Source organism: Haemaphysalis longicornis, unplaced genomic scaffold (assembly GCF_048455015.1).
Source record: "Haemaphysalis longicornis isolate Haplotype H1 unplaced genomic scaffold, Haemaphysalis longicornis Haplotype H1 scaffold_5, whole genome shotgun sequence".
NCBI lineage: Eukaryota > Metazoa > Arthropoda > Arachnida > Ixodida > Ixodidae > Haemaphysalis > Haemaphysalis longicornis.
In genome coordinates this window covers 210,040,254-210,112,342 of record NW_027526385.1, presented here as the reverse complement: position 1 = coordinate 210,112,342, position 72,089 = coordinate 210,040,254, and positions in this window count along the sequence as shown.

Genomic DNA, 72,089 nt, shown 5'->3' with positions numbered 1-72,089 from the left:
TTCTACGTGGCGGCCGCTGGGAAAGAAGACGTTCTACGTCTCCCGCGGTAGTCGAGGGGCGGCGCTAGTTGACCGGCCTCAGAGCTCTTGTAAATATAAACCCCCGCTTTAAAGTCGAGAGAGAAGCCGCTGTGGGGATAGCGTAATGGCGAACGCACCGCACCGGTTATGCGGAGATGTGGGTTCGAGTACCGCTCCCGGAAAAACGGCGGATTTTTTCTCGACTTATATTTTCGCTTATTTATCAATGAATCAAAGAAACGTGACCAGCACACGTCATTCGGCCCTATTAAATATTTCGAAAAAAAAAAAGCCGAACAGCACTGGCAATGACGACTGCAACCTTGATATGTATATATATATATATATATATATATATATATATATATATATATATATATACAGAAAGATAGGTCAGCAGTCTACAACGCCAAAGGGGGCATAGGGGTGTGGTTAGGCTCTTTTCTTTTTCACTACAGTTAATGAAGTAAACATTTTTTAATATACAGAAGAAAGAAAGAAAAACGCGCGCGCCAATCTGGGCGCGTGTTTCCCCAATCCCCAAATACCCCAATCCCCAAACGGACTTATGTGGTGCTGCAACCACTACGCTGCCGGTGGGGCGAATGTCCCCTCTTATTTCTGGGGTACATAAGTATTTTTGTTTCCTGTGCTTGGGGGTCGTAGCCAGCGCCGCTCCGACTAGACGGGGTGAAGGGGACCTTCTTTCAACCCCCGCATCGTGACTCGAGTATCTACGACATGTCGAGAGTGGTCGACCATCTTTGAACCCGCTTAATCTCCCTATGTCGCCAATACTGCCATAATAGAGGCCCTCGCTATGCATGTAGTGAATCAGAGTAGGAAATGAGGGGCTGGTTGAAAATAAGACAGAAATAGGAGTTAGCAGTAGAGAAAACCTTGGAAAGCAAAGGGTAGGATGTGGTGGGTCATTGAAACAGATAAAGAATTTGTACAGATAGAAAGTGGAGACAAAATGCCCGCCATGTGAGAACCGAACCTACGGCCTCGAGTTTACCGGTGTGGTGCGATGACCTCTACGCTACCAGCTGGCGATTTACCCGTCCACGTTCTGGGGTATTTATATTATTGTATTTTTCTTTGCTGTGCTTGGGTAGCCAGGGCCACTCTGACTACTCGGGGCGAAGGGTACATTCTTTTTAACCGCCGGGTCGTGACTCAAGTGTCTACGGCCTGTCCAGTGTGATCTACCAGCTTTGAATGCTCTTAAGCTTCCTATGGCACAAAGACTGCCAGAACAGAGGCCCTCGCTATGAATATACCGAATCAGAACAGCAAATGAGACCGAATACGCAATGAGGTAGAAACCGAACCCACGACCCCCAGAATACCGGTCTGGTGCGATATATATGTATATATATTGTGTAGAAGCCAGCCGACACGCTGGTAGCCGGTTGAGGTTTTTATTCTCAGGAGCGAAGCCGATGGGGACGCAGGTCTGAGCGTTGGAATCGCCAAGCTCGTTTCTGCCGCATAAACCTCCTGAGGTTACTCGTCTTCCCTGACACCTCCTGGGTGCTTATCCCCATGCGCCTACTGGACATAATTCTTCATGGCCTATGCTGGTGAGGCGCATACCCCGATGGCTTGATAGCCTGTGGCGTCTGTTCATTACCGTCGCTACAATCGGCCCGGTGCAAAAAGAGCCAGCATGGCGACTTAGGGTATTGTCGAAACCAGCGGGTCGTAGTAAGGCTTGACCCTATCAACGTGAACTGTTTCACGGCCACGGCGGCGAAGATCCGAGAACTGTGTAACGGGCTCAACAAGGTAATTTATTGGCGAAGTACGGGCGATGACCTTGTATGGACCTTGATATTTGGCCACCAATTTTTGGGAGAGACCGGGTGTTGGGAAGTCCACCAAAAGCCATACGTGCGAACAGGATCAAACGTCTTACGACCGGTAGAGTCATCACGACGATGCTTCTGGTGCTGTTGGTCAGAAGTTGTAAAAGAACGGGCGAGTTGTCCACATTCTTCGGCGTGCTGCGCCATTTGCGAAACGGTGCGTATTCTGTGGCATTCAGGTTGTAAGGGAGTATGCTATCCAGGGCGCATGTCGCCTCACGTCCGTAAAGCAAGAAAAATGGGGAAAATGTCGTCGTCGCTTGCGGGCCCGTATTGTAGGCGTACGTTAGAAACGGCAGCACGAGGTCCCAAATGGAATGGTCTGATGACATATACATTGAAAGCATGTCGCCCATTGTGCGATTGAATTGTTCCGATAGCCCATTCGTCAGCGGGTGGTATGATGTGCTTCGATGAACCACGCGGCCTTCGGCGAGTAGCGCTTTCACAACTTCTGATAAGAAAACCCGTCTTCGATCACTCTGGAGCTCACGAAGCACCCCGTGCCGAAGTATAAAGCGACGTAGTAGAAAACTGGCGGCGTCACGAGCCGTGGATCCGGGAAATGCAGCACTTTCAGCATCCCTTGTCTGGGGGTCAACGGCAACAATTATCCATCTGTTGCCGGAAGCAGTAGAAGGCAGTGGCTTGTATTGATGGATGCCAACGCCGTCAAAGGGTTTTGCCGGGCAGGGTAGTAGCTGCAGGGGTGCGGTCAAGCGAATAGCTGGAGATTTGCGGCGTTGGTATTCCGGGCACGAGCGAATGTACTTCTGTAAGCACTTGTACATTCCCGCGCCGTAATAACGGAGGCGGAGTCGCTCGTACGTCTTGATGACGCCGGCATGGGCACAACTCGGGTCGTCTTGAAATGAAGTGCATATATATGTGCGCAAATAGGGTGGAATAACCAGAAGCAACTTGCGATCGTTCGAAAAATAATTTCGGCGGTAAAGTGCTCATCGCGTAGTTGAAAGTGACAAGCCTGCCGTCGCAGTGCCATTGATATACGGGTAGGTGGCGACATGCTGCAGTTAGAGACGACATGCTGCAGTCCGTAGTGGCGAGGTGAGACACGTCAGCCGGGATCGGAGAGCGCGAGAGGGCATCCGCGTCTGAGTGCATCCGACCTGAATGGTAGACGACGTTGATATCGTGCTCTTGGAGCGGAAGAGCCCATCGACCAAGGCGTCCACTAGGATCTCTGAGGAAGGCCAGCCAACACACTTCGTGGTGGTCAGTGAATACCTCAAATCAGCGGCCGTACAAGTATGGGTGAAACTTCCCCAACGCCCATATTATGGCCAACCACTCTTCTTCACTGACTGAATAGTTGGACTCAGCCTTTTTCAGCGTCTGGCTGGTGTCTGCAACGACGTGCTCCGCAAAGCCAGATTTCCTCTGCGCGACGACGGCACCGATGCCGATACCGCTAGCATCTGTGTGGACTTCTGTTGGAGCAGAACGGGTAAAAATGTCGTAATATAGGCGGCGATGTGAGAAGACGACGGAGTGTCGACAACGCCTCGTTACAGGATGCTGACCAAGCTGAAATGCCGTTGTCGCTGCTGAGAAGCTTTGTTGGTGGTTAAATGATGGACGCAAAGTTGCGAATAAACCGCCGAAAATACGAACACAGCCCGATAAAGCTCCTGAGTGCCATAGGGTGGTCAGTTCCGGAAGCTCCGCGACGGCACGAAGCTCGGTCACATTCGGGACGAACGCCATCCTTGCAAACGACATGACCAAGGATGGTCAGCTTGCGCGCGAGAGAGTGACACTTCCTCAGATTGGGCTGCAGTCCAGCCGTGGGAAGGCACGTCAAAACTTGCTCTAGGCGAATGAGGTGCGTCTCAAAATCTGGAGCGGAAACGACTACATCGTCCAAGAAACAAAGGCACGTGTTCTATTTGACGTCGCGCAAAAGATTGTCCATCATTCTTTACAACGTGGCTGGGGCATTGCATTGCCCGAGCGGCATGACGTTAAAGGGGCCCTGAAAGGTGTTTTGAGGAGACTAAATGAAGTACCGCAATCGTTGGATTGGGTAGTCAACGTCATCTGTGCCAAGTATTCCTCTTTTACGCGCAGCGGAAAGCCCACAGTTTTGTTGCAAAGTTTGTCGCTTTTTTCTCACCCTTCCTTCGTGTTTTCGGACTCCGCCATCTTCACATGTCTACATCATCGATTCCTAGATGTTCGTCATGAGCTAGACATCCTGCTATTAGGCGGCGTTTTCACGCACTTCCGGCAACGAGATGAGCCGTCTGCTCAGCGTCGGCTCTCCGGCTGATCTTCCAGCTGACTGCCTGAGTGCTTGGACATTTTACTACAAAGGAAACAAGTGTAAACAAACGCTTAACCGTTTGTATTGAATGCAACACGGCTATAACACGACATGGATATTCTCTTACCTGAATGCGTTTGATAAAGAAAGCGTTGAAGCCACGTGGCACTTCTTTCGTGCAATTGCAGAGAACGCCCTGAGCAGAATGTCCGGGTTTGACGCATATATTTTATTCAACTTGAAAACGATCCAGAGATGCTTGTCGAACGAACACAACGTCACAACATGCGTTGCAAGTCTGAACCGCGATTGACAGACGATGGGTTGCGTCCTCCTGCCCGTCATAAATTCGGAACTCACCTCGTGCGCGGTTTTCGGGGACGAACAGCAAGTCATTTACCTCTGGTGCACAAGCCCAGATGGCTTTTAGCCAGGAACACTGAACATACCCCATGCGAAGTTGAGTCGTACGTCGCTCGAGAAAGATAATCCAGACCATGGCAAGCCCTATCCACTCGCAGAAGCACAACGTCGTATTTCAGCGCGAAACAAAGGCGTCCACAACACACACACCATCGCCTGCTGTAATACAAACGCATCTCGCACTTCCCAATGGGAGTGAGTGGTACGCCTGCAGTACCCACATGTCGCGAGGTGGGGCCCCGAGCTGAACCGGGATCATGCAACCGTAACCGACTTCTTGAACGGTTTGTGCCTTGTAGCCGAGACCCCCGATGTTTGAGATTGTCAAAGAAATAGCGCTCGCTCCAGCGCTAGAAAGCTCAGAGCCACGCCGGAGCATTATTTGCCAACGTTGCCGCTCTCCAACACGCGTCGCCCCAAACTGAACTGGTCACATGATTGAAGCGTTTTGTGCACGGGTTCTGTATGGGTTTAAATTGTCTTTTTCACAAGCCGCCGCCAGGAATTACCACCGCCGCAAAATAAGACCCGGCAGCAGCGGGGCCACATCTGATACGGAGCTTTTTGGATAAACAGTCCGCGGTGCAAGAAAGGGGTGGAGCGCACGATCCTCCCCGTGCGGCTGCGAGTTCACCGGCGATGAAAAGTCACGTGCCACCGATAGAAACTACAGCAACTTACACCGCGAAACGGCAAGGCCAGGCAGCCGCACAAATGCGGCCAGATTTTTTGTTCGCTTTTCCAGCCTTGAGCGGAGTCCGGGATTCATGGTGTCAACAAAGCTTGCCCGTAGAAGACGGCAGTATGAGGAGCGCCATAGCGGAGGTACGTCACCGCTTAGAAGTACAGCATCATGGGAGGGAAGGCTCGCGCGCCGTAAACAGCGAAAAGAGGAGGAAACGCGGCGTGACGATAATGCGCGGTTTTTGATTTACGATTTCTCAGCTAATACTCATCGCTTTAAAAAAATTCTTGCAGGAAGATATTGCTAATACATTGGTTTATTTGGTTACATCTATATCCATGCATCGGCGGAAGGTATCTCAGGACCCCTTTAAATTCGTAGAGGTCATCAGGGGTTACGAATGCCGTTTTTGCGCGATCAGCCTCCGCCATTGGGACCTGCTAGTACCCGGAGCGTAAGTCGAGGAATGAGAAAAATTCGGCTCCCTGCAAACAGTCAATCGCATCATCGATGCGAGAAAGCGGTAGACGTCTTTGCGTGTAATGGTGTTCAAGCGTCGATAATCTACGCAACACCTAAGAGAGCCGTCTTTCTTCCTAACAAGCACCACAGGCGCAGCCCAGGGACTCTTTGATGGGCGAATGACACCTCGCTTAAGTATATTCGTCATGTTGTGTTCAATGGTTTCGCGCTCAGTCGGTGACACACGATATGGGCGCTGTCGAAGTGGCGCATGTGAACCAGTATTGATGGAGTGCTTTACAACGGACTTTCGACCTAGGAGCTTTGCGCGTGATCAAACGATGAACAGAACTTCCGAAGCAATGCAGCAAGTCGCGGTCATTGGGTTACGTCCAGGACTTCGTCCATGCACTGGTGGAAAGTAGCAGACTGAAGTGTTCTGGTACGCCGCAACTAACGCTCCGTCTGTCAATCTGAAGATGCTGAAAATAGTCAGGTACGTTGACGACTAACCCGGCATCCACAATCTCAATAAAATCAAGTGTTTGCCCGCTAACAAAGGCACACGGAGTCGCCGACGGATTCGTGACCAACATAGTGTTGCGCCATCACGAGTAGTTGAAATGGCACAAGGCAAAGGAAGACATTTTCGACGGCGCAAAATGGCTGAGGGAGTAAAGAGAACAGTTGCGTCTGGGACAGAGGTGCAACACAATGGAACGAGGACAGAGGAGCCAGGCGGAAAGTTAATGTCTTCAGCAAGTAGTAGCTTGGTAGTAGGGGCATCGTCAGAATCCTCCGAGACGTCAGTGAAAAATTCAACTTCGGCACAACCACAGTCAATATTAGCGTTGTGGCGGGAAAGAAAGTCCCAACCCCGGATGACGTCATGGGAGCAGATGGCAGGACGATGAACTCAATGATGTGGGAGATGTCCTTATAACGACCCCTGTAGTGCAGGCAGCAAGCGGCTTAATGGGTTGCAAATTCGCAGCTCGTAATGGAAGTACAGAAAGTGGCGTCATGACTTTTTGTAGAGAATGGCAGAGACGGGCACGGATTACAGAAACAGCGGCTCCTGTATCGATTAGCGCAACAGTAGGGCCACCTTCTACAATCCCGTCAATACCATTTTTGGCGAAAATTGAGGGCCATGAAGTTTGACGGTGACGTAGCTTTTGCCTCAGGAACTGCGGCTGTTAGTTTTCCTCTCCGTCACTCGTCGGGCGGCACCGCATAGGACAAACTGAGCGGCGATGTGGGTAGGAGGAACAGCGGCTGGTGAACGGAGGCTGTTAAGAAGACTCGATGGGCTAATTCTGCGGTGGAAAATACAGCGGGATGTGGGGGCAAGTGTAAAACGGTGCTTAAAAAATGTTTGCGGGCGGCAGCTCAGGACGACGGCAGTAGCGGGCGACATGTCTGGGTGTCCGACACGCGAAACAGATGAGCCGATTGTCCGGTATGCACCGCGCATTCGCAACGTAAGGACTGCCCATTGGGGTTGGAAGTGGTCGTGATGGCACGTGAGTCGTGAGGGCACCGCACGCTGAAACGACACGGCTGATTCCAGCGCTGAGGACTGGAAGAATGGAGTAGGCGGTGTTGGCGGCCTGGCTGTCGCTCCAGCGTGGGTGAGAGGGGCGTAGGTGAAAAGGGAGAGGGGCGTAGGGGCAGCGACTGGTGCGCTGTGTCCGGCTGGTGGTAATGCATTAGCTACCTGTTCCCGTATCATAATCCTGAGTGTAGGCGCCAGTGGAGAAGGTGGCTGTGCGGTGCATGGGAGCAGTGATACTTGTCGGGCCACCTCTTCTCTGATAAAATCGTTGATGCGGGAAAACAGAGCGGAATCCTCGTCACATGTTGCCACCACGCTCGCCACGACTCCCCGCGAGCACAGACTTGTCGACTCAGAGATCGCTGCTTGCGTAAGTCGTCAAAACTCTAACACAAGCTGACGACATCCGCAACAGTTTTGGGGTCTCTAGCTAACAGCATCTGGAAAGCGTCGTCGTCAACGCCTTTTAAGATGTTCCGGACCTTCCCAGCTTCCGCAATCGAGGGGTCAACGCGTTTGCATAGGAAAATGACGTCTTCGATATAGCTGGTGAACGACGTACCAGCCTGCTGGCAACGTGCACGTAAGCTCTGGTCGGCGCGACGTTTTCGCTGCATCGCCGCAGAAAATTCTAATGAATTCAGTACAGAAACTAAACCAAGGCTAGGGGATCGGAATAATTATTGTTATACTACGTTTCTGCGACTTGTGTAGAGAGAAGGCGACGTTGCTAAGCTTGGCATTGTCGTCCCAGTTATTATACGCACTCACGCGTTCGAAGGAAGCAAGCCAGTCCTCGGCGTCGCTCTCGCCTGTATTGCTGAACTTGGCAGGTTCCGCTCGCGCACGGAGCCCCGGCAGATCACGTCTTACTGGTTTCTGTGGACATTAGTAGATAGCGGCAGAAAACGAAGCTCCAGGGCATGATCTTGACCTCTATCACTTGTCAAAAAGACAGCCTACACACTGGTATCCGGCTGAGGTTGTTTATTCTCAGGAGTGAAGTCGATGGGGAAGCAGGTGTGAGCGTTACAATCGCCAAGCTTGTTTATGGCGCATGCCCCTCCTGTGGTTCATCGTCTTCCCTGACCCCTCTTCGGTGCATATCCCCGTGCGCGGATTGGACGTAATTCTTCATGGCCTATGCTGGGGAAGCGCATACCCCGATGGCTTGATGGCCTGTCGCGTCTCTTCACTACCGTCGCTACAATATATATATATATATATATATATATATATATATATATATAGCGACCGATTCAGAAATGGGAAAATGAGGGGCTCAGTGAATTAAGCCCTAATAAGGGTTGGCCGTCAAGAAAACCTTGGAAAGCTAAGGGGGGAATGCGTTAGTTCATAGAAAGAGATTAGGAATTTTTGGCGCCAGAAAAAAAGTGGTGGTATATATATATATATATATATATATATATATATATATATATATATATTCTACATACACATATATACACATACATACATATATATTCTATATATGTATGTATGTGTATATGTGTGTGTAGCGACAGCACACGTGTAGTTTGAACACCCGTAATGAAATTTAACTTTAAAATGTGCGTTATGATGTTTTGAGTGACTTGCTCTTCTGCTGCAAAACTAAATTTTCGCCCTGAATACACGTAACAAATCTGAGGTGGCAGAAATTTTTTTTTGTTATTGGCTAGATCGGTGGTCGCCAAAATATCGTTGAGAAGTTTTTGACAAAAGCACGCTATTTGTTTTTTATTTTAGTGTCAGGTAAGTTAATGTCTATGTTAAGCACGGTTGAAAAGATACATATTTTATGATATGTTGTGATACCAAATAGGCTCTAGGCGAAACATTTAACTCTACCCCAATAAGAGTAAGGTTTTTTTTGCGTTTTATATCTCAGTGCTTAGAATACAGTTTGGTTGTACGACCCTAAACGATAGTGATCCTGTTATTCCTTGTCGGAGCACCGTTTTCTTGTTGGATCTATGCCCCAGGTTAATGTTAGGGAAGCCACACTGTTTTTTCGCTGTATTCAACCGAAGACTATATTTTTAGCGCTCCCGATACCTCCTAAAAATTATCTGGCGAAATGTAAACATCAACAAAGGATATGAGATGACTAAATAAGCTGCATAGATTGAAATTGATTAGATTTGACAAATAAACTAGGGGGACATTGAAATTCGAATAGTGTTTTTAATGCTTACGACTGACCCTAACCGTTCAATGCCACAGGTCATTTTAGGTCGGAAACACGCTTCTAGGTGCTGCATGTGATTACATTTCAAATTTTGAGTAATTTTGTTTTGTTTTTATTTTGAAATTGGTAATACGAATTACGTTCATATTTACAGGAAGCACAGAGTAGAAAAGGTATTCCTGGGAGGAGAAACATTATTGATTCATAAAAACGTTATGATTGGATATGCCCCTTTATCACCAAGTTTCTGGGAATTAGTTCTACCAAGAATCAAACTTCTGATTGACATGTTGCACAATATTTTTTTTAAAGCAAAGCTTTCAAACCCTACCAACCAACAGTTCTTTAGTGGCGTGAGGACAAAAAGCTCCCAATGCGGCGGAGGCGATGGAGGGGTGGAGAGCAGGGCGTAGGGTTTCTCTCGCAGAGCACAGTGGCGCGGGGAATTTACCAAGCCTTTCCCGTGTGTAAGTGCCTGGTCGCTTGCGGGGGCGTCGGTGGTACGGGCTTGTCGTCTGCTTTACGAACGGTTGCTTTGGGCCTGTTTTGGCGCCGCTTAGCTTTCATTGCGGGCTGCCATCGCACGGCTTGATTGCCTTGTTCGACAGCATCTCCAGGGTAACCCACACTCTACGAAATTAAGTGGTGGTATGGCAAACTAATTTGAGATTAGTTTGTTGTGCGGGAATACAAAATGCGCAAAACACACATAGACGTGTGGCCGATAGAGAAACGCTACCTCTTGCGCCCTGCTTACAATGAATGGAACTCCGTTTTCTAAATTGGTGATTACGATTTGGTTGTATTTTAAGAGGTATTACAAAAAGCGATAGTAGCAGATGGTTGTGATAAATTGCGATTATAAAATTTCCATAAGCTCATTGTAATTCTCAAAGTTATGAACTAACCAGTCTAAATCGGTAAAAATAGGAATCACTAAACTGAGATGCCGAATTTTTCCGGTGTCTGCTCCTGTGTTGCGTGGGGGTGTAGGTCGAAGCTAGCAAATCAGTATGGCTAGGTTCGGCTGTCTCACCCTTCGAAAGACGCTCCTGCCCGTTTTCTTTCTCCCGACTTACGGCCGAACTACAGCGGTGGCCTCAGCTGCTCTAGACCAGCCGTGCCGACGCTGCTGCTGTGTTCTGGACTCCGCCCCCGGGAATTCCATGCAACGGCTTGCAGAATTGTTTGTTTTCACTCTTTGCAGAGCCACGTGGGTCAATTCAAGTGAAGTAGAATGGGCAATTATTGTGCGTTCTATTTAAAGCTTTGATTTCCAGCCACCTTCACAGCAGAGATTGGAGGAGATTTTAAATACCTTACTACGCGATGCAAACGATGAAAGAACACTGTGGAGAGGAATAAACGGTTTAAATTCTCCAACAGCAGGAATCAAACAATTGAGAAAAAAATGCAGAAGACGACAGGAAAGAAATCAGCATCGCGCGCTGGTTTACTATAAAACCGAAATTTTACTAGCACAGCTCACGTCTAGGCGCACAAGTTTTATTCATCATTAAAATAATAAACATTGTACTAATTGTTCTAAAATACACGCTGTGCATCAACGTATAACCAACCGAAGAGGTATGGCACTTTAAAATTGCAGTTTTTAGTATAATTGCTCCAAAAAGGGGAATAAAAAACGTGGTATTTGAATGCGCATAACTTGTTTATTGTGTTTTTCTGATTCCTCTATTGGTACGAAGAAATAATGATTTCTGGCCTTTTGTTTTCCCCGCCATATTGTTTATTACCAAAAAAATCTCCCATGACCTTTGTTATTAACACAAGGCCGCGGTTTCAACGTCTTGTAGCAAAAGCACATTTTCCTAAACACGCATGTCTAGTTCCGTTTTGTAGACATTTTAAACATTGTATGAGAGACAGGAACAGCACCTACAGTTGGCACAGGGTAGTGGGCCTGGTTGCATAGGGATTGTGGTACCATTGATAAGTAGGATGCGGCTCTAACCCAGTGTTGTGCGTGTGAACCGCTGCGAACGCAGACTTAAGCCACTAAACTTGCGCCCATAGTTCGCGGCTTTCCGCAGATGCCAGGAGGGCATGGTAAATATTTCTTCATATATCCGGGTAGGCTTCGTTTGCGCAGCATTTTCGTGGACTTTTTGCAAGTTGTATGAGCAAGTTGTACGACCTCCTCATTATCGCCATTGCATCGCCCGTCATCTTCTTAGCCTGTGATCGACAGTCCGCTTCTCTCTACTGCAAGCAAAGGTATAATTACAATTAAGGCGCTTTTGTGGCATAGTATCTGGTCACATCTCTCTCTTGCGTGGCTTTTTCTCTGCGATTGGTGACTCGTGGTCACGACCCGATCACTGTTAAAATTCTGGGTCCTCCACGGGGTGAGCGAGTTGATGCGTAATTTTACGGAAACCAAGACTGCGTGCGTCGTGTGCGGAGATGGAAGTGAGATAGGAATAAATGGATTACACCATCTCCCCGAAAAGAACTATGTGGTGATGGAAAGCATAAGGGCTCCGTGTAGGTTCCACACCGGATCAGAACCGGCGCAGGCGGTGTCTCGGAGCAGACTGAACGCTGCGCAGTGCGCGCATCTGCTTTTATACAGCTGGACGAGAGGAGAATACAGGAGAGACGCACATACGCAGTGTGGGTGTGGACAGCGCAACAACAAGGGAGGGACATGGCCCCGACCATGAGATTGCTCCTGGAGCGACAGTATCGCCGGTGTCTTCCTGGGCCGGCACGAGACGAGCACGGTTCCCTTTTAAGGGCTCCTGTAGCGACAGTGTTGCCGGTGTCCCCTGAGCAGGCACGAGAAGAGCCGAGCGGCGAGGAGGAGAGCGGCGTTATCACAGCTTGTTAGTGCTCCAGGAGCGACATGGTTGCTGGTGTCTTCCTGAGCCGGCACGAGACGAGCCGAACGGCGAGAAGAAGAGTGGCGTTATCACAGCTGGCGTGGAGAGTGGGACAGGGAGGAGAGGCGGACAGCGGACAACGGAGGGACAAGGCGAGCTCAAAAGATGAATATACAAAACTGTACACTGGACTCCTAATTTACCTACCTAAAATCATGTACTGGCGGGTTCGAACTAGATTCTACCAAATTCAGCATAAACCAAAACAGAAGAGACGTTGTATACAAAAACGAAGCGGTGGCGTAACCAGCGATAGATGTGTCTGTACACCAGCGGAAAGGAATACATTCTGCCTCGTAAGCCGGGAAGGCACTAAGTATGATAAACAGTCGGGGGCATACCGAAAAATAGTCAACAGAACTTATTGCAAAACAGTTACTTTGCAAAACATGAATATTAAATAATTAGTGCAAAAAAAAACCATGGAGTAGTAAAGCACAACATTGCTGGTACGCAATATACGCAGCTGTAAACCTCAACAAGGAAGTATTTGTGATGTAGGTTGGAAAATTGGCTGTGTGCGCCTCAAACGTTAAAGCAACAAAGAAGATTGGTAGACATGTACCTACAGAAAAAGTCAAGAGCACAGTGCAGTATGTCTTGTTTGTAAGAAAGGAGAGTCGAAAAAAGGGCTATATAAACAAACCAGCCAAGAAAAAACGACCTTACGCTAGGTACAAAAAACACAGTGATGACTTCAAAAGTTTGTACTTATTTTAAAAGACAGAGAGTGTGCATAAAAAATAGCGATGGCAATTAATGAAATAAGGAGTAATAAATACAAAAATAAGAGAGGAAAATGGACCATCAATTCTTTTTTTTAAAATGAAGTGCAGTCAATTTCGGACAACACAAAACAGCCCATTTAAAAATACCAGTGGAATGGCCCAAGACCGCAGTGACATGAACGGAAGGCGGAGTTGCTTCCTTTATTTGTGAATAGCAAGTCTCTGTATACCGCTGCGGGGACTGAAATACAATACAGAAAGAGAAATCGATCTAGAGAAAAACAGTTCAAAGTGCATTCTGCAAAATTAGGATAACATTCTATATTATGACTCTGTGCAAGTTCGTACAATGTTGAACAACACAGCACAGAAGAGCAGAATAAAAAACAGCAGAAGCAGCTCAAAAAGACAAAACGCCTATTTCAAAGTGCATGGTAGTTTGTTTTTACGTTAAGTTACCAATGCTTATGTGGGTACAGTTGGCCGCTTCTACTTTTGGTGTGGGTTTTTTTTAAACTAATCTGCCAAATTGTTTAGTCTGTCAATTTTGCAACACCACTTTTAAGTACACTTGGAGATTTGCAGTGTTCTGTGGTAATCTGAGTCTTCCCATGTTTATTTGCCTCTCGCTGTATACAGGCACGCCGTTTGCTTTCGACTCACCTGTCAGAAACCTGATCGTTAAAGTGACCGCTCGGTCGGTTTGTATCTCCGGATTGAGTTTGCGTTCTGTGCGCTGCTGATTGTTTGTATTGGCACACTAAACTGCCTAATAAGACTAAACTAAACTGCCTTGTTCGAGGTGAACGACTCTTGCGTGAGGAAGCTAAAAAGCTAAAGCCAAACTGTTTGGAGACACGTTGGGGTTAATCTTCTCCGCCAAAATACCGAAAAAAATGTTGCATCGAAAATAGATACCTCCTTATGATATTTCGTTGTTCTTATAGCTTCAAGACGATGATGCACGCAATAATTACACGTTTATAAACGCTCGATATTGCTTTCAGCCACAGGTGAGCTTTTGATTTTTAACGCGGGTTCACCGGAGTTTCTGGATAATATATACAGCGGCTTATGCCTTCAATGTGCGGAACAGCATGCTAAGCAAGTGAAAATAAAATAATTAAAAGTGGCAATACCGTAATCTACCACTGACGAGGCCTAAAGGTTACAAAACTTATCAAGGAAGCTTCTCGTGTAATGCATAGCTAATAGAAGCGGATTCGCGTATAACCACTGGTACCAATAGCAAAGGCGTACTTCTAGAACAATAATTTCCGTTTATATTACATTTCAAGAGCGCCTCCAGTCATTTCATTTCAAAAGTATAAATAAAAGTAGTAACGTTATTTCAATTTTTCTGAATTTTTTGTTTAGTGTTAGCATGTAATTGGATTTGCATGTCTGTTTACTAATGGTATCTTCAGCGGTGTGTTCGCGTTGCCTTTACATCACCGTACACGTTCACCGAAGTAAAATTTAATTTTGAAGCCCCCAGTGTCACTCCTGGTTACGTGACAATGATTTTCCCCAGCTAACGTTGCCTCAAAATTTTTACCGTCGTTTAGGTTTCTCATCGCGAGGTTTTTACATGCATACAATCCACTGTATGTTTTTCGAATTAAAAGGGGCGTCACTTTGAGGACATTTCGTAGAGTATTTCAAAATAACCAGCGACAAATATCATGTACAAGCAGGAGTTACTTCAATATAGTTAGTAGCGACCGGCAATTAGGGAAAGGGAAATTTATTTTTTTCCGCTTGTTACCTCAATAAAATATCACAGCCAAAATTACAGATAATAGTAGCTTTGGTGGTATTTCTAGATTGCCTATAAATGAATATTTTGCAAATCTTCGCTTATAGAAACTTTTTCTAGCGTGATATTTTGCTTACAAACACAGCTTCAGGTCAATATTTATTGTACTGCTAAGTATTCAATGTACGGAACTCTATGAGGTCCAAGCCAGTCCAATTGTTCACCAATGCCTAGCAAATCAGCCGCCTTCTGCAACTCAAAAAGAAGATCATTTCCGGTGATAAGAAGCACAGTTTTTGCTAGAAATGTGATGCCCAATGGTAGGATTCTGTTGTTTCCACAATTTTTGATAATAAATTTTTCGTATATTTTCCTATGCCCTCGAATCAAATTTATTCAATCATCTGTGGTCACAACCTTGTTTCCACAACGAGGCTCGTATCCAACTCTATCTCAAACGTAACGGTTAAGTAGAAAACAAGTCATGGTGAAAGGCAACTTCATATAAAACGCTTTGATAGAAAGCATGCAGAATCAATGACGTAACATAACTGAGTAGCTACCTTGATTTAAGCTTTGTAATTCACACGATCATGCCTTTGTTACACGATTTTCTAAAAAAAAATCAGTTCTGTTTAAAACATTTCGAAAAATTATTTTAGAATCTGCTGTATTGTATTTACATTTATTGGAAGTATTTTTTGAGCAATTTAGATAATGTATTTTACATGAAGAACCACTAGAGAGTTAACCATACGCCTAACCAGAATATGTAATCCTAATATGTAAATTATCGGTTACCTCGCGTTTATTTTTTATGTCTTTTTTTGTTGTTTCGTAATTGAATATTTTTATGCAGGCATTGAGTTGCGCCACCTTTCTTCAGCAGTACCGTTTCGTATTTTTTTCACGTCTTTTGAACTGCATGCGACGCTGGAGCAAGCAAAACCAGTCACGGAAAAAAATGTCAGTATGGGCGTTTTGAACTAGGAAGTGTATCTGTGTTAATTTTGAAGTTTTTGGCTTTTGTGTAGCATTTGTGGATATTTGTGTTTATTGGGAAAATTGTGACACCGACGAAACAGCGCCAAAACGATCTTACGCGGTCATTCAATACCTCACGCCTTTGCTTGAAATATGCATGGCGTGAGTATGACAAATAAAAATTAAATATTGTATCTATAACGGTATACAGGTCTGGACAATAAAATACGAAGATGCTCATAATATCTCATGAAAGGAATTACGGTTGAGATGTGATGTCGTCCCCAACGCAAGAGCATTAAACGCTATGTCTTCAAAGCGTACAAACGAAGCATGCAGACGTCGACGAATGATCGCAGCCTCTGATGACTTTAAAGCTATCTTGCAGATATTGCCACGAAGTCAGAGACGACGCAGTTGTCTTGGAAAAGAAACAAGTGTATTGGAGCAAACTTGTGCTCCCCTAACAACTCAAAAGAATACAGACGCGGCGAAGCAGCGGTCACCAAAGTGACTTGCGCAGTCGAGTGTCGTCGAATCGAATACCACGGCGTTTGCTCTGCAGGCTTTTTATCTCTTGGCGCGCGTGGTTCTCCAACCGTCGATTCACATCTAGAACATTGTTGATACTAGATTATTCTCCCTATCAGAAGAGATAACACGTGCGGCACAGAACGAAAGAGTGGAAAACGGGCTTCCTTTGGCACAGAGATAACACAGACGGGCGCAGCCGAGGGGTAAAAGCAAAACATAAACAAACCAATTGCATGGTTCGCGGCATTACCCCCTCAAAGAGTGCATCGACCCGATGCTAACATAAGCGACAGTCCAAAAAAAATAAAAAAATAAAAGTCCGTCATCGTGCGTGGAAACGTTTTAAGCGAACCACATGGACGACTTCGGGCCGCGTGCGTCGTCGTGATGTTCCGGAATGACCATCGGGGATCACCTCGTAGGTAAGTTGACCAACACGATATAGAATTCGGTAGGTACCGAAATGCTGTCGTGAAAGCTTTTCACTGAGTCCGCGTCTTCGGATGGGATTCCAAACCCCCACACGATCCCAAGGGTGATACTCGGCGTGTCGGCGTCGAAAATTATATTGTCCGGCATCCACCAGCTGCTGGGCCGTTCTACAAACTCGACCGAGCTGGCGGGCCTCGTCCGCACATTGAAGGTATCTTTGGACGTCCGCGTTGAGATCGTCGTATTCTATGTGTGGAAGCATGGCGTCGAGCATTGTAGTCGGCCGTCTTCCGTAGACAAGATCGAACGGTGTCATCTGCGTAGTTTCCTGCGTCGCTGTATTGTACGCAAACGTGACGTATGGGAGGCCTTCGTCCCAAGTCTTATGTTCAACGTCGACGTTTATGGACAGCATATCCGCAATTGTCTTGTTCAGACATTCCGTTAGTCCGTTTGTTTGGGGGTGGTACGCCGTCGTTCTTCGATCATGCGTGTTGCTGTAGCGTAGAATTCCTTGCTCAAGTTCCGCAGTGAAGGAAGTTCCGCGGTCCGTGATTAGAACTTCAGGGGCTCTATGTTGCAGCACAACTTGGTTTTTATAGAACTTAGTGACTTCTTGTGCAGTCCCCCTCGTAAGAGCGGCGGTCTCAGCGTAGTGCGTCATGTAGTCTGTCGCTACGACGATCCACTTGTTCTCTGATCGTGACGTAGGAAATGGGCCTAGAAGATCCATTTCAATCTGTTGAAAGGGCCTCGACGGGATGGTGATCGGTTGCAGAAGTCCGGCGGGTCTTATGGGCAGAGTTTTTAGTCACTGGCAGTCACGGCAATTACGAACGTAGTGGGTGACGTCAGATGTAAGGCGGGGCCAGAAGTACTTCGCTTAATGTTTGCGATAGTGCGAGCTGTTCCAGATGTCTGGAAGACGGGTCGTCGTGGCACGCTTCCAAAATTGCCTCATGAAGTTCCGCAGAGATGAAAAGTAGATAATTTGTTCTCGTTCCGGGGCTGAAATTCTTCACGAGAAAGGAGGCTTTCAGGCTGAATGCTGGTAAGTTCCGCTTGAATGCCCTAGGCACGGCGACTTTGCGTGCTTCGAGGTAGTCGATCATGATGCTCAAGTCGGGGTCGGCACGCTGCTGGGCGGCTAGGTCGCTCTCCGTAACGACTCCGAAGAACGCGCTGTCTTCATCGGAGTCTTGTGGTGGTGGGTCGACGGGGGCATGGGACAGGCAGTCGGCGTCGGAGTGTTTCCTGCCGGATTTCTAGACGATTGTAACGTCAAACTCTTGCAGGCGCAAGTTCCACCACCCAAGGCGGCCAGAGGGGCCTTTCAAATTGGCGAACCAAAACAGCGCATGGTGGTCTTTTTAAAACCTTCAATTGTCTACAATACACGTATGGGCGAAATTTTAAAATGGCCCATATGATAGCGAGGCACACTTTTATGAGGCAAAGTAGTTTTTCTCCTCCTTTGACAGACCACGGCTTGCATAGGCGATCACCTTTTCGCAACGGCTTAGCTTTTGGACGAGGACGGCACCCAAAACTATATTTCTGGCGTCCACGTGCATTTCTGTTTCGGCGTTTTTATCGAAATGGGTGAGCACGGGCGGGTTTGCAGGCGTTGTTGGAGCTCGCAGATTGCTTTTTCTTCGGCGTTTTTCCAACGAAGGTGGTGGTAGCTTTTGTGAGGGGCGTGAGTGGCTCTGCAATGCATGCGAAGCTTGCGACGAAGCGCCTTGGGAATTTCGCTATGGCTGATGTTTTTGCCGGGTCAGGCACGACTCCCGCGGCGTTGACATGTCCCAAAACCTTGAGATCCTCGTAAGCGAAGCAGCACTTTTTGGGCTTCAGCCTTAACCCCGACGAGCGATTAGCCTCGAGTACCGACTCCAACCTTGCAAGGTGTTCATCGTAAGTCCGGGCGAATACCAACGTCGTCGTGGAATACGAGGCAGGTGTGCCACTTCAGAACAGCTAGCACAGTGTCCGTGACTCTATGAGACGTTGCTAGCGCCGTGCACAGCGCAAACGGCCTCACTTCGAACTCGTATAGACCGTCCGGGGTTATAAATGCCGTCTCCTCTTGGTCTCTCTCGTCCACTTTAATTTACCAGTAGCCGGTCTTCAGATCCATCGATGACAAGTATTTCGCGTCGCAGAGGTGGTCGAGGGTGTCGTCGATAAGTGGCATGGGGTACACGTCCGTTTTGGTGATTTTGTTGTCTCCTGTAGTCAACGCAGAACCTTAAAGTGCCGTCTTTTTTCTTCACGAGTACGACTGGCGCAGCCAACGGCTTTTCGATGGCTGTATTACGTCGTCGCTGAGAGTGTCGTCGACTTGAGTACGGATGGCTTCGCGCAAGGGCGAAGAGACATGGTACGGTGACTGTAGGGTAGGTCGCGCTCCATCTTTGGTTATTATCCCGTGCTTCGCCAGATGTGCTTCACGTAACTTAGGTTCGACGAAAAACACTCGCTGCAGTGATGCAGCAAAGCCAATAACTTGTTCCTTTATTCTTGCTGTAGCTCCAGATTCACGTCGAAACGATGCGGAAACTTGAACGAACCTTCGGGTGCGCGTTCAAAGTCGGTGACTGCGATCACGTCACTTGCTGGTTGCGTTTCTTCGAGGAATGCAATTGCAGAGCCCTTGTTTAAATGCTGGTACTCCTCGATGAAATTGGTGACCAAAACGTGGGATTTGCGTTGCTTAAACCGCACAATGCCTCTTGCGACAGACACACCGCGGTCGAGAAGCAACCTTTGGTCACTCTTCACTATAGCGTCGACGTCAGGAGCAGCACCTTCACAGTAGGCGGTGATCGTCACGCTTGCGCGCGGTGGCAGGGTGACATGATCATCGGCGATCCTTACAGTTGCACGGTGTTCGGGGTTCCGCTCCGGCGTCATGGAGTGATCGGAAGAAAAAGTTAGCGACTTTGTCTGAAGATCACTTATTGCACTGTTGTTCGTCAAAAAGTCCATTGCGAGAATTACGTCGCGGGAGCATTGAGGCAAGATAACGAACGCGGCAGGGTACGTCGTGCCGTCTATGGTGACGCGGGATGTGCACGTTCCTCTTCGCGTCACGAGGTGTCCTCCTGCTGTGCTTATGTGAGGACCGTCCCAGCTAGTCATAACTTTCTTCAGCTTACACGCAAATGGTCCCTTCATTACTGAGTAGTCGGCTCCCGTGTGAACGAAGGCGACTACATCGAAGCCTTCGATGGACACCTTGACGTCGGATGCCGCCTTCCTCGATTTCCGAGTGAATCACGACGTCACATCTCGGCTTGTGCGTGTTGACGGTCGGGCACTCTGCATCGTCGTTGTTATCGTCTTCTCAGCAACAGTCTCGGTCATGTCGGGTACGCGACGCGCCGTGTAGCTGTCCTTATGTTCGGGAGTCTCGTCAGGGTTAGGTCGGGTCGTCGGGATGAGGGCAAGTCGTGAATCACTGTCTTCGGCGAGTCCTTGCGTCGTTGGAGGGTTTCCGGTTTTCAAAGACGATAGTCTTTCGACGAGTACCTGCATAAAGACGATAGTCTTTCTTGGGCTACTTAAACCCAGAAATTTTGGTCTGTCTGTATGTCTGTCTGTCTGTCTGTATGCCTGTCTGTCGGTCAGTCTGTCTGTCTGTCACTCGATTCAGCCACCCGGCCAAAGCAAAACAATGCCTGCCCAATAGTCTTATATAGTCATAGCTAAATCTACCCGTCTTGGTCCGGTGTATTCTTCAAACTTGTCAACAGTTTTGAAGAAGAACAAGAAATTGTGCAAATATGAGGCCACAAATCAATACAGAAGTGATATTTGCAGTTTTCCTTTTTAAAAATTCAAACATGCTTGACCTTTGCGAAATTAAATACTTCATGAACTGCAGAAAAAGTATTCACTCCGCCGTCGCCTGCTGTCGCCCGCGCAACTATAGCTTCTGGCACAACAGTTACACAAGGTTCCTCTGGATAGTTTCCACGTTCTGCTTGCAACGCACGTGGAGTAGGGAAACGCGGTTCTATAAACGTTGAAGTAGGGTGCCTCGATTAACGCGCGTCTTCGGCGTACGGCAGCGTTCGCATCGAGACACCCGGTTTGGAGCTGTGGAACGCGGGAAATTTAAAATGATTTAAGCAAAAGTTTGGCGTCTTTACCTTGGGAGGAGCGCGACACAAGAGGAATAAGATGAGAGGGGAGCGGTAAAGCGAAGGGAGGCATTTACTTCGCAAAAGCCGATAAAGACTATTGTATTTTGACGTCCTTTGCAACGAAAGGAGCAGATACGCGGCCAATTGTTTTGACGTAGAGCAACTTCACCTGCAGAACTTGCTGCTTTTAGTTTCCCCCGTGTGGGCTGGGGGACCTTCCTAGGCCGAAGTCAGCATTGCTACTGCGGTTCGGCGATTGGTATGGGTAGGGCGATGGCGAACGGTTGAAACGTGCTGGGCCACGGCGGGTTTTAGATACATACTCGTCAATCTCACGTGGTCGTTGGCCAGGGAGAGGGTGAAGTGCGTCGACGGAAAAACCACGCAGTCCGATTCTCTTGTATGTGCAGCGACGGTAGATGTGGTCGGCCTCTCTGCCGTGGTAGCGCAGAGGACGATAATCGGGAGTTCGCCATACGTCCGTCTTTCTCGGCATCTGGTTTTGGGCTGTGGATGGCGGTACGGTGGACGGCGGCGACAGTGGGGACGGCGGCGAGAGTAGAAGGTGGTATAGCGAAGGTACTTGTAGAAGGGTTGGAGCAGGGCAGGGTCGACGAACAGCCGCGGAGTAGGTTATCACCTGTGGCTCAAGGAGTGCCTCGGATGGCATAGAAGTGCTCCAAAGCGTGTTGAACGTCTTCGGGGATGACGTCAGTCAGGGAAGCCACTTGAAGTTGTGGCGTCATTGCAAAAAGCTTCCGAAGCTTCTGCCTGACCATTGCTCGGATGGTCTCGCGCAGTGTATCGGAGCTTCTAGCCCCGGCACCGATCGTCTCGGAAACCAGCACGTTGACCGGGCCAACGTACTGCCTCGTTCGAACTTCGAGCGTCTTCTCCATCGCGGTCGCCTCAGACGCTAATTAGGCGACCGTCTTGGGAGGGTTGCGGGCAAATCAAGCAAAAAGCTCCTGCTTTCCCCTCGCACGAGAAACCTTAGTTTCTTTTCTTCTGTCATCTGCGGATCCGCACGTCGAAAAGACTTCTTCATCTCCTCAACAAAGATCACTACTCCTTCGTTGGGGTGTTGCGTGCTGCGTTTCTAGCAAAAGTGCGGCTCGTTCCTTCCGCACGACGGTGGCGAAGGTTTAGGAACTCGCTCTTGAAGAGAGTCCAGTCAGTAAAAGAGCTTTCATGGTTATAGAACCAAGTTCGAGCTACATCCTCCAAATAGAAGAAGACATTCCGAAACGTTTCTTCGTCATCCCGCCTGTTAAAGATCCGTACACGCTCCACTTTCCCCAACCAGTCCTCAGTATCTTCTGAGGGTGATCTATGAAAAGATGGTGGTTGCTGGGATTGCTGCAGAACTACAAGATGGCTCGTGGTCATCGTGGATGCGTTGTTCATGCAACGGCCGTGACGTCTTCCGCCTTCAATTTATCTGGCAGTAGTCCAAACTCCGGCTCTAGGCCTTGCTGTAGGCGGCTGGAACTAGTTGCGCTTGCTTGACGACTTCAAGAGGGTTGAGGGTGCATGTACCCAGCACCTCCACCAGATGTAAGGAAGCCAAGGACGACACAATTGTCTTGGAAAAGAAACTAGTTTATTGGAGAAAACTTGTGCTCCCCTAACAACTCAAAAGAAAACAGAGGCGGCGAAGCAGCGGTCCACAAAGTTACTTGCAGTCGAGTGTCGTCGAATCGAATACCCCGGCGTTTGCTCTGCAGGCTTTTTATCTTTCGGTGCGCGTGGTTCTCGAACCGTCGATTCGCATCTAGAACATGAGTGTATACAAGTTTATTCTGAGCTATTCACGTTAGTTTGGAATGCTCTCCCTATCTAAAGAGGTAACACATGCGGCACAGAACGAAAGAATAAAACACGCGCTTCCCTTGCACAGATATAACAAAGACCGGCGCACCCGAAGGTACAAGCAAAACATAAACAAACAAACCCAATGCATGGTTCGCGGCAATAACAGTTCTTTAAAACTCATCTCATATAGTGCGTGACGTAACAGGCTACGATCAATACGGGAGCTATTGATGCTTCCATTGTTCGCATATAAAGACCTGTCTTCTTGGTGGATAATTTATGTTCAATGTTCAGCAAATCATTAAGTGTGATAAAATGGAGTATTTCTTACTTGACTATGCGATATAAAACAACAAAAAATCTGCACGCTTCTCCTTCGGATGCTACTTTTTAATATGAGGTTGTTACAGACCCTAATATTTGGCTGTGTAGCACAGCACGATGTGGTAAGGAAGTATTTGGAAGCAGGTTAAAAAATTCTGCACCCTTGTACCGAAGTCATAATAAGGATTTAAAGGTAAGGAAATAAATAAGTTATCCGGAATACCAAACCAATTTTATTTTTTTCGCTGTATAAAACATCCGTAACAAATGTCGGATGTTGAAGATCATCATCAGCGGATCTCCCGTACAAGGCACAATAGAAGTGAGGAAGAAGACGCCTTGCCTCGTGGTGCATGCAACCATCATCATCTAGCTTTTCTGCTGTTCCTTTCCTATTAAACCTACGCTGTGGAAACGTCCTGCGGTCTCTCGTTACTAAAGATGGTGCCGTGACCAGGATACAACTCCCCGCAACCCAGAGAAGACAACCTGCCATCGCGCAGCAGTGAAGACAACGGCGGAGGAGCAGCGAAGCAGCCTGGAGAAGACGAGAAGATCGCAGCAGGCCGAACACCCACGGAGCCAACGGATCCTCAAACGTAAGCGGAATTTCCACTTCGGGAAAGAAAAACGAGCAAGGAAGTAGTCACGAAGAAGAGAAGGGCGTTGCGAACGCAAGTCACGCAGCTAATTAATGCGGCGGAGGCTCAAATGCAGCAACGAGCCGACAGAGAGCATCTGATTGCCACGCAAGCCCAGATAAAGGCTATAGCATCAAGCCTAACGAAGTGCAACGAGCAGATGGAAGGTTATTTAACGAAAGAAGTGGAGGAAAGTGAATTCCAGAGAGTGATAGAATACGACTTGAAACTTGCAGCCATCGCTTCAAAGATCGAGAACTATTTAAAGGGGGCTACGGAAGGCATGCTGTCAGCTCAAGCGCAAGCACAGAGAATCGGATCGGCGAGTCATGCAACGCACGGTGCGCAAGACTCCACGGGGCTTGTGAAGCTGCCGAAATTAGAAATGACTAAGTTCAGTGGAAATTCCCTTGAATGGACTAGATTTTGGACGCAATATGAATCAGCAGTTCACTTGAGGCCTAATATGAGCAATGGACAGAAGTTCAACTACCTCATGTCGACGCTAACCGGCAAAGGAGCCGCAGCGATTGAAGGACTTCAGTTCTCGGCCGAAAGTAACTATGAACAAGCTATCAAGATTCTAAAAGAGACATTTGGGAGACCTGAGCAGTTGGTGGACCTGCACATGAAAGAGCTGTTACGACTCGACAAGGTACCATCAGTCTATCATACGGAAGCCCTGCTAAAGCTTTTCCAAAAGGTGCAGATACACACACTGGCACTACAGGCTCTCGGAGTGAACACAGAGTGCTACGCCCCAATGTTGATGCCAGGACTAAAGAAGGCTATGCCAGCAGACCTTTTGATCCAGTACAAGACAAAGGAGGCATCTGAAAACAGGTCGACGGCTAACAGCGAAGAAACGTCACCAATGGGAAAGAAAAGTGCCGACGCGCTGCAACGAATGATAGAATTTCTACGGGAACAGGTGTGCTTACGCGAGGAAGCTCAGCGGGAGCAGGATACAGCGAGTACGGGACCTAAACCAGAGAACAAAAAACCGTACAGCACGACCGCTAGTTTCTACAGCTCTGCACACAAGGCCTGCTTGTTCTGCAAGCAAACAAACCACCTGACTGAAGACTGCACGCGAAGCCTACCTACGGAAGAGAAAAGGAAGCTGCTAACCGAAAACAGATCGTGCTTCAGATGTACTCGACCCAATCATACGGCGCGGATTTGCAAAGCAAATGTGTTTTGCAAGAGATGCAAAGGGCGCCATGCAACATCAATATGCAAGACAAAAGACAAAAAGAGACAGGAATCCACCACAGTACAGCAAGCAGCAACGTCCCTGATGCAATCAGTAGGGAACCCGACTAGAAACTGCGTGTTGCTGCCGACAGCAATAGCTTGGGTACAAGGAGAAGCATCAGAAGCCATCTGTCGAGTACTGCTTGACAGTGGTAGTCAAAGGACATTCATTACAACATCTCTGGCGGAAAAGATCGGAGCAAAAACTCTAAGGCAAGAAAAGCTAAGAATTGGATCCTTTGGGGGGAACGAAAAAATTCAATGCATGGATGTCGTGAAGGTGATGGTAAAGAGTCGAGAAAAGGAGTCAGTTATAGCTGTCGAAGCCCTTAAAATAGGGAGCATCTCACACAGCCATCTCCCAGCACCCGACAGAAACATCAGAGACAAGATGCGGGAACTCAAGCTAAAATTGGCGGACGACGAATTTGAAACTAAGCACGTTGGGACAACCGGACTTCTCATCGGTTCAGATTACTATTGTGAGTTCGTCACGGGAAAAATACAACATATCGAGAACCGACTGGTCGCAGCCGAGACCACACTTGGCTGGATAGTGCATGGGCCAGTCAGCGACAGTAGGATCAGACTGAAAGAGGCACAGGCGGTAATGGTACTCGAGGTTGAGGCAAGTAACGTCGAGTTGAAGACGGAGCTGGAAAGATTTTGGAACTTAGAAGCCATCGGAATCGAAGCAAGGATTAGCCAGATGGACAAAGGTAGCATGGTTGCCCAAAAGTTCAAAGAGCAGGTGTGTAAAGAAAATGGGCGATATAAGGTGAACTTGCCGTGGAAGGAAAACATCGACATGCAAACCAACAAGGACACTGCAATGAAACGACTTATTCAGCTGACAAGAAGGCTAAACAAGAACGAAACGCTCATCGAAAGGTATGACAAAGCCATCTCAGAATACTTCAGTTCAGGAGTTGCCGAGAAAGTGAGCGAAAATTCAGGATGCGAGATCAAAGGAGACGCCAAGAGGGAAGTATTTGTCAAGAGCAGAGCTGATGAGATACGTGAAAGAACAAACCAGCGTAGTTGGGGGTTTGTCCAGGGGGAAGAAAACCCCGCAGACATGCTCACACGCGGAATCAGCCCAAAGTCTCTAATAGAGTCAAAAACGTGGTGGCATGGTCCGAACTTTCTCAAATCCGAAGAACAGCGTCTGAGTACCGAAGACAACGTGAACATCAACACTGAGGGCGAGCGAGAGACGGTACATTGCAACGAACTTTCAGCAGAGACAGCAGCAGCATCAATACTCAACATAGAAAGATATGGCTCTTACAACAAGCTGCTACGTGCGACAGCCTGGATGTTTCGTTTCATTCAAAATACGAAAAGGAGACGTATAAAAGGCGCACTAACAGCAGAGGAAATAACAAAGGCCGAGGAGTACGGGATTAAGGAAACTCAGAAGTGTTTTAAGCCTTTACTAACCAACATAGGCAGCAGTCAGAACGGAGGTTTTGAGCTGAATGGAAAGGAAGTGTACTTGGACGACGCAGACATCATACGACACAAAGGGCGACTACAGTTCAGCGCTTTAAAAAATCGCCATGTCATAGTACTCCCAAAGGAGGCACGATTTACCGAGCTTCTAATCCGGCACGTTCATATCTTGGTGCTGCACGGTGGTGTTCAGGAGACTCTCACAAGTCTTCGTACCAAATTCTGGGTCGTACAAGGACGGCAGGCGGTGAAGCGGATCATCAACAAATGCATAACATGCAAGCGACACAACGCAAGACACCTAGAACAGCCAGTACCTCCACTGCCAGCGGATCGGGTAAACGAAGCGAAACCATTCGAAGTTATTGGAATAGACTTCACCGAAAAACTGTACGCAACGTACAAAGGCCAACAAGTCCAACAATATGTCCTTATTTTCACCTGTGCAGTGACGAGAGGAGTTCACTTAGAATTGACAGACGACATGACCACAACCAGTTTCCTACAAGCGTTTCGACGATTTGTAGCTCGAAGAGGACTCCCAGAGGTCATATACTCCGACAATGCCAAGACCTTCAAACGAGCCGAAAGGGACATCAACAGATCGCTTGAAGCATTAATGAATAATCCAGTGACCAGTTTCACCAGTATGCACAAGATCAAGTGGAAGGCCATTGCGGAGTGTGCACCTTGGTGGGGCGGTTTCTATGAACGCCTCATACGAAGCATGAAGACATCCATACGCAAGGTAATTGCCAAGAGAATCACATCTCTTGGGGAGCTACGGACTGTGCTAACAGAGGTGGAAGGAGCTCTAAACAATCGTCCACTGACATACGTATACGGCGAGCCCGACGAGCCACTTCCATTACCACCAGCGGAAATAATTGGCGGCAAGCTGCAGATTCATGACTCCCCGGGCAAGCAACACAGCCGCGACATTGAAGATGCATGGAGAAGCCGTTGTCGCATCACGCAAGAGTGGTGGGCGAGGTGGCGCGATGAATACTTGAAGGAGCTTGGATCAACGGTACGAGCCAGCGCTGCAAGCAGCCAACAGTTATCGGAAGGCGACGTCGTACTCATCAAAAACAAAGGCCCCAGGACATTTTGGAGGATGTGCCGGATAGAACGGACGTATACTGGTAGCGATGGAAGAATAAGATCATGTCTTCTGCGATCAAGTGGCAAGGAGTTGCTACGAAGATCAATAAAACACATATATCCGCTTGAAAACTGCTTCAAATGAGGGTGCATATTCCAGCCATTGAGCCATTTTCGGCGGGCGGGAACCTGTTGAAGATCATCATCAGCGGATCTCCCGTACAAGGCACAATAGAAGTGAGGAAGAAGACGCCTTGCCTCGTGGTGCATGCAACCATCATCATCTAGCTTTTCTGCTGTTCCTTTCCTATTAAACCTACGCTGTGGAAACGTCCTGCGGTCTCTCGTTACTAAAGATGGTGCCGTGACCAGGATACAACTCCCCGCAACCCAGAGAAGACAACCTGCCATCGCGCAGCAGTGAAGACAACGGCGGAGGAGCAGCGAAGCAGCCTGGAGAAGACGAGAAGATCGCAGCAGGCCGAACACCCACGGAGCCAACGGATCCTCAAACGTAAGCGGAATTTCCACTTCGGGAAAGAAAAACGAGCAAGGAAGTAGTCACGAAGAAGAGAAGGGCGTTGCGAACGCAAGTCACGCAGCTAATTAATGCGGCGGAGGCTCAAATGCAGCAACGAGCCGACAGAGAGCATCTGATTGCCACGCAAGCCCAGATAAAGGCTATAGCATCAAGCCTAACGAAGTGCAACGAGCAGATGGAAGGTTATTTAACGAAAGAAGTGGAGGAAAGTGAATTCCAGAGAGTGATAGAATACGACTTGAAACTTGCAGCCATCGCTTCAAAGATCGAGAACTATTTAAAGGGGGCTACGGAAGGCATGCTGTCAGCTCAAGCGCAAGCACAGAGAATCGGATCGGCGAGTCATGCAACGCACGGTGCGCAAGACTCCACGGGGCTTGTGAAGCTGCCGAAATTAGAAATGACTAAGTTCAGTGGAAATTCCCTTGAATGGACTAGATTTTGGACGCAATATGAATCAGCAGTTCACTTGAGGCCTAATATGAGCAATGGACAGAAGTTCAACTACCTCATGTCGACGCTAACCGGCAAAGGAGCCGCAGCGATTGAAGGACTTCAGTTCTCGGCCGAAAGTAACTATGAACAAGCTATCAAGATTCTAAAAGAGACATTTGGGAGACCTGAGCAGTTGGTGGACCTGCACATGAAAGAGCTGTTACGACTCGACAAGGTACCATCAGTCTATCATACGGAAGCCCTGCTAAAGCTTTTCCAAAAGGTGCAGATACACACACTGGCACTACAGGCTCTCGGAGTGAACACAGAGTGCTACGCCCCAATGTTGATGCCAGGACTAAAGAAGGCTATGCCAGCAGACCTTTTGATCCAGTACAAGACAAAGGAGGCATCTGAAAACAGGTCGACGGCTAACAGCGAAGAAACGTCACCAATGGGAAAGAAAAGTGCCGACGCGCTGCAACGAATGATAGAATTTCTACGGGAACAGGTGTGCTTACGCGAGGAAGCTCAGCGGGAGCAGGATACAGCGAGTACGGGACCTAAACCAGAGAACAAAAAACCGTACAGCACGACCGCTAGTTTCTACAGCTCTGCACACAAGGCCTGCTTGTTCTGCAAGCAAACAAACCACCTGACTGAAGACTGCACGCGAAGCCTACCTACGGAAGAGAAAAGGAAGCTGCTAACCGAAAACAGATCGTGCTTCAGATGTACTCGACCCAATCATACGGCGCGGATTTGCAAAGCAAATGTGTTTTGCAAGAGATGCAAAGGGCGCCATGCAACATCAATATGCAAGACAAAAGACAAAAAGAGACAGGAATCCACCACAGTACAGCAAGCAGCAACGTCCCTGATGCAATCAGTAGGGAACCCGACTAGAAACTGCGTGTTGCTGCCGACAGCAATAGCTTGGGTACAAGGAGAAGCATCAGAAGCCATCTGTCGAGTACTGCTTGACAGTGGTAGTCAAAGGACATTCATTACAACATCTCTGGCGGAAAAGATCGGAGCAAAAACTCTAAGGCAAGAAAAGCTAAGAATTGGATCCTTTGGGGGGAACGAAAAAATTCAATGCATGGATGTCGTGAAGGTGATGGTAAAGAGTCGAGAAAAGGAGTCAGTTATAGCTGTCGAAGCCCTTAAAATAGGGAGCATCTCACACAGCCATCTCCCAGCACCCGACAGAAACATCAGAGACAAGATGCGGGAACTCAAGCTAAAATTGGCGGACGACGAATTTGAAACTAAGCACGTTGGGACAACCGGACTTCTCATCGGTTCAGATTACTATTGTGAGTTCGTCACGGGAAAAATACAACATATCGAGAACCGACTGGTCGCAGCCGAGACCACACTTGGCTGGATAGTGCATGGGCCAGTCAGCGACAGTAGGATCAGACTGAAAGAGGCACAGGCGGTAATGGTACTCGAGGTTGAGGCAAGTAACGTCGAGTTGAAGACGGAGCTGGAAAGATTTTGGAACTTAGAAGCCATCGGAATCGAAGCAAGGATTAGCCAGATGGACAAAGGTAGCATGGTTGCCCAAAAGTTCAAAGAGCAGGTGTGTAAAGAAAATGGGCGATATAAGGTGAACTTGCCGTGGAAGGAAAACATCGACATGCAAACCAACAAGGACACTGCAATGAAACGACTTATTCAGCTGACAAGAAGGCTAAACAAGAACGAAACGCTCATCGAAAGGTATGACAAAGCCATCTCAGAATACTTCAGTTCAGGAGTTGCCGAGAAAGTGAGCGAAAATTCAGGATGCGAGATCAAAGGAGACGCCAAGAGGGAAGTATTTGTCAAGAGCAGAGCTGATGAGATACGTGAAAGAACAAACCAGCGTAGTTGGGGGTTTGTCCAGGGGGAAGAAAACCCCGCAGACATGCTCACACGCGGAATCAGCCCAAAGTCTCTAATAGAGTCAAAAACGTGGTGGCATGGTCCGAACTTTCTCAAATCCGAAGAACAGCGTCTGAGTACCGAAGACAACGTGAACATCAACACTGAGGGCGAGCGAGAGACGGTACATTGCAACGAACTTTCAGCAGAGACAGCAGCAGCATCAATACTCAACATAGAAAGATATGGCTCTTACAACAAGCTGCTACGTGCGACAGCCTGGATGTTTCGTTTCATTCAAAATACGAAAAGGAGACGTATAAAAGGCGCACTAACAGCAGAGGAAATAACAAAGGCCGAGGAGTACGGGATTAAGGAAACTCAGAAGTGTTTTAAGCCTTTACTAACCAACATAGGCAGCAGTCAGAACGGAGGTTTTGAGCTGAATGGAAAGGAAGTGTACTTGGACGACGCAGACATCATACGACACAAAGGGCGACTACAGTTCAGCGCTTTAAAAAATCGCCATGTCATAGTACTCCCAAAGGAGGCACGATTTACCGAGCTTCTAATCCGGCACGTTCATATCTTGGTGCTGCACGGTGGTGTTCAGGAGACTCTCACAAGTCTTCGTACCAAATTCTGGGTCGTACAAGGACGGCAGGCGGTGAAGCGGATCATCAACAAATGCATAACATGCAAGCGACACAACGCAAGACACCTAGAACAGCCAGTACCTCCACTGCCAGCGGATCGGGTAAACGAAGCGAAACCATTCGAAGTTATTGGAATAGACTTCACCGAAAAACTGTACGCAACGTACAAAGGCCAACAAGTCCAACAATATGTCCTTATTTTCACCTGTGCAGTGACGAGAGGAGTTCACTTAGAATTGACAGACGACATGACCACAACCAGTTTCCTACAAGCGTTTCGACGATTTGTAGCTCGAAGAGGACTCCCAGAGGTCATATACTCCGACAATGCCAAGACCTTCAAACGAGCCGAAAGGGACATCAACAGATCGCTTGAAGCATTAATGAATAATCCAGTGACCAGTTTCACCAGTATGCACAAGATCAAGTGGAAGGCCATTGCGGAGTGTGCACCTTGGTGGGGCGGTTTCTATGAACGCCTCATACGAAGCATGAAGACATCCATACGCAAGGTAATTGCCAAGAGAATCACATCTCTTGGGGAGCTACGGACTGTGCTAACAGAGGTGGAAGGAGCTCTAAACAATCGTCCACTGACATACGTATACGGCGAGCCCGACGAGCCACTTCCATTACCACCAGCGGAAATAATTGGCGGCAAGCTGCAGATTCATGACTCCCCGGGCAAGCAACACAGCCGCGACATTGAAGATGCATGGAGAAGCCGTTGTCGCATCACGCAAGAGTGGTGGGCGAGGTGGCGCGATGAATACTTGAAGGAGCTTGGATCAACGGTACGAGCCAGCGCTGCAAGCAGCCAACAGTTATCGGAAGGCGACGTCGTACTCATCAAAAACAAAGGCCCCAGGACATTTTGGAGGATGTGCCGGATAGAACGGACGTATACTGGTAGCGATGGAAGAATAAGATCATGTCTTCTGCGATCAAGTGGCAAGGAGTTGCTACGAAGATCAATAAAACACATATATCCGCTTGAAAACTGCTTCAAATGAGGGTGCATATTCCAGCCATTGAGCCATTTTCGGCGGGCGGGAACCTGTTGAAGATCATCATCAGCGGATCTCCCGTACAAGGCACAATAGAAGTGAGGAAGAAGACGCCTTGCCTCGTGGTGCATGCAACCATCATCATCTAGCTTTTCTGCTGTTCCTTTCCTATTAAACCTACGCTGTGGAAACGTCCTGCGGTCTCTCGTTACTAAATCGGAACAAGACGAATGAATGTTAATACTCTTAGAAGAGCCGATTGAGTAGTTCAATGCATAATTATGATTGACGTTTGTAGAAGCAATTGTCATGTATTTACCAAGGGGGGTACTACAAAAAGAGCAGTAAGCTTGCTGATCGGTACCTGCAATGGGGAAATAAAGATTTATACTATGGCACATTGTGGCAGTTATGATATATCCCTTTAGTCCGCGAAAATCGCTAGTGGTTTATGAATAAAAATTTACTACAACATATGAACGACAGATTCCTTAGATCTCATTGAGGTATCCTTGGATTGGATCGGAACGAACCGCACTTCCACATAAAGTATTGCGTTACACCCTGAATAAAGTAATGTGAATAAGCTTCAGAGTCTTGAAGTAGCGGAAAAACCTGTTGATAAAGGTTGTTGTCTGTAAAGACGGAGGTATAGCAGGCATGAAAACTGTAAAGAAGGTGAACCTTCAGGGTATCCCTCCCATGCGTAAACGGTTCGAGAGCACGCACCTGCCCGACGAAGTAACGCCACCTCTCATGAAAACAAATCATGGGTGTATTCCGGGAACAGTTTATTCCTGCACATGACGTAATTTACCTTTCGAAAAAGCGCTTAGCCTTTCCCGTCCTTCTAGTGAAAAAGCAAGATGGCACCCTAAAATTCTGTACCAACAATCACAAACTCGATCAAGTTCGAAAAATTGACGTATACCTGCAGCTTTGAATAGATCACGGCAAGGGGCTTGCCTTCGATTAGGCAGGAGGCCCGCCTTCAATTCATCAGCATTGCATTGAGCACTCATACACTGGAAGGGTCTTTCTGACATAATTGCATCCATACCTAAACGTGATAGCTTTCCCAAAAATCGGCATCGACATTCTTCTTAGTAATTGTATAGTGAATAAATGCCAGAATAATTATTTTTTTATAACGTTTTTCCTTCTGTTTTGAGGTTGAGTTGCAAAATCTGTACAAACCATGCGTATTCATAGTAGTTATTTAGAGAAAACGTGTATGATGTGATAATGCTTGGATATTTATGGCGCAGGCCGATTGAGGGCAAACAGCACCAAAGGATGGTTACTTCATTTGAGTGACATGAATGTAAAGGTAAACCATTTAAGTAAAAATAAGCGAAGTAATACTGAAGGTAATGAATTGACTGGTGTATAGGGCCAGGTTGTCGTGATGTATGGTAAAGAAATTATATAAAATCTTGACATCCGTGGCAAACTTAGAAACATGCTTTATAGAAAACATAGGCTCGTCTCCTAAAGGTATCATGGATGGAGTTGAATGAGTTGTCTGCATAGTTGTGGGAAGTGTTTGAGTTATGTTGTGTAAAGTGCCTTGAATTTGATGAGCATGTGGTCTACAGATAGGCCCTCTCCACACCGGCGGTACATGAGTCTTGCCGAACCAGTGAGCAGGTTGGAGTGTGTTACGTGTAAGTGACCTATTTGTAACATTGCTAAGGTCCCTGTGGTGTGCCTTTTGTGTGAGTCAGTTGTGCATCCTCCCAAGTGTCGCTTTATTACGTGTAGGTTGTTCTCAAACTGTTGACTCCAGTGTGTGAGCCATGTTTTAAGTAGGCGTTGTCTGGTGAGTGGCTTCAGGTCAGTTTAGGGTACTTTTGCTATGTCTAGAGCTTTCTCAGGGCAGCAGCAGCGGCCCTTTCATAAGCCAACTCATTTCCAGCGATCCCAGTGTGGCCTGGAACGCAGCAGGCGGTCACATTAGGATTTGAGTCATACTCGGACATCCAATATTAAAAAAAAAAACAGATTTACAAGACAATTTCTGCAAGACCTTGGTTGATAATGTAGGCACGACGATAAGTGAATATGTTGAAATGATGGAGTAAGCGATGTTATTTTCGATAATGTGATTTAAAATAAAAAATAGGTCATATCCTTCGGCCGTAAAAATGCTGGAGTTCACATTGATGGTAATACAAGCTCTGAAATGGGGGCCATCTGCACCACAACACACCGCAGTGGACGTTTTCGACGCATCAATAAAAATTCTGCTCCCGCATATTTCTCCTGGAGATACATCAAATGCTTCAAAATGGCAGTTGCGGGTACCTTGTTTTTACGAGACTGAGTAAAAGACAAATCACATGTTACAGGGCGAAGATGCAATGGGGCTATTATCACTGATGACAGATGTTTTGAAGGTGTCTAAACATGGGACAGAAAGTAAAGAAGCCTCCTCCTTCAACCATGAGCGAGAAAGGTGCAAAAATATATAGACGACCTAAAAACAGTTGCGACATAGATGTATCGTTATTATACATTTATTGGGATCATAAGACATTGATGTAATTTTAAAAGCTTAAAATAAATCAATGCACTTGCGCTGGAACTTTACGCACCATTTCTCGAACTCGACGTATGGACTTTCCGCGGGACTAATACGGAAAGCAACAGACGCCAGCCGAAGGTTCAAGTGCTGCACTAGGTCAAGCATGTTTAAAGATGTTTCCCTTCTTGAGCCATATACAACACTCCCATTATCAAACCGCGAGCCTACCAGACTGGTAAACAGTCGAAGCAGAACCTATGCCCTCCTACAGTCCACATTCCACCACGGCCTCCTCTGGTTGCGCCGTGCGCCGAAGGCGTCGGGAATGGACTTTTCGGGTGTGTCAAGGATGTGCGACGTTATGAGTTTCTCTCCTTTCTTCACGTGCAGGTGTTTTATGGATGTGTTGTGTAGTTTAGATGTTTCTGTGAATGTACTCCAGTTTGCTTTTGATTCATTAAACCTGTTTTGTTAAAATGGAGTACCTGGGCCTTTACCTATATATACGTTAGTGAGATTGGGAAATGGTCGCTATCCTATGTGTCCGTGCTCACACCCCACTCAAGACATAGAAAGACAACTGCAGAACCAATAGCCATCTCAAGAAATGAGTATGTGTTGTGTCCTATGTTATGGTATGCAAACTGTTTCTTGTTGAACATTCATGCTCCAGAGGCTGCAAGAAAGTTGTCTTTCAGGCCACCTCGCGCATCTGTTCTGGAGGAGCCCCAAAGAGGGTTTTGCACCATAAATTCGCCCTGGGAGAATGTGGGGTTCAGGTTTCTGGTAACCAGTGCCTCGAAATCAGACCTCAGATGTGCAAAATCAGGAGAGAGGTAAATGGAGCATACCGTTATCAAACTAATAAATATGTATCGTACGGATTGCTACAGCCTCAAGGGGACTGTTTAAAGAGAGAGGCTGGAATGCTAATGATTTCCGAGCGACAATGGGCCCACATCACGCAGAGTGTGTGCAGCCAAGATTTAACAATTACTTTGTTCGGAATTGAGGTTTCTTGAAGACACATTATACTTGGCTGATTGGCATGCAGTATCTCATACACATCGTCAAGATTTTTAAGGAGGCCTCTGCAGTCTCATTGGATGATGTTGTCTCTTCACATTATTTATATTTGAGATTACTGTAGTGTGTGTGTGTTTATGTGTTGTCTTTCTGGGCTTGTATCCTCGGAAAGGAATTTTTGGGTCTTTCTGTTGGCTTGGACGTCGGAATCCGCTGTTTGCACTGCGTTGAAAGCAGGAACAGCCCGACAGCAATCTCCTCGCCAGACGTCAGGGGAGCTTCTGACGGAAGGGCGGCCGGGCTTGGCCACTGCGGTGGCCTTTCGTTTCAGCCGCTATCGCCGAGAATGGCGGTGGCGGCAGAGGTGGCACGGGCGGTCCGGAGACGGTGGGAGCTGACGTGGGGCCCCCGGTATCCATCCCCTCGGCACCATTCAACGTGCCGGAGGATGGTGAGGTAGGGCGTGAGTGGCATCGGTACCGATGGAGACAGTTGGCACTGTAATGAATAGCCCCATGATTGGCGTGGAAATCCCCAGTCAGTGGCCAGTGCGTAGGCGAGTAAACGTTGCATTATGCATGACGCAAAATAAGGAGAAGATAGCGCACGGAAGCAACGATGCGAGACTAACGATATCCGCGGTAAAAAAGCAATAGGTTAAGAGGAGAATGTCCGCAATAAAGAAAGAAAACGTCCTACGGGGTTTTGTTGCAGCCACGGGGTGTCGACGTCACGTTGCGTGCGGGGTTGATGGAGACGGCACGGCGCGGCTCGCTCCGTGACCGGCTCAACGCCACGTCGTATCCAAGCACGTGACTTCACGCACGCATCGTCGACCTTGCCGGTGAGTCACGGCTCGAGGGCGTAGCAGTGGGTGTGAGCGGAGGATTCTATCTCCCGGTGAATCCGGACCCGAGCTCTCTCTCGTCACCAGCTTTAGGCACGGCCAGTCCACGAGTAGTGATCAGCGGCAGACGGCTCACAGACCCAGCAGTGGTTCCGACCCAGGTTGTCTCCCGAACATGATCACAGGGCCGCGCTCTCCAGGCCAGCGCGCCACAGGCGTCCACAGATCACCTCCCGATTCGATTTTTTGCACGCACCCTTTTCAGCTGCGCGCTCGGTCTCCTCTTCCTCGTCGTCGACAGGCACTTCATCACAATGCCCCAGGATTAATAAAGTTGTTGGGAGCAGCAACTATTCTAAGAGTTAAAAATGCCGGGTGGAGTTGGGAGAAGTTCGCTGTGCCGACGGAAACGGTGTTCCGCACAGTCCACAAGAGCAAAATTAGTCCTACCGGCACACTTCAATACAAAAAGAGCACACGAAGTTATAGAGGGAGAAAATACACCAAAATGAGTAAAGCACCAAAGTGACCTCAAAAAACAAGTGAAGAACACTCTATATACAAAAGACGGGGTGCCAGGTGGGGTAACTCTACCCATGTTGTCAGCCCCTACATTGCTGGTGTGGTAGTGAACGGCTCCAAGAAGACCCGCGCGTGATTGGCGAGACTCTTTGGCCCTAATAATCTGGAGTTGCCGTCAGGCGAGCATCTACCTAATTCGGAAAATAATTTTTGCAATCTCGTAGTCGTTTCAATGTTGTATCGGAAGGCTTCATTTGTGGCACGACTTTCGTTTTCTTGTAATGACAGGACGTTTTCTGTGGGCGACCGTCCTACTTGTTAACGATGATTCTGGAGCAGACGATCACTTCATCGCCGCGCCGACGGTGTCGTTCGCGGCCGGGCGCTGCCCTTGAGGCGATGAAGCATTGGGTACTGTTGGGATGGTCTTGCCTTGTCCTTGACTGCCCTCAGGAAGTTCAGTTTTCGGGCCGCATTTAAATCTTCTAGGGTCGCCGACCGGTAGTCGGGCACGCTTTTATGAAACGGCGGCGACTGAGTTAATGCCTTGTCGAACGCGTGTTGACAGTCTAGTCGTTGGAGTGTCGATTTCGCAATTGTCCGTTGCACATGCGCGATGGGGTTTTGCTTTTGAACGCTTCCTGGGTCTGGAGCGTCTTTGTCTTGGGTACAGCAAGTTAGCTTGCCTCCCGCTGGTGCCCAAGGTCACGTCTTTCTTTTCTGTGCATTGTGCAAACAAGTTCCGCACGTTCTGACAAAATGTCGTACGTCTCGATGGAGGTCTGGCCAGTAATACTGTTGAAAAACGAGGTGGGCGTCCTTCGGACACTTTGGTGCCCCGCCATGGTGCTCTCATGGGCTACTCAAAGTATCGAATCCCCCAGTTTCTTTGGAACGACCACTTCTTTATACGTTGTGCCTGTAGCAAGCCGGTACAGACATTACAATAAGTTGTCTAATTTTTCAAATGGGTACTTTTGTCCTTTTTCAGATGTAAAAGTCTCTCCCAACTTCCGGAAACAGATTCGGAAGGTCGGGTCTTGTGGTTCTGGAGTCAACTCTTCTCTGGGGATATCAGCGCAACTGAATCAATGCACAGAAAAACGTAACCTCGGCCTTACTTGTCTTGGTGACAGCCGAAAGCGGAAAATCGGCGGTTAGCTGGGTGGCGGTTGCCGCCATCTTTGCTTTTGAGTTGCCAGTCGGGATCTGGCATTTGAGGTTTCCTCACATCTGGAACGTTTCCGAGTATGAAGTGACAAATAGGTTGATCCACACAAGCGGCGATAACCTCACACACAAAATACGGGGTTCGGCGGCAGAGCTTGGCTTCGGGGCAATTCTAGACTGTTCCTTTAAGGAACAGTACCTGGGTAGTTCTTCCTGTTAACTTGTTTTCTACGACCAATTATCGCCGGACAAGAACGCTATTGCTACCAGTGTCCCGCCAAACGGTGATGGGTTTCCCAAATAGTCTTCCTTGAACTACCGGCATTCCTTTTGCTCCGCAAGAATGTTGTTTTACGATTCCAGATGAATACTTGAAACTAGAATTATCATCGCACTTGTGGAGGTCAATGTTCTGTTGTTGAGCTTCCCGAAAATCAATGAGGGCACTAGCAGCAAGCTGCCTTGTTTCACTGACCCTCTTTCTGCAGTGCTAGGTTTTATGGTCGAGGTGACCACAAGTAGCGCATCTTTCCGGTTCTTTCAAGGAGTTATGGCACTGTTGTGCAGGCTGTCCTAGACGATTGGACAGAAAGCATTTCGGTGGCGCTTGCTTCTGTGAGTCCGTTGAGACTTTATCTGTATCGCAGACTTCTTCAGACACCTTCCCGAGGTTGGAGAGGGTTCGCGCCTCTAGAAAACGATCTGTAGCATCGGCCAGGTCGTTCAGGGTTTTACACTCTCGCTCTTTCAAGAAGATAACGAGCTTGGGATGGCAGCAGCGGAGGGATTGGTCTCCGATATTTGATTACGGAGAGCCTCGAATGTTTTCGCACATTCGCCATATCGATCCAATGATCGAAATAACAAGCAAGCCATGCTGCTAGTTGTTTCTCAGTTTTCCCATTCTCAGCCCTCGCCTTTCTCAACTTTTTTGGTACCCTTGGGCTGTGAACCGAAACAGCTGAAGCAACGCCCGATTGACCTTGACGTAATCTAGAGGCTCTTCGGTTGTCATACGTCCTATAATGGTAAGAGCCCCCTCGCCCAAGCACAAGCTTACAGCTAGGGCGCATTTGTCCTGAGGCCACTGCTGCCCTTTTGCCACGTGCTCAAACCTTTGCAGGTACGCGTCCAGGTCATCGCTCTTCTCGTAGAAAAGAGGAAGCAGTTTCTGCGGGTTAGTCGCAGGAGGAGTTGCAACAACTTCACCTCCCGCTGCAACATTTTGTTGGCTGGTACCACCACCCTCTTGAAGTCGGATCTTTAGCAGTAGCAGCTCCTTCTCCCTTTATGCAGTATCTTCAGCTCTTTCCACGGCTTTGTTCTCTCTTTCAGCGTTTTCTTAGCTGGCTTCTCATTCTGCGGCTCTAGCGGCGCGTTGCTCAGCACGCTCGCTCTCTATCCACGCCATAAGCTTCTCTGCCGAGAATCCGAGCTGAGTCCCCATTGCCATTCATTTTTGGGGATCCATTCTGTTGCCGCTGACGTTATAGACACACTCGTAGCTCACTGACTCCTTTTAGCGGATGTTAAGTAATCTGGGTAGGCTCGCCACTTTTGTAATGAATGGGCCCAGCATTGGCGTAAAAGTCACTAGTTAGTGGCCAGTGCGTACGCAAGTAAACGTTGCTTTATGCATGACGCAAGAAGAAGCAGAAGATAGCGCACGAAAGCAAGAACGCGAGACTAACGATATAAGCGTTAAAAAAGCAAGAGGGTAACAGAAAAACATGGGCCATAAAGAAAGAAAACGTCGTACGGGGTTTTCTCGCAGCCCGGGGTGTCGACGTAACGTTGCGTGTAGGGTCGACGGAGACGTCACAGTGCGGCTCGCTCGATTCCCGGCTCTATGCCACGTCGCATCCATGCACGGGACCTCGGAGCAGCATCGTCGACCTTGCCGATGAGTCACGCCTCGAGGGCGTAGCAACGGGTGTGAGCGGAGGGTTCCACCTCCAGGTGAATCCGGACCCGCGCTCTCTCGCCCAGCATGTCACCGGCTCCAGGCACGGCCAGCCCACGGGTTGTCGTGATCAGCGGCAGATGGCTCATGGACACAGCAGTGGTTGCGACCCGATTTTCCGCACGCACCCCTTGCAGCTGCGCGCTCGTCTCCTCTTCCTCGTCGTCCACCGGCACTTCATCGAAGGCACCACCGCCCCTGCTGCATCAGCAGGGGGTGTGGTGACAGGTCGGGCTGCATCAAGCGACCCAGGGGGGAGGGGGGGGGGGGACGGCGGCGGGACGTGGCGGGACAATGTCCGACTCTCGGCACTGAGTCCCTGCCGAAACCAGACGCCACTCCGTCTCCCGGCGAGCTGCGTCGGCGTAATTCCCCAGAGGAAAAAAGAATATCTGTCGCGCCTCAGCTGGAAAGGTGAGGTTCTCTGTGACCATTAGGTTGTATATAAGGTTTTTCAGTTTGAACTTCTCGCAAGCCCCGTAAAAGGCTGCATGAGGTCCCTGGCAGTCAGCCCCCTGATAAAGTCCAAATCGTGGTACTTTGTCCGCGCCGAAACCAGACGCCGCTCCGCCCCCGGCGAGCTGCGTCGGCGTACTTCCCCTGAGGCAAACAGGCGAACCTTTTCTGGGTGTATGGGAAGTAGATATTTTCCACTATTGGTATATTGGTAGATATTTTCTGCAGGAAGGTTCCAAGCAGGGCTAGTTGGAAATTTGACATTCTTGGATAAAACATTTCATCTTTGTTCGCATTCCGCTCAGTGCAGCCAATGCGAACCTAATTTTCCTGCCACTAACATTTTATTTAGGCACCGTGAACAAACTATCCGCGAAATCATGGAGGCATTTCACATAGCAGAACGAGGTGATAAGTGTTTAAGCCAAACTAGCGTGTGTCTTCATCCGAAAGAGATTGCGTATCTGCGTGTGCTTTGATTGTAACATGCGTACAACGTTTGTGGTATCAACGTTACCTTTGCAAACTTGTTTAGCTCACGTGCAGTGTCTTTTTCTTAGTTTAGTGTTTGTGTTCAGTATTTATATTCACCCTTTCTGACATTAAAATTTAGTTGTTAGACCAGCGGCTGTCCTTGTGGTACACTTTCTTCGTCTTCGTCTGAATTAGCGCTGGTTTTATCCAAGAATAGATATTTTTCACTAAATTCATTATTTTTTTTCTATCTTGAATATTTTACACGTGCGGGAGAAAGAAACATGAGGTCCTCAATAGTTGTTGCACATCAATTCTTGAGACTGGCAATTAGCTGTACCATGATCTTGTGATGAACATTTTCCAGAAGTTGTTTTGCCACGACCGCTGGTGGTGCCAAGCCTGAAACTTTGGCACTTCAAACAGCACCGTCGGTTCGGAATGTGCGGCTAAACGGAACAATAAATAAAACCTGCTTTGATGGATTATTGAATTTTGGAACGGTCGAATGGAATAAATATGTGCTTTGTTATAATTTGTGTATGATCTCGCCCCATGGTGATGTTCCTCACTGCCGTCACACCCTCGTTTTTCAGGCATTCAAGCAGATTGGCTTCTGCCTTATTGATTAAATCAGGCTCACAAATGAATCCCTGAGATGTATTGAGGCTTTTATGGAGTGTGGCTCTGATGTCCAGGTCTACTATGCGTTTCCGCATCAGGAGGCTTGTTGCTTGTTGTTGTGTGTTAACCTGGACCAGGACATCGCCGGTTCTCAGTTTCTTGTCTTCGAAGGACTTGCCATGATGCCATCAAGGAATTTAGTCATAAGGAACACTGACTGGAAGGAGACATTGTTGGGCTTGTCAAAAGTGTCAACAATCAAGAAGTGGGGATAGTTATTCGGGTTCGGGGAATGGGTGGCTAGAAGTGGCGGAAATGATACTTCGGGGTGGCCTCGTTTTATTGACAGATCACCGTTGGGGTGAGGGGTGGCTGATGGGGCGATATGCTATAGTATAAAAGCAGAAGACAGGGGTACTTCTTTGTCAAACCATTACCGTTATAGCCTCGGATGTCCCGGAGGTTCATCACCAGCCTATCTACGCCCACTGCAGGGCAAAGGCCTCTCCCTTTGCCCTGCAGTGGGCGTAGATAGGCTGGTGATGGTTCCTGCTCGGTAAACAGGAAGGGAGCCGCTGAAGCTTGACCACGACTCCGACAGCCACTGTTCGTGATCTCCCAACCTCTACCTATATACATAACGCCACGGTTGAGTGCAGCTTATGTTTGGGAGCTTGGGGTTCGCGGTGTCGCCAATACCATCACCAAGATCTCTCAAGGTGCCACGTGCGAGGCTTGGGGAGAAGTGCTGGCCCCTGACGCTCTTGGATACGTGCTGTGAACTTTATGAACCATATTTCGCGTCCGGGCGAGATTGCATCGTCTAAGCACAAAGTTTTGGTAATATAAACTTCCTTTTAATTTTTAACCTTTAAACTAAAACCATTTTGTCTTTTCAGATTGTGGTAAGCGATATACTTCATTCTAAAAGTGAAGGGTTGTATGTACCTGTATCTACATTTGAATGCTTGGTATCTCTTCGCCATATCTCTTTGGTTTTTCGCACTTCTGGTACCTCAGGTTCGAGGTTTAGTCATTTTACTCAACATTGTATTTATTGATTTTTTTTACTTTCTAATAAAAGAAATTGCCATCCTAGCCTACAACTATTATCCAGGCATAGTTTTAGTCATTGTAAACACTCATGGCAGCTTGATAATTGGATGCCGCCAGCACGTCGGGCTTCACCAATCAACAATCAATGGTCCCAGGTCCGGTCGCAACAAATAAAAGTATTAAAATCTCACAGAAAATTAATTTGCATTCGGACCTTTTGGACCTTTTCTTACCACAGAGAAAGAAGGCTGACATTTCGCTTGCAATGCGACCTAATACCATGCAATGAGAACAGAGGTGTCAGAATTCAATCAGAGAAGAATGTACTCGGAATTTTGACTTTCACAAGTTCTGACCAAGTGACGCCGCCTTTTTCTGTAAAAAAATTCAGGTATACAAAAATGGTAATAAGAGGTAAAAAGAACATCTTAATCTACCGACCTTGACATGCATTGATTTTTAGGACGACTGGCAAGAAGCTGATAACCATGTTTGAGTACCCAACCTAGGCTTCAATTCAATGTATATGCAAAACGTGCGTTGCAAGAAAAAAAGTTTGCATTCTTTTTATTGCAATATAAATTTTATACATTGCAGCCACAATTTAAAGGCAGTGATAGGTGTGTTGTTTGGCTGTTAAGAAGTTTCAGTAGGTCTTTAAAAATTTTATTACGTCTAGTGCATTTAGATTAGATCCCGCTTTTTGAGTAAATGTGGATACGGTTCAGAAGTACGCGTAGCACATTGGCCCCATGATGCAAAAAAAGGACGACCGGTATGGTAATTTACTTTTCAATTTTATGTCGGACTTCACTACATAACTACTGAAATAAATGAGTGAGTCGGAGTGGTTGCATATCGAATGCAATTTTTGCGGTGGGCTTGGCGGCTCACAGATACACGCGCCATTAAAAAACCAGGCCTCATAACATTGATGAGCAGTTTTGTGTGGTGCGCCCAGACCGTCACCGCGCTTAAAGTCTAAGCCCAGGTGCCCCATTACACTTTATTACCAGAAAGCGCTTTTGTTAAGGCAAAGCTAGATTTTGTGAGAGCACAGGCGAGCCGACATTTAAATAAACATTCAACATTGTTGAAATGCAGTGAGGGCAGCCTTGGTAAACCTAAAAAGGTCAATTTTTCAAATGGCGATTGCGCCACAATAGACACAGCCGTGATAGGGTCGCAGTACAAGGGCACTACAGAAAATTCTACAAACGCGGAGCCAGGTAAGGTGTTGAGAACAGCAAATACGACAAGCGGAGACCTTCAGTTACAAGATTTAAGGGGATCAAAGTTTCTATGATTGGACATGCTGACCTTAGAGTGCCGCCGGTACGTCAATCCTCAAACCGACCATTAGAGCATTCAATGGTTATATAAAACGATAGAACGATGTGCGATCTGCTCTTAGGAGTAAACCTACAACAAATGCCCATTATGAATTGTTTTGAGTTTTACAGGAGGTTTTAGAGAAGGTTTTACGTCAAAGCTAGTGTTTTCATTTCTTTTTTTAGTACTACTCGGTGATCTGCTTCCAATGGCTGTTATACTTTTCTTTGTCTGTATGACGACTTCATCATTGTGATTTTGCGCTAAAAGCTATAATTTTATTCACTGAGCTGCAAGAACTGAAAAAACGTGCCAAGTTTATCTGGACCACGCGCCTTGGTAGGATTGCGTCTTTAGGGGAGCAGACCATTTCCACCGCTGTGGGAGGGCGGATTTGGGACGGAAGGGCGTATAAAAATATCCTCGCAATTCACAGCACCCAGTTCACGTATTCTAGGAAAATGCATCCAGCTATTTTATCTTTAAAAGGTATGCTAGTTTTGAATTGTAATGACCCTGGTAGTTGATATACAGCCACTGTTCCATTCAGTAACAGAAATATTCAATCAAAGAAAACAACGGAAGGCACAGGCTGTTCAACAAAAGTTTTGCCCTGAAGAAACAGACTTTAAAGTAAACAATTTTTTGCAAGAAATATTGCCGAAAATCTGTACTTGCTTTCAGACCTCTTACATAATCTGATCCGTGAATGCAGCAGGCGTCGAGAGACCACGCATGAGAAAGTCTTCATCCCTCTGAACATTCTTTGCCTTCTAATGGAGCAACGCATACCGATTCCGGGCAAATGATGTTTGTCATCGCGGAACGAAGTGACGTTTTCGCATCCGCAAATGTACCAACAAACGCGAGATAGAAAGAAGCCGTGACCGCCGAAAATGTACTGGCAGTTTGCAGAACCAGGGTGGTAGAATAGATTCTCCCCACACACGCCAGAACAACCACTGGTTGTATATTTGATTCCATGTTTGACCACTAATACACCAAATTCTAGCACCACAGAGGGATTTATGAAACCGTCCCTATTGATTAATTCCCTCGCTGTATTTTTTATTCAAGTCTTACTGGTCTCTTCAACTTCTTTCGGAGATAAAACTAAGGTAAAGCAAACCTGTGGGTGTCTCTGACGCTTTACCCAACCTCATAGGAGAGACTACCACTAAGGGAAGGTTTTTGGTGCATTTGGCCTCTTCCTTCGGGGCACGCTGATTCGTGCGACACTTCCATGCCAAGCTGCCCTGCAGTCTCTTAGTTCTTTGAATGCCGGATATAAAGAAAATTACACCGCTTTTATCTTATGCTTAATGCCGTTTCCATTAAAAGAGGCAAAATATGTTGAACGATTCAACTGCTCATTTACAATATCAGTTTTAATAAATCGTGCACACAGGAGTGAACCAAGATGCTGCGCGCGGCACTTTTACACAGATGCACTACTTGGAAATACGGAACTTCAAGGGTAAACAGTGGACTCGGGTAGCGCAGGACAGGAGCGGTTGGAGGTCAATTGGAGACTCTTTAGTTAGCAAGCTGATGATCACAATGACGACTTGAGGTGTAGATCACCTAGTTTTTCAATTCAACCCAGAAAGCTATGTTTTATTAAGCAGAAATAAAGCTAAAACCCAGATTTTGAAGAAGCTAACTGAAACATGCATTATCGAGTATACGTTTGAAACAGATGCACTAAATATTTTACCCATTAAGCATGTATATGAAACCTAAGTGGTCAACTTTGTGGTTTATGTAATTGTGAGCCCACTAAAAACAATGGCGTTCGTCCCTGCTAAAGGAAACAAGAGGTAAAGAAAAAGTAAAAAAAACAACAAAATTGGTAGAGAGTCTGTTTCAGTTGCCCTTTTGCCCAAAAGTGGGTCCACGTAATTGTTTGAACTGACAAAAAGAAAACGCACTCCTGGGTTTGGTGAAGTTTCCCTGCAAGCTATGATTTGATGACCGGCACGTGGAAAGGATACTTTGATGGTCCAGGCACATCAGGAGTGGTGATGGTGACAGACAGACAGACAGACTGAACTTTATTTGGCCACAGCTAGGGCGATTAGGCCGGCGACGTCTTCTCCGTCGTCCGTCGGGCAGCAGGGCCCCTTTTCGGCAGGGGTCCGGTGCCTTCAGCCAAGCGGGCCAGGTCTTCTTGAATTTGGGGGTTTGGGTCACGCAGGGCGGCCTCCCAGCGCGCCTCGCTGGTGATAGTAAGGAGAATGGGATGGGATCGGTGCCTAGATAGTGGGATGCTATCACAGGCCCATATGATATGGGATAACGATGCGTGATGGACCGAACAATATGGACATTCGTCTATGTAGGTGTCGGGAAAGATCGCTGACATGATGGCAGGGGTGGGGAAGGAGCGGGTCTGGAGCTGCCGATATATGACTGCCAAGGATCGGGATAGAGATGGGTGAGGAGGTGGAAAAATGGCACGCTCCAAGCGGTAATGGGCGAGGATGTCCCCGTATGTGTGCAGCCTGTCCCGTAGAGTGAATATCTCACTATCATTGGCGGCGCCATCGAGCCCTCGGTAGACCAAAGCTCGAGCAGCTTCGTGGGCCGCTGAGTTTCCAGGTAGCGCAGTATGGGCGGGAGCCCAGACGAGAGTGAAAGAACGCGATCGAATGTTCTGTGCCTTCAGCAGGACTGATAAAGTTGTTGGGGAAACTCTAGCGTAAAGGAAATTTAGGATGGCTGATTTAGAGTCACTGATTATAGTTGTTTGAAGGTGGGGACTGTGGGTCATAGCCAACGCGATGGCGATCTCTTCTCCGGCCGTGGGGGATGTCGTAGATAAGGAGGCGGAAGCGAGCTGGACTTGTTTCGAGTCAACCACTGTGGCTACAGCAGCCGCTCTGGTAGGATAGGTTGCTGCATCTGTGTATAGCGTGGGGGAGCCTGGAGGGTACGCTTTTTCAAGGGCTCTCGCGCGAGCCAGTCTGCGATCCTCATTGTGTACGGGATGCATATTTTGCGGAAGAGGTTTGATTCGGAGCCTCTGGCGGATAGAAGGGGGAATGTCTACCAATTGCTGATGGTTGGAGGTGGGTGGTGAAAGGCCTAAGGAAGCTAACAAGTGCCGACCGGTGTGACTCTTAGTGAGTCTTTCTAATTGGGCGGTGCGTTGCGCCTCAACAATCTCGTCAAGGGAGTTGTGGACACCCAGTGCAAGGAGGCGGTCGTTGGAGGTTTTTGGAGGGAGTCCGAGGGCTACCCTAAAACATTTGCGTATCAAGCCGTCAATTTTTATTCGTTCACTTAGCTTCATGGTTAGGAAGGGGGTCGAGTACGCTATTCGGGACAGGACAAAGGCTTGTATGAGTCGAATGAGGTTGCCCTCCTTGACACCCTTGTGCTTTGAAGCTATTCGAGATATTAGTCTCGTAGTTTGGTATACCCCACGTTCAAGTTCTCGGATAGTGTCTAGGTTGTGTCCCTTGCTATGGAGGCGCAAACCAAGGACCCTGATGGCGTCGACGGTAGGTATGATGTTGCCAGATTGGGTGGTAATCGAGATGTTGGGGGGGTCATGTGAGTTGGGCCGAAAGAGGAAAAACTGGGACTTTTGTGGAGAACAGGAGAGGCCGCGGCTAGATGTGTATGTTTCGATCATTTGGGTAGCTGTTTGAAGGGTGTCCTGAATGTGTCCGTCCGAACCCTTGGAGATCCAAAGAGTGATGTCATCTGCATAAAGGGAATGGTGGAGGTCCGGTAGGGTCGATAGTAAAGGAGGAAGGTCTTTCATAGCGATATTGAAAAGAAAGGGTGACAGGACCGAGCCCTGGGGAGTGCCAGTGCTTCCCAAACTGATTGAGGACGTTTTAATGGGACCCAGGTGCAGAGTGAGCGTTCTGTCCGATAGAAAAGAACGAATATAGTTGTAAGTCCGCTCTCCCAAATGTGAGTTCATTATACCCGCGAGAATCGCCGAATGGGAGATGGTGTCGAATGCTCGTGTAAGGTCCAAGCCGAGGATAGCCTTGGTTGTCCGCACAGGGGCAAAAGCCGGGTCAATAATATGCTGCTGGAGTTGGAGCATAACATCCTGGGTGGACAAGTTAGGGCGAAAGCCAAACATGGAGGGCGGAAATAGATGTGTCCGTTCGGCAAAACTAGTTAATCTGGAAAGGATAACATGTTCGAAGAGTTTACCCAAACACGATGTCAATGATATGGGGCGAAGGTGATCTACGTGTGGTGGTTTGCCGGGTTTAGGAATTAGGATCGTTTTGGCAGTACGCCACCGTTCCGGGATAGAACCAGACTCCCAGCATTCGTTGAAGAGTCGTGTGACATCCTCCACTGATAAATCGTCTAGGTTACGCAACATTTTATTTGTTATCAGATCTGGTCCGGGGGCCGATCTGGAGTTCAGCCGCTGTATGGCCGCATTTACCTCGGCCTCAGTTATGGGGGCATCCAATTCGTTGTTCGAGTTGCCTCTGTATGAGGGGTGTTGAATGGGTGGACTCTGTTGGACATATTTCTTAGTGATGTAGTTCAGAAGGTCCTGCTCTGATCCTTCAAAATTGTGAATTAGGTATTGTATGGATTGGGATTGAGCTGTTTTAGTGGTACTGGGATCAATTAGATGACGGAGGATGTTCCAAGTTTTTTTCGAATTGAAATTGGCGTCAATAAACTCGCATGTGGCCTCCCAGTTTTGAGCCACAAGTTTAAAAGAGTAATTTTCTATTTCTTGATTGAGTCGAGCGATCCTTCTTCGGAGGTTCCGGTTGTGTTTCTGTTGGGAGAGGCGTTTTTGCATGCTAGTTTTAGCTTGCCACATATGAGCGAGGCGTGAATCTGGCTGGGGAAGGTCCGCATCGATTTCTAATTCACGTGTGGCCGATTTAACGCGATTGAGCAGAACGTCCTCCCACTCGGAAAGAGTGTCCTTAGTGAGACGAGGAGATTGTTCGGCATGTCTAAAGGCGTCCCAATCAACGATGGTGGCAGATTTCACCTGCCGGGACATGTGCTTAAGGGGGACTTTGATGTGCAGTATTTTGTGGTCACTGCCTAGATCCTGTTGCGTGTTTACCCACTGGGCTTGGGGGTTGACATATCTGCTGAAGGTTAGGTCTGGGGTAGTGTCTACGCTAACACTGTTGCCCAGCCTGGTTGGGTATGCGGGATCTGTGAGGAGGGTAAGTTGTTCTTGTTGTGCTGCTTCCCATAATGATCGGCCTTTGATAGTGCTCTTTCTGTATCCCCACGCTGGATGGTGTGCATTAAAGTCACCTGTTATGACGATTGGGTTTTTCCGTGAAACAAGAGCAGCCTTTTTGAAGAGAGAATGAAAACGATGCCTATGAAAGCGAGGGCTGCTGTAAACGTTGAGAATAAAGAGACTGAGGGCGTCTTTTCTGGGGGGTATGATTTCCACAAAAACGTGGTCTATCTCGCTTTCGAGAGTGTGTTGTACAGCAGGGATATTGCGATGAACCAAAATAGTTGTTTCTGTAGGAATGGGATGTGAGTCGGGGAAGGATTTATATCCCGATAGTTTGGCCACGACACCTGTCTCCTGAAGGCACAATACATCTGGGGGTGGACCTAGAATTCGATTATCAATGGTTTGTTGCAAGTTGCCGCGCTTACGTCGGTACCCACGACAATTCCACTGCCAAATGGTATAACTAGTAGTTGCCATGATCAGTTATTTGGGAGGTGGACGGCCTGTCGTAAGGCTTGGAAGCTTTTTTGGTGCTAGGCGTGACTCTACTGTCAATAACCGCTCTTCTAATGCAGTTACCTGGGAGGTCAGTTTCGTCACAAGGTTGAAGAACGGTTCATATTCTGTAGCGAGCTTGGAGGTGATAGTTTCTGTGATTTTTTGAATAGAATTCTCTAAATCTTGCTTGGTGATGTAGGGTGTAGAAGAACCAATTTGGGGAGGGTTAGGAGGGGTTGAGTGAAAAGAAGGCGGGTTATCACTGTCCATGACTGCTGAGTCATCGGATTCGCTGGATGGTGGGGGAGATGTTTTGAGCTGTTTGATCTCGGCTCTGAGTTTCTCATTTTCTTCGAGAACCTGATTAAGTAACTGCTTTAACTCAACTAATTCATTCGATGGGGAAGATGAGTTGGAGGCCGCCGCTGCTGCCCAGTTTACCCACTTGGAAGGTCGGGACGATGCCTTTTTCTTCTCTTGGGTGGTGTCTCGTGGTGTGGCTGCTGCAGAAGCTGAAGAGGCACGTCGCTCTTGGGAGGCAGTTGGGTGCTGTTCATGGGAAGTAGGTGGAGACTTGGTAGTGACTTCTGGCGGTGATGACAGTGCAGCGCTATCTTCTCGCCATTGTTTGTGGAGGCTGGTGGTCTTTCCACGGGGAGGTGTCGCCTTGAAGCGTTGCTTGCATGAACGATCTCCCAGAGGATGTGCGCCGCCGCACAGGGCGCATTTTGGTTCACACGTGTGGGAGGAGTCGACGAGATGGTCCCCACACCTCCTGCAGCGCGTGGGGTTGGGACGTGGGCAAACGTCGGCGCGGTGTCCCTTGTCACCACAGGCGAGGCATGCCTCCATCTTCTGACGATGGATGTAGCACCTGTATTCGGCACCACGGTAATAAATGTATGGAGGTACCTTGTAGCCGTCGAAGACGATTATGGCGGTGCTGGTTGTGCCCATGCGGCGCGCCTGGAGGGCTTTGGGGTTGGCTGGTGTGACGATACTGGCTGTGATTGCTTCCGGCGTATCGTAGGCGGGTATGCCGTGTATGACTCCTTTAGAGGTACCTTCGGGGGTGGCGACATAAGGAGACAGCTGGAAGTCCTGCGAGTCGATGTGAATTGCCGTGATAGCATTGTACTGGCCTGCCCTGGTTATACTGGGCGTACTCAGCACGAGAATGTTCTTTTCGGAGTTGAGGCGGAAGATGTCTGTCGATGCTTCGGCCGCAGAGATATTAGCAGCGGTAAGAATGGCGTCTCGAAGGTTGGCGGAGCCCGTTCGGGCAACGTTCATGCCACCGTGGGGCTGAAAAATAATCTTGATGTGCTCTCGGGGGAGAGGAGGCAGGCGTGGTAGCGTGCGTGAGAGAGTGCGACCAGCAGGCGTGTTGACCTGGTTGTTAGAAGGGGTAGATTCACGAAAGGATTCCAGGGCCCGATTTCCGCGGCGCCGGTAGCATTCCAACCAGCCCTTTTCGGGAGTTATGTCCGTAGGCGAGATGTCCTCACCTTGCACTGTGACGGCGTCCATAGTCATCGGGAGGAACCGGGCCTTGGCTGTCCCGACAAGCCGACAGCGTCGCAGGGGGGGAGTCGATGAAATCGAACAGGCGTTAGGCTTAGCCCAGGCGCCGCGTCGATGTAGACATTGCAGCGTTCCCACGGTGCAACCGCTGGGGTGAGGCAGTTGAGGCTTGATAGATCTTCGGCGGGGTGTGCTAGGAGATTTCACACACACCGAAATTCGAGGGTAAGAGCAAACTACGCCACCAAGAAAGGATTTGGTGCGGAGCCCATGCGAGGCACGTCTTACTCCGAATGGCCCCCTGGTGGCCGTTTCTGGTGATGGTGAAAAAAATATCTTCGGGTACGGGATTGTCAAGCACCTCGGAAAAGAATATTCGGTGTCCATTTCAATAAGGCCTTGGCACGGTGATTAAAAAAACAGCTCCGCGATCCGCACAAAAGCGAGCTCTTTTTGGCGCACAGGGAAGCGGGGATCCAAAAGCAGGGCTTTATTTTTTGTTCTGCATACTCTACCATGCCCACATTATGGGCAGGAGTGTTGAAGATGCAGGGGGGCAGTGGTGGCTGCAGCTTCACCGCAAAATAAAAAAAACGCGTGTTGATGGAATCGATAATGATGGTTGGGATGCAGAATGATTGCCGATAACGCCCTCCTTTACCAGATTATAATTAGCCAGAACGGCGGGAACCTCCTTTGGCTAGGCCCATTCACCGCCGTCACACATCAGTCACAAGAGGCTCTGAAGCAACTGACGAAAGCGTCAGTCATACCTGTGACGCTCCAGAGGCGCTTTCTGCACTAGTCCTGTCGAGAGACTGTATGTGGAATGGGACAAATGGTGCCTCGGGCATCAGCGGGAGTATGTTTACTTGCTCTATGCATCTAAGATCGTGCCTCTTACAAACCAATCATCATTTTATTCCTATCACGAATGATACATCAAGTTTACAACTCTTTTTAAACAGGCAATCTATCTCCTGACCTTTCTCTCTCAGAGTTAGGAAGGAGGCTTGTGAACTGAAGATCCCTCTGTTAGACATGCCCAAGACACTTATCCATAATTTTATTTCGTCTTCGACCTCTATCATGCGACCTGTAATTCGCGCAAATAGAAAAAAATAGGGTACCCAGGAGTGCAATTCTGCAGCACTTCCTCTTCCTGCAGGAAAAGTACAGGTGCGCAGAATTCTTTAGCGAAGCGTCGAAAACTGCCTGTGGTGTCTCTTGTGCAGTGCGTGGACCAAATTTTAGCATTACTGAAACAGTGATTTTTCATAGCAGTATGTGCACGACAGAAGCGTATGGCGTTTTACGCGTTTCAAATCACATCCTCGAACATATATTTCTAAAATTCCATCTTGTACAAAGATTCTCTAAGCGTTTTGAGGCACTGTCATCAGGAAGGTCGTCAAAAAACTATGTAATCAATGCTCTTTAAAGGTCATAATAACTGCATAGCTTCAAATTCCGAAATAACTATATGCTGTGTACCAGGTTACTGTGGGATCTCTGGCAATGAGACCGCGGGTAAAATGGCTGGTGCTGCTGCTCTCATGACCACAGTTGACATAACAACAGTACATTACACCTACATAAAGACACACATCAGACGACAGCTTCGTAACACAAGGCAACTACACTGGAGTCAATAGGCAGACAAGAAACTACTCGTAATAAAACCCCAACCGGGACACTACACAACTGACTCACTCAACAGATACACTGAAGTCGCCCTGGCCAGGCTGCGCATATGCCACACACATGTAAAGCACTCCCACGTGCTCACTAGATCTTCGCGACCCTTGTGTAGCCGGTGTGAAGGAGACCTCCCCGTAGTCGACATACTAACCACGTGCAAGGCACTTTACACAACACGACACAAACATTTTCCTGAGTAATACAGGCGACCCATTCCACTGCACCCATCATACTTTTTAGCCGACGGACCAATGTTTTCCAGGCAACGTGTTCTTACGTTTTTGCTAAGATAAAGTTTCTGCAGCTCTTCTCTTATCACGTGTAATCATTCTGGCCCTATACACCAGCCATCTCCATTGTGTTTTGTATTCCGTCACTTTTACTTCTAATCACAGGTTTTAGTATTTAGTCTCCTCAACCGTTAAATAACTTCTTCTCTGGCGGTCTTTGCCCTTAGTCGGCCTTGCGCCATTAAAACCTATCCATCATCATCCTATTCTAGGCCAGAGACGTTAAGGCAATACATTCTCCTTATCAAATAGGACAACCCGTGCAGCATGAGATAACCAGTGCGGACTACTTGGGATACAGATAACACGGCCAACTAAAACATAAACATATTCGTGGCATTGCTCTTAGCAATACCCTCTCTTAGGGTGCATCGACCATATGCTAAAGTAAAGATTTCTAACAAGCAAACAATAACAAGAAAGTTAGGCTTATTGCGTACTATAGTTTTAGGTGAACCACGAGGACAACTTCGTTCCGCGTGCAGCGTGATCTTCCGGAGTAACCATCAGGGATCACCTCGTCGGTAACGTGGCCCACACGTTTTATTATCCGTTATTATTTAAGATACCGTCGCATACGCTTCTGACGTAGTGGCTTTCGTCGGCTGGGAGTTTAAACAAACACACGAACTCCGTATAGGTATTAGGCATTTCGACAAAGAAGGTTATAGTGTCCGGAATCCACCAGCTGCTGGTCCGTTATATGAACTCCAGCGGGCTGGCGGAGCTCTTCCGTAAGCCGAATGTATCTTTGGACGTCAGCACTGAGGTGGTCCCGTTCTGCGTGCGGAAGCATGGCGTCGAGAATTGTTGTCTTCCACCTGCCGTAGACAAGCTGGAGTGGTGTCTTCTGCGTAGTTACCTGGATGGCCTTGTTGCCCAAAAAAGTAACCCACGGAAGGACTTCATCTAAAGTCATGTTCAATGCCGACGTACCTAGACAGCATTCCCATGATCGTCAAGTGCGGACGTTCTATTCGAACGTTTGTTGGTAGAAGGTGCGCCACTGTTTCTGTGTGATCGCTGCTGCTGTAGCGTAAGATTCCTTGCCTATGCTCCGCAGTGAAGGCCGTTAAGCAGTCCGTGATTAGGGCTTATGAAACTACATGTCGCACCACTACTTGGTTCATGAAGAACTCGCCCACTTGTTGTGCAGTTTCCCTCGGAAGAGCGGTGGTCTGTGCGTAGCGCGTCATGTACTCTCTTGTTACGAAAATCCACTTGTTCTCAAATGGCGACGTAGGGAACGGGCCCAGGAAGTGTATTTCAGTCCATTGGGACGGCTTGGAATGGAGTTAATTCAGCTGCAGAAGTTCGGTGTGTCTGTTCTGAAGTGTTTTTCTTAGCTGGCAGTCACAACAGCTCCAGGCGTAGTGGGACGCATCGTTTGTAAGGCGGGGGCAGTAAAGCTTAACCTGAATGTTTTCAATAGTGAGTACTAGGCAGGGATTTCAAAGGTGACGGGTGTGGTGGCATGCTTACAAAATTTCGCCACGAAGGTTTGCGGGATGACACGAGGATAATTTGTTCTCGTACCGGGGTTAAACGTCTTCTTCACGAGTATCTAGTTGTTGAGGTTACATTCTGGAAATTTGGGTTTGAAGGTCCTAGGGGCGACCATATTGCGTCCTTCGAGTTATTCGATCATAACGCGTAACTCGGGGGTGGCAAGCTGCTGGGCGGCTATACTGCTGTCGGTTAAGACTTCGACGAACAGTCTGTCTACGTCGCAGTCTTGTAGGGGTGTGTCGGTGGGGTCACGAGACAGGCAATCAGCGTCGCTGTGTTTTCTACAGGATTTATAGGCGATTGCAACGTCGAATTCTCACAAGCGCAAGCCCCACCCCCCCTTCGTCAGTCCATCTATCACAAGCATGAACAGTCTATTATACACGTACGGGCAAACGTTTGAAGTTTCCTATAAAATATCGAGGTACTCAATCTCAGAAGCTTTGTAATGTTTCTTTTCTTTCGACAGATGACAGCGATTAGTTTTTCTCAACCGCTTTGCTTTTTGAAAAAGCCAACAGCCAAAATGCGCTCCACCCAAAAACTGTACCCAAAAATTACAGCACCCAAAAGTGCACAACACTGCCATCGTTTTGTAGTTCAGTATTGGCTGTTTCCTAGAAACGAACGAGCACGGGTAGGCTTTGCAGGCGTTGTTGCAGCTCGCAGATTGCTTTCTTTTGGGCATTTTTCAGATGAAAGGCGCGCTATATTTCGTGAAGCGCGTGATTGGCTCTGCAATGCGGGCGAACCTTGCAACGAAGCGGCGGTGGCACGCGAACTGTCCAAAAAATCGACGCACGTCCTAATTGACTTTAGGTCTTCAGAAGTTCGCTGTGACTGAAGTTGGTATGACCGAGCCTTGCAAGGAGTTTGTGGAAAGTCCGCGCAAATACCACAACGTCGTGGAGCTATACGATGCAGGTGTGCCAGTTCAAGCCTGTTAGAACAGTGTCCATGACTCGTGCAAATGTTGTTTGCAGGGCGCACAGGCCGAACGGCATCACCTTGAACTCGTATAGGCCGTACTAATTTATGAATGCAGTCTTCTCTCGGTGTGCCTTGTTCTCTTGAATTTTCTAGTAGACTGTCTTGAGATTTAGCAATGTCAAGTCCAGTGGCAGATGTGGCCGAGAGCGTCGTCGATTCATGGCAGGGGGTACATCACCGTTCTGGTAATTTTGTTCTGTCATCGGTTCTCAATGCAGCACAAAATGGGAGGTTTTTTTCTGATTGCGGCCTGCGCAGCCCATGGTATTTTCGATGGCTGGATAATATCGTCACTGAGCGATTCTTTGACTTGTGTCAGAATGGCTTCCAGCTCGTGTAAAGACACGCGGTACGGTGACTTCCAGGTAGCTTGGGCTACATATTCGGTTATAAATCTGTGTTTCGGAAGAGTTCTCTGGCAGATATTGAGTTCGGGGTAAGACACCTGCTGTAGCGACGCAGCAAAGCCAATAGTTTTTTTTTCGTTCATCTTGCGGTGGCACAAGCTTCACGTCGGTGGGCTGAAGGAGCTTGAAGGAATCTTCTGTTGCGCGTTCAAAGTCGACGGCCGCGGTCACGTGACTTGCGTCCATCACTTCTTCAAGGAACGCAGTTGCAGAGTCTTTAATATATGTTGGTACTGCTAGATAAAATCAAAGAGCAAATCATGGGGTTTACTTTGGACAGAGTGCTCAATGCCTCTCGCGACGAACACACCACAGTCGAGAAGCGAACTTTGGTCGCTTCTTTGGTCGGTAGCCTCGGCGTAAGAGACAGCAGCTTGCAGCAACACGACGGTCTGTGATTCGTTCAGGCGCTATAGAGTGATCAGAAAAAAAAGTTATCGACTTGGTCTGCTATCAGTTTTTGCAATCATAAACTTCAAAATGTCCAGTCAAGAAATACTGTCCCGGGTGCAGTTACCCAAAATGAACCACCCGTGAGGGTACGTTGTGTTGTCTGAGGCGACGCGCGATGCCCACGTACCACTTAGTGTTACGAGAGAGATGGCCTCCGGCAGTACGTATGTGCGTACCGTCCCATTTGGTCGTAACTGTTTTCAGGATAGACTCAAATGGTCCGCTCATTAGTTAGTCGTCGACTCTCGTGTTTGTGACCGGGACTACACCACAGCCATCAATGCGCCACTGGGCGTATGACGCCGCCTTCTTCGAGCTTCGGGTGCGACCGGGGGTAGTATTTTGGATACCCCGTGTTGAGTGTGGGACCCTATGCATCGCCCTTGTCATCGTCTTCTCAGCACAAACTTCAAAGCGCACAAAAAACGGGGACAAATAGGAGCAACCGACAAAGCGCTTGTGTGTGTCGCTCCTCTTTGTCCCCGATTTTTGTGCTCTTTAAAGTTTTCGATCATGCACCAGCTAGCCAAACATGCGGTATTGTCTTCTAAGCGGGAGGCTCGATCATGGCGGGTACGCGTCGCGCTCTGTGGCCGTCGTCGTGTTCGGAAGTCACCTCAGGCTTAGATTAGTCCGTCGGGCTGATGCCATGTCGCCAATCACGCTCTTCGGTGAATCGTTGCGTCTTTGAAGGATTCACGTTTTTCCGCCGTTGTGCAACATAACCTCTAGAAGTTGCTTCTCTTGGTCGAGTCCTGTATGGGGAGCGGACCTTCCACGTACGAAGTCAGCATTGCTACGGCAGCTGGCCGATTGGTAAGCGTGGTGCGACGTCGAAGGGCGAAAACGGGCTGGACAGTAGATGGTTTGAGATAAACACTGGCTGACCTCACGTGTTTGATGGCCAAAAAAGGGCGAAGTGCGTGGATAGAGAAACAACGCAGACCGTTTCTCTTGTATCGGCAGTGGCGATAGATATGGTTATTCGTACATTCGTACTCCTCAGCGTCTTGTTTGGTACTTTACGGGGCCGTACGGCCGATAGAAGGCGGACGTATTGCGGGAACTCTTAATGACGGATTGAAGCAGGGCGGGGTCAGCGAACAGCTGCCTCACGTTGTGCCTCAGATGCCGTAAAAGTCCCAAGCGCCTTTTCAACCTCTCTCGGATGACGTCAGTCAGAGAAAACAATTGCGGTTGTGGCAGGACATGATTGCTGAAGGCCACCGTCGACTATTATTGAATGGCAGGCCACCATTCTCCCTGAACAGGTAAGTGAAACAGCTGCATCTAGCCGGTAGTCCCATATGGGGCAGAAACTTAGGTTCATGAAGACGATTCCACTTTAATTGAGTAGAACCACGCTGAGATGGGGCAAAAAATGTTCGGTGTAATCTTAACGGACAAGAGACAGGAGTGGGAGAGAACAAACGTTTGTTAACGGCATATAATTAGATAAATAAAACGAAGCAAAGATCGTGGGCCGCGCATATAACGCGAAGACAAGAGAGCCGTTGGTTTTTAGTGAACAAGGAGGATTCCTAGACAAGCCAAGCGTAGCAAGGGGCTGCAAAACGTTAGTTGGCCCGATGAGATAGAGAGGTTTGCGGAGATATTTTGCTGTTAGCTATATACTGTTATATGAAATATTTTGGAGAGCCTTCACCTTGCAGTAGGCGTAGAAAGGCTGGTTATGGTGGTGACAACGGTTTAGGTGAAAATGTTGGTAAATCAAGTAATTAAGGTTGAAACCTTTTGCGAACGACCCCGCTGGGTGTTGTTGCTGCCGAATGTAGGGGAAGCAGCCACCTTGCAGCAAGAAAAAATGGTGGTGTCAGCACTCAGCTAATCTGGATGTGAACATCTCAATCTTTGCTTAGCCTAGCTATGTATTGGTTTCACTTGCTCACCGTTTTATTTTGCTGTATCTATTATGCTATTCGCTGTAACCTTCCTTGCATACGACTATACTTCTGCCTCCGGCGTTTTCCGAGTCGGACGGCTTACGCGGAAATACCGGCGGGAAGCTTACACGCTCGCTTACCGAGGGCGTCTGAAAGGTCCCAGCTCCTTCACGATGTTTAAAAAACAAATGGCTTGCCCTAGCTGTTTTCTATGCTAAAACTCGCATGCACTAAGAAAATATTCCGGCGAGGCACGAATGAACTTCACTGAGCACATGCGCCATGCCGGAAGCGGCAGCCGTGGCGGTGAAAGCATCCGTCTGCAAAGCTCAGACAGGCGAGTCACGCGATGCGTTGCCATATATACGGCCTTACTGCTGATAATGAAATCCAGTTTACCGTGAAGGCTAAAACGCTGGATTGGAGTAGTAGAGTTTCGCTTTTAAACGATGGAAGGAACGAGACCGTGAGTTGTTCGCCTTTCGAACAAACGCAGCAAGATTTCAGTTGACATAGCGAACTGGTCAGCATGAATGCGGTGTTGGCCAGTGCAGTAAAATATTTAGGATCATGGCAATCACATAATTACTTCGAACACACTACCAGGGACACATTGCGAAGGTATAACAAGTTAGAAAATCAATCTCTGCATCTTCGTGCTGCCATTGACGTGTGCATTTATTTATTTGGTCGTGGTCCCTCTCCTCTTTTGTAGCTTAACATAACGGCGTCCCGCAAGATCCGATAGGATTCAACCATGCATCGGAACCTCGTTCCTTGCTCTCATGACTGTGCAAGCACATCAAACCTACTCGAAAGAAGTGAGTATGCTTTCCGACTTCAGAAAGAATGTCCGGGCCAAAATTGCTTGCACGAGAAGGGCACTCGCAATCCAGGTTTTTGAACACTTCTGACATGGCTTTTGAATGGGTAAGCCCTTGCGTTAGGCGAGCGGGTTGTTATGAAACATCACAAGCATAGGTAATCCGGGGATGGACAACGTAGGTCTTGACTCCTCCAACAAATTAAACGTAGGTTTTCATCAAAACTGCCGGGTGAAGAATTTGCCTGGTAAAGAACACCAGAGGTGTGTCGCACGTATCCTTCTTCCTCGCAGAATACAGAAATATCGTGAATTGCAGGAGTAAAATGCTGCAAAGTTTCTGATAGCACCTTTGTGTTTAAGTTTATTCTCTCACCTCACATGACCACCAATGGCAGCGGGAAAATTTGCTAGCAGTTGAACCATCCGCCACTCAGCAAACACTACTCCGGTGTTGTGCAATATAGGCGAACAGAATTTATAGATTCCGCAGGACTTTATCCGTGAACCCATTATAACAACTGTTGTAATTTTCCAAGCGCTTTTTACTACAGTAAAAAACGCACTAAGGTCCCTCCGGTGTACTTTTGTAACTTCTTAGGTGAGACAAAATTGCGTGGCCCATTTATCGGCTGCTCGAAATTTTTTGTTCCCTCATTAAGATAATTGAGGAATTGTTTCTTGAGTGTTTAACGGGTTACCTAGATAAAGTTATCGTCATAAAACAACGTCAATTTTTGTTTCGATCTTGAGAACCAACTAGGCCAGACAAGTTGTCTTTAAAAGATCATATTACACATTTTGTCAATAATGGTTACATAGTTTGCTTAGTATTTCTGGACTTCTCCAAATCTTCTGACACCCCCAATCCCAACATACTATTGTCACGAAGACAAGGACGATGCAGTTGTCTTGAATGAGAAACACGTTTATCGAAGCGAACTTGTCATCCCCTAACAACTCAAAAGAATACAGAGGCGGCGAAGCAGCGGTCAAGAGAGTGACTTGCACAGGCGAGTGTCGTCGAATCGAATGCCCCGGCGTCCGCACTGCAGGCTTTTTATCTTTTGGCGCGCGTGGTTCTCGAAACGTCGATTCGCACCGAGAACATAGTAGATCCAAGAAGATTTTTCTGGGCTGTTCACGTTAGATCGGAATGCTCTCCCTATCACAACAGATAACACATGCGGCACAGAAAGAAAGAATGGAACACGCTCTTCGCTTGGCGCAGAGATAATACAGACCGGCGCAGCCGGGCGGTAAAAGCAAAACACAAATAAACAAACCCAATGTAGGTTCGCGGCATTACCCCCCCTCTAAGAGTGCATCGACCCGATGCTAACATAAGCGACAGTCTGAACAAATGAAAATAAAAGTTCGTCATCGTCCGTAGAAAGGTTTTAAGCGAACCACGCGGACGACTTCAGGCCGCGTGCGTTGTCTTGATGTGCCGGAGTCACCATCGGGGATCACTTCGTATGCCGTTCCGCGGTCTGTGATTAGGACTTCCGGGGCTCCATGCCGCAGCACAACTTGGCTTATAAAGAACTTTGCCACTTCTTGTGCAGTCCTTCTCGGATGAGCGGCGGTCTCTCCGTAGCGCGTCATGTAGTCTGTCGCTACGACAATCCACTTGTTCTGTGATCGTGACGTAGGGAACGGGCCTAAAAGGTACATTCCAATCTGTTGAAATGGTCTCGATGGGACGGCGATCAGTTGCAGAAGTCCGGCGGGTCTTGTCGGCGGCGTTTTTCGTAGCTGACAGTCACGGCAGCTCCGGACGTAGTGGGTGACGTCAGAGGTAAGGCCGGGCCAGTAGTACCTCGCCTTGATTTTTCCAATAGTGCGGGCTGTGCCCAGATGTCCGGAATACGGGTCGTCGTGGCACGCTTCCAAAATTTCGTCACGAAGGTCCGCGGGGATGACGAGAAGGTAATTCGCTCTTGTTCCGGGGCTGAAATTCTTCTTCACAAGGACGGAGTTTCTCAGGCTGAATGCTGGTAAGCTGCGTTTGAAGGTCCTAGGAACGGCAGCGTTGCATCCCTCGAGGTACTCGATTATGACGCCTAAGTCGGGGTCGGCACGCTGCTGGGCGGCTAGATCACTCTCCGTCACGATCCCGAAGAACGCGCTGTCTTCATCAGAGTCTTGTTGTGGTGGGTCGACGGGGGCGCGGGACAGGCAGTCGGCGTCGGAGTGTTTCCTGCCGGATTTATAAACGACTGTAACGTCGAACTCCTGCAGGCGCAAGCTCCACCGCCCAAGACGGCCAGAGTGGTCCTTCAAATTGGCGAGCCAAAAAAGCGCATGGTGATCTGTTACAACCTTGAATGGCCTTCCATACACGTATGGGCGAAATTTTGAAAGCCTATATAATAGCCACGCACTCTTTCTCAGAGACAGAATAGTTTTTCTCCTCCTTCGACAGACCACGGCTGGTATAGGCGATCACCCTTTCGCGGCCGCTTTGCTTTTGGACAAGGACGGCACCCAAGCCTATATCACTGGCGTCCGTGTGTATTTCTGTTTCGGCATTTTCGTCGAAATGAGCGAGCACGGGCTTGCTTCGCAGGCGTTTTTGCAGCTCACAGAATGCTTTTTGTTGGTCGTTTTCCCAGCTGAAAGGTGTGCTTTTTTTCGTCAAGCGCGTGAGTGGCTCTGCAATGTGTGCGAAGTTTGCGACGAAGCGCCGGTAGTACGCGCACAGCCCGAGAAATCTTCGCACGCCCTTCTTGTCTTTCGGCCTTGGGAAGTTCGTAATGGCCGAAGTTTGACGACGTGGCCCAAGAACGTTGACGACGTGGCCCAAGAACTTGAGTTCCCCGTATGCGAAACGGCACTTTTCAGGCTTCAGCGTCAACCCCGACGTACGAATGGACTCGAGTACAGACTCCAACCTTTGAAGGTGTTCGTCGAAAGTCCGGGCGAATACCACTACGTCGTCGAGGTATACGAGGCAGGTGGGCCACTTAAGGCCAGCTAGCACAGTGTCCATGACTTTTTGAAACGTCGCTGGTGCTGTGCACAGCCCAAACGGCATCACCTTGAACTCGTATAGGCCGTCTGCGGTTATCAATGCAGTCTTCTCTCGGTCTCTCTCGTCCACTTCAATTTGCCAGTAGCCGGTCTTCAGGTCCATCGATGAGAAGTACTTCGCGTGGCAGAGGTGGTCGAGGGCGTCGTCGATGGAGGAGGAGGTACACGTCCTTTTTCGTGATTTTGTTCAGTCGCCGGTAGTCAACGCAAAACTTAATGTGCCGTGTTTTTTCTTTACGAGTACGACGGGCGCAGCCCAGGGGCTTTTCGATGGCTGTATAATGTCGTCGCTGAGCATGTCGTCGACTTGAGTCTGGATGGCTTCCCGTTCCTGTGAAGAGACGCGGTACGGTGACTGTCGGGTAGGTCGGGCTCCATGTTCGGTTATTATTCGGTGCTTCGCTAGAGGGGTCTGACGTAGTTTTGCGCTCGACGAAAAACATTAGCTATAGCGACGCAGCAAAGCCAATAATTTTTTCCGTTGTTCTTGCGGTAGCGCCGGATTCACGTCGAATGGCTGCGGGAGCTTGAAGGTTTCTACGGGTGTGCGTTCAAAGTCGGCGACCGCGATCACGTCATTTGCTTCTTGCGTTTCTTCGAGGAATGCAATTGCCGCACCCTTGTTTAAATGCTGGTACTCCTCGGTGAAATTAGTAACCAAAATGTGTGATTGGTGTTCCTTGAAGCGCGCAGTGCCTCTTGCGACAGACACACCACGTTCGAGAAGCACTCTTTGATCAGTGTCTACGATAGCGTCGACGTCAGGAGCAGCATCTTCACAGTAGACTGCGACCATCAAGCTTGCGCGGGGGGACAGGGTGATATGATCATCGGCAATCCTTACAGCAGCACGTCGTTCGGGGTTCGCTTCCAGCGTCATGGAGTGATGGGGGGAAAAAGTTATTCACTTAGTCTGCAGATCGATTATTGCACCGTTGTCCATCAAAAAGTCCATTCAAAGAATTACGTCGCGGGAGCAGTTAGGAAACGACGAACGCCGCAGGGTACGTTGTGCCGTCTATGGTGACGCGCGATGTGCACGTTCCACTTGGCGTCACGAGGTGGTCTCCTGCTGTGCGTATGAGCGGACTGCCCCATCTGGTCATAACTTTCTTCAGTTTAGACGCAAATGGTCCGCTCATTACCGAATAGTGAGCTCCCGTGTCTACGAGGGCGACTACGTCAAAGCCGTCGATGGACACCTTGACTTCAGATGCAGTCTTCCTCGAGTTCCGGGTTAGTCGGGGCGTCATATCTCTGCTTGTACGTGTTGATGGTCGGGCACTGTGCATCGTCGTTGTCGTCGTCTTCTCAACGGACGTCTCGGTCAGGTCGGGTACGCGTCGCGCCGTGTAGCTGTCGTCGTGTTCGGGAGTCTCGTCAGGGTTAGGTCGGGTCGTCGGGATGAGGGCATGTCGTGAATCACTGTCTTCAGCGCGTCCTTGCGTCGTTGGAGGGTTTCCAGTAGAGCAACTTCACCTCCAGAAGTTGCCGCCTTTAGTTTCCCCCGCGTGGGCTGGGAGACCTTCCACGTGCGAACTCAGCACTACTACGGCGTTCCGGCGACTGGTACGGGTAGGGCGATGGCGAACGGTTGAAACGGGCTGGTCCACGGCTGGTGGTCGACAGGCATTCTTCAATCTCAGATGGGTGCTGGCCGGGTCGGGGGCGTGGTGCGTCGACGGAGAAACCACGTAGTCCGAGTCTTTTGTATGGGCAGCGACGGTAGATGTGGTCGGCCTCTCCGCATTGGTGCACACAGGACGATTATCCGGTGTTCGCCATACGTCAGTCTTCCTCGGCGTCTGGGTTTGTGCTACCGCGGGTCGGGCGAGCGACAGTGGGCGGCGGTAGGGCGGGGCCTCTTGACGACGTGCCTCTTGACGACGTGTTGGAGCAGGGCGGGGTCGGTGAACAGCCGCGGAGTACGTCATAGCTTGGGGCTCGCAGTGTACTTCGGATGTCAGAGAAGTTCCCAAAGCGTTTTGAACTTCTTCCCCGATCGCGTCACTTAGGCAAGCGACTTGGGGTTGCGGCGTCGTCGGGAAAAGTTTCCGCAGCTCCTCTCTCACTACTGCGCGGATGGTCTCGCGTAGGCTATCAGCCGGAATCCGTATGTTGTCGACGTAGTTCGCACTGGCCGCGCCAACAAAGTTCCGGTTATACTGCTTAGCACGCATTTCGAGAGCCTCCTCAATCGTGCTGGCTTCTGTCACGAATTCAGCGATGGTTTTGGGCGGGTTGCGGGCAAGTCCAGCAAACAGCTCCTCCTTCACACCGCGCATCTAGAAGCGTAACTTCTTTTCTTCCGTCATTTCGGGGTCCGTGCGGCGAAATAGTTGTTTCATCTCCTCAACGAAGATCACGACCCCTTCGTTGGGGTGTTGTGTCCGAGTTTCAAGCAAAAGCGCAGCTCGCTCTTTTCTCACAACGGTAGTGAATGTCTTAAGAAACTCCCTTTTGAAGTGAGTCCAGTGGGTCAAAGGACTCTCATGGTTCTCGAACCAAGTTCGAGCAGCATCTTCTAAGTAAAAGAAGACATGCCGGAAAGTTTCTTCGTCGTCCCACCTGTTGAAGATGCGGATGCGCTCCAGCTTCTCCAAGCATTCTTCGGGGTCTTCAGCGGGGGCTCCCCGGAACGATGGCGTTTCCCGGGGCTGCTGCAGGACGATTGGCGACGTTGTTTCTTGCACGATGGTGTTGGTTGCAGCGTTCCTTTTCTTTGGCCCTTCTGGCATCAAACCGAACTCGGGTGGTAAATCTTGCAGGCGGAGGCTGGCTCTTGTTGGACTGGCTTGGCGGCTTCCCTAGGTTGTAGTGGGCATGAAGGGTGCGTACCTCGCACCTTCACCAGATGTCACGAAGACAAGGACGATGCAGTTGTCTTGAATGAGAAACACGTTTATTGGTAGCAAACTTGTGCTCCCCTAACAACTCAAAAGAATACAGAGGCGGCGAAGCAGCGGTCAAGAAAGTGACTTGCACAGGCGAGTGTCGTCGAATCGAATGCCCCGGCGTCCGCACGGCAGGCTTTTCATCTTTTGGCGCGCGTGGTTCTCGAAACGTCGATTCGCATCGAGAACATAGTAGATCCAAGAAGATTATTCTGGGCTGGTCACGTTAGATCGGAATGCTCTCCCTATCACAACAGATAACACATGCCGCACAGAAAGAAAGAATGGAACACGCGCTTCCCTTGGCGCAGAGATAACACAGACCGGCGCAGCCGGGCGGTAAAAGCAAAACACAAATAAACAAACCCAATGTATGGTTCGCGGCACTATATACAAATATTCATAGCTGAGATGTAACTGGCCAGACGCTACGTCTCCACAAAACTACCGCATATATATGGAGTATATTGTGTTTACTTCCTCTTAGATAGGGAGTAGGTTGTGCATTTGAATGGCTTATTTTGTGACGCAAAGATTATTAATCATTGTGTGTACCAGCTGTTCGTTCTTGCGTAGTTGCTGTACTACTATATTTTAATGATATCCTCGTAATTTTTTGAGTTCATGCTATTACGTATTACACCGTGACGATGCACAATACAATCTTTAACAAAAATTATATCACCGTTATATTTACGTCCAACACAAAACTGAATAACCTAAACTGCTGCTGTAATAACTGATTCCACATTATTCCTTAAAAAAACTAGAGGTAGGTTCTATACACGTTGTCAAAAACAAACATTGTCAGTCCCGCCTTGAACATTGTGTTCTAAACTTTTCACTGTTTGCACACCTGTTTTCTTTCGTCGTGTTTTACGTTACGCTAACCTAAAATCTAGCTCTCTCGTCCGTCATATCAGGAAAAACTGGTGCATATATTTTCGTGCTCCTAATAAAGCTTGTCGCGTATTGCACATAATGCTCCCTCATCAGAAATTTTGGGTTCATTCATAGCTGTTTACATTACCGCATTGGAACATTAGGAAACGCATATCATTGTCAATTTTGCAAGCTAACTTGGTCGCGGTTGTAAAGTTGGTTCGATATAATTTAAGCCTATAATTTTCAAGTGAATGTGTCTACAATAATTTTTTAGTAATATCAACCCCACTTTCTTGTGAAAACACGTCAGCACAGTGTTTGCTTCAAAACAAAACTTTTTACTGCTTCGTGTTAGGAATATCTACGGTAAAGAAATGCCATTTCTCTCTGCGTTATAAATTTGCAACAGTTCATCAACTGCTGTAATTTATTGTTTGGTATAATAAAGTTTTCGTTCCTTAAGTACCATTCATTGCAAAGCTAATTAGTCTTTTGTCACTGTCTTGCCTCTTGATTTGTAATAAGAATTGATATCTCGATTTTGTTTGTGCCTCGTGATGTTCTTTCTGTTTGGATTCTTTACTTGACAGGAATTTACCTTTTATGGAACGTCCTTAATTCTACTTGCGCAGCCCATGTTCATTGGAACTTTTACCTCGGTGTTAACGTATCCAGGGTCCCGCTGCAGTAAATGAATTTAGGGCTCGTGTGTGGGGTGCTTTTACTTATTTAATTTCATTTAATTTAACTTCAGTTGCGTGGAGCTGCGGACCTCTGGAAGGAAGAAGTAGGGGGAGGGGCGAGTGCTGGTGCGGCATGGGGGCAACCAATGTCCCTTCTGCCCTCTAATGGCGACGTCCATAATTTTCACCGGATATCTACCACATCGCTCAGAACATTGGAAAGGTTTGCGTTCATTCTGGTTTGCGACAGCACCCGTTTTTAAAGAATAAAATAATAACAAAATTGCAACAACAGCCCTTAAAATAAGCTAGCCAGGGCTTTCCCCTCGTATTGGTGTTACTATTTCTAACAATAAAGACACCCTCAAAATTTGGGCCACATAAGACTACCGAATTTACAGCATTAGGACATTAGCATTCGCTGTGTCTGAAGGACATTAACAAAAGCTGTGAAGTTGGACATGCAAGGTAGCTCGAGTGGACCCGTAGTTCAAACAGATATATTCTTTAAGTAATATATTTTTTATTGTTTTAGGTTTTTAAATAACACCTCGCTTCCAAATTTTATAACAAAACTCCACGTAGGTGTCAATGAAAAAGGCCTTTCTGTAAAGCACTGCAACAATGCGAGAGGATTACATAATTGTCCTGAGATACAAGCATAGCCAACATGAGAGAGAAAAAGCGAAACAAAACTGCTAAGACCACGTGCATTACTTGAGCAAGACAATGAAGTACCTAATTTTGGAGTTCGAGAATGCATACAGTATTTATCGCGAACTTGTAAGTCACCGTATGTTTCAGTGAAAGAAATGTTTGCTTTTCAGGCGAAGGTGAGTGAAAGGCTCCATATTACTCCGAACAACTTCGTCTTCCTTGTTCACCTAATTCTATACTATGACATTTTTACTCTTTTCTGCCTAGGAAGCAGCAACACCAACAGAAGTTGACCTCACGTCCAGAAGACAAAAAGCACGACTGGTGGAGTTTGTTAATTCATTATTACTAAAGGACACCCACGTACATAGCTGAACAGGAGCCCGGATTTCATATCAGCAAGGGTCACTCAGTGACCCATGCCTTCACTTACTATAGTATAAAATAGTGGACTTAAGAGCAGGAGGGGTGGCTACTTTTCCAACAAAATTATGTGACATCCACTTTATCCAGCACATCTGCTGCCAGGTGAGGCACCTGTCCTTGCACATTTTTAAAGGGACACACGTAAAAACTGGGTGTTAAGCACGCTGAGAGCAAATTGATTACGTGTGCGAACATCGTTTATTTTAGTTAAACCTAGACCCGATGGCTCAGCCTTTCTAGTGCCTATGGTCTTTTCCAATTTGTTTTAACGCGAATTTTTCAGATTCATCATTCTGCGAAAAACCGGGTGTTTCTTGAGCGAGTCAAGAAACCGCAACCGCGGCATAAAGTTAGTCTCAACAGCAAACTGTGGGAGCAAAACTGTATACACTGTAGATTATTGCAATAATATATAACTATCTAAGTATCTCTTTTCGCCGAGTGGCATCCCACCTCTGTAGGAGGGGAAAGGCAAAAACAAGAAAATTTAACTCGGCTCCCATGTCTTTTTAGGGGGCTGGTTTGGAATAAAGCTATTCGGTGAAGAAGTACTGTGACACTGTGAACACGTGTGTATTGTGACTCTGAACTCGTGTGTATTAAAATAGCGTGGCTGATTTCGGTGCATAGAGATTTTTCCACCTGCCTCTTGCTGTGTGTAACCGTGTGCACAATATATCCTTCCTAACCATCAAGGTAATCGGCCTATATTTATTATAATGAGGCCTTACCGACCCGAGCGGGATGTTTAGCATGCGAAAGGTTTTCTTGTCTATGGCAGTCACAAATATAAAAATTATTCAGTTATCGCCAATGTTCACGCCAGGAACGTTGTGCGGCAACCGCTGCACTTATATTTCAAGGTCTTTGTCTCGGCAGAAAGGCGTTACTGGCCTGAGCCCAATCATGCCGTTGACTTCGTACAAGCTGCTTGGTTCTTCAGGTGGCCTTCAGGGCCACAACAATCTCATCCTCGTTACCACTTTGGTGCTGTTGAATAGACGTATTCAGGGCTAAGCAGTGCGGAGAGGACCAGAAAGATGGTATAAAATTTCTTCTTCGTATAGCAATAGCTGCGGCAAACAAAATGGCCCCTTATGACCCTTTGCGCTTGCACATTCTTTGTATTGTGGCTCCAACACAACACATCAGCTGCAAATGTCTGCGAGTGCAGAAGAGCCTCTCAACGAATACTGGCTTGACAGCCTAAGGCTTTACTGCAACCGGCGTGGACTGTGCAAGTTCAGTTTAAGAAAAAGAACGCAAATTTGCAGTTCATATTTTAAGCATTCTGAAAAACATCTACCACTCAGTAATAAAACATGAACCTTCCAAGGTATGCTGCAGGACGTACTAGTTATATTCCCACCAGCAGAAAGCTCCCATTCTGAAATATTTGATATTTTTGCTTGCCTTGCAATATTCATATTCATAAGCAGCTAATATTCATAAAATTTCCCGGCTCCCCCAAAACCTCTTTGCTTCCTATTTGCCTGCCTTGCTCCCATTGTCAGGATAAAACATTGCAGCATCAGACAATACGGTATTGATGTAACGAAACTTACTTTGTAATAATGGTGAATGCGAAATATTTTCTGGTTGCATTGATAAACATTTGAAAATGTAAGTTAGGCGCAAAAGGTGGTAATCTTACGAAACGCCGCGCCACAATCCCTTATCCTATTACCCTTTAGGTGTTAGTTTTATTAGGGCTGCAATTTAATTTACCTAACGAAATTCTTTCAGGTGTATGACATTTTGTCATTTACATAGGCTAGTGCATCAGCGGACACGCTGAATCAAGGGATATCCATCTATTCTGCGCTAATTTCTTTCGGCTTTTTTCCATAACTGCTTTACGAACGGGTTGTCTATGTCACCAACAAGGCAACGCTGTGTTTTTTATGCTTGACACGTAACTCCAATGCGTCATCAATATTGTTTGTGATTGATGACCTGTGTGAATGACTGCTCTTGTTACGGATATTTCTTTAAACTTGCAGGGCATTCAATAAAAAACACTTATTGTCAGAGCATGCCTATAAATGGCAGGCACAGCATTACATCTTGCCCTTCTTTATTTTTATAGAACATAAGACTTTAAATTCGTATATTTTATCACTGGCAAACCGTTGCAGAGTGTGCTCAAGGCAATAAATGGGTTAAACAAACACAAATGTCTGATTGTTCTTGTCTGAAATTGGGCGAAAATGGAGGGCGACAGTTGAAGCCAGCTTATGTTTGAGAATTGTAACCAGATATATCGCAGGTAAGTGTAATCAGACATTTAAGGCTGAAAGTTGGGCTAGTTGGTGTTGACTTAGATGCATATTACCAGCGAAAAAACAGACAGGGACAAGGAAAGAAGCAGCTTCTGCTTCTTTCCTCGTCCCTGTCTGTTTTTTCGCTGGTAATATGCATGTAATCAGACATCTCAGAGATATCGTAGCCCAAGCAGAGCACTTAGCTGAGTGTGAAAAACCACAGCCTGAACAATAACTAAGGCATCTGAAAACCGTATCCAACTAGAGCAAACGAACATAGGGAATCGAAGGAACGTTCTTCTGAGAAACCGTTCCACTTCGGCACCTCCCATGTCTCAGTCACAATTTTATACCCTCCAACAATGAATTCTGTTGGACAGTTCGAGTGATTGTATGTCAGGGCTAGCGGCCGTAAAGCAGTTGCGTTTTGATTCTGCTTTTGTAGGGACATGGGCAGTTCACTCTGACGAAGAATATCGAAAATTGAACGAGCGTCGTTGCTCAAAGACGCGCAATTGGGCCAGAAGACAGCAAACCCCGCTACCACGAGACGTGTAGCTGCCGCCGATGCAATCTTAAGTTCCCCTTCATCTAGTGGCTCCGTAATCCTCCCGGGTGAACAGCACCGTGCCCGGTTACAACGCCATCGTAACGCGTGGCTTCTTTTTCACCTATAACGGCTTTCGAAGTGACGTTTTCTCAAGTAAGTTTACTGTTGGCACACGTGCTCATTGCTTTTTGAGAGGTTGCTGTGCGCAATATGGCGGAGGTAAAGGTATGGGGCGTGCATGCACGGCAAGACTTAATGCCCTCACCGATGATATATCGGTTTTGCTGGTGCGAGATTAGGCGTCGACGTATAACGGGCAAGCGTAACATTCACTGCTGTGTTCTGTGATAGACAGTTCTGGCTTTGTTTGTTGCGCAGACAGTAAATGGCTTACGACACCGCAGAAAAAGGGACATATCTTTGTTTGTGTGCCCTAAAAAAGATGGAGTCTCACTAAGTTTCATTCCGCTCATTGGCAAGACAGTGTTCTCTATTGCAAATTAACAATAAACGTGTTGAGTTTTGTGTACTCTCTTCTGACCCGACTGTGCTGCTCATCCTTAATCACTGTGTGGAAGGTCACTGCATAGTTTATCCGTTTCTAGAAAACGCTGGGCTTCATAATTGTTTGCGAGCCGCGTTCCTTGCAGTTAGCTTACCTAGCAAAACCAGTTGTGGTTCGTTGTAGGTGAACATTCCAAAAATTCTTTTCAGAATTTTAGGTTTTGTGGAGAACGCAAACAATATTTTGCAGTGTGCTTTCGTTTGTTATCCTCAAAGATACTGATTATATTACCATTTATTTTTTCTGCTTTACTTGCTTCTCCAACCAAGGTATCTCTGTAGCTATTTTTCTAGAATAAGCCATAGACATCTTGGTTAATATAAAATTCTGCATAGGGACTTGCGTACGCCTTTATTTTTAATACAGAAATTGAAACAGTCAAAGGAAATCTGGTATTATACAGTTTCCCACAACAATGAACGTAAAGCAATAACTTCATCAGAAAATTATTGCTAGGTGTAATTGGCATTGTGAGCAAACACATTTAGAACTTTTTTGGTCAATTGTTTCTTAGCTGAAATATCGCGGAGAAAGCTGTTTCCTCTACGTGTTGAATTTTTGTCTTCATTACTTTGTAGCTTTTGTGTTTTTGTTGCAGTATTTGGTAAGTTGCATCTTTTCAAAATGAAACAGAGACTGCAGTCAATTTGCATTGAAATAATGCACAAGAAGTTAACTAACCAAAAAGGCATCAACCGCATTAATTCTGTACGAATGAAATACAGAAA